This window comes from Fistularia commersonii, chromosome 8 (assembly GCF_037954325.1).
Source record: "Fistularia commersonii isolate RoL2024-O1a breed Wild chromosome 8, RoL_Fcom_v1.0, whole genome shotgun sequence".
In the NCBI taxonomy this organism is placed as follows: Eukaryota; Metazoa; Chordata; class Actinopteri; order Syngnathiformes; family Fistulariidae; genus Fistularia; species Fistularia commersonii.
Genome location: NC_141291.1, coordinates 20,867,864 through 20,939,952, shown reverse-complemented (window position 1 = coordinate 20,939,952; position 72,089 = coordinate 20,867,864). Strand labels below are relative to the sequence as shown.

Sequence of the window (72,089 nt, the reverse complement as noted above, 5' to 3'; positions counted from 1 at the left end):
CATATGTTGTGAAGAATAATGTCCTTAACAACATATTTCAACAGCAGAGCCCAGCTTGATGAAATTCATTAGTTATTTCCACTCCTAATCAAAAACGCTTCAACTCAGTGAGATAAGCACTTTTCAAACGAATGGCTATGTCTTTTGAACTTGTGATGGGATTACACTGAATTTGACATATATTGTGCAGAATCATGTCCTAAACAACATATTCCAACAGCAGGAACCATCTTGATCAAATTCATTAGTTATTTCCACTCCTAGTCAGAAACGCTTCAAATCGGTGAGATAAGCACTTTTTGAATGAATGGCTATATCTTTTAACTTGTAGTTGGATTACACTGAATTTGACATATATTGTGCAGAATCATGTCCTCAGCAACATATTTCAACAGCAGAAACCAGCTTGATGAAATTCATTAGTTATTTCCATTCCGAATCAAAAACGCTTCAAATCGGTGAGATAAGCACTTATTGACTGAGCTGATATATCTTTTGAACTTGTAGTTGGATTACACTAAATTTGACATATATTGTGCAGAATCATGTCCTAAACAACATATTCCTACAGCAGAAACCAGCTTGATGAAATTCATTAGTTATTTCCACTCCTAATCAAAAATGCTTCAACTCGGTGAGATAAGCACTTTTCGAACGAATGGCTATATCTTTTGAACTTGTGATGGGATTACACTAAATTTGACATATATTGGGCAGAATCATGTCCTAAACAACATATTCCAACAACAGACACCAGCTTGATCACATTCATGAGTTATTTCCACTCCTAATCAGAAACGCTTCAAATCGGTGAGATAAGCAATTATTGACTGAGTGGATATATCTTTTGAACATGTAGTTGGATTACACTAAATTTGACATATGTTGTGCAGAATAGTGTCCTAAACAACATATTTTAACAGCAGAAACCAGCTTGAGGAAATTCATTAGTTATTTCCACTCCTAATCAAAAACGCTTCAACTCAGTGAGATAACCACTTTTTGAACGAATGGCTTTATCTTTTGAACTTGTGATGGGATTACACTGAATTTGACATACATTTTGCAGAATCATGTCCTAAACAACATATTCCTACAGCAGAAACCAGCTTGATCAATTCATTAGTTATTTCCACTCTGAATAAAAAACGCTTCAACTGGGTGAGATAATAACTTGTTGAACGAATAGCTATATCTTTTGAACTTGTAATGGGATTACACTAAATTTGACATATATTGTTCAGAATCATGTTCTCAACACCATATATCAATAGCAGAAACCAGCTCGATGAAACTCATTAGTTGTTTCCACTCCGAATCAAACAAGCTTCAATTCAGTGACATAAGCACTTTTTGTACAAATGGCTATATCTTTTTAACTTGTGGGTGGATTACACTAAATTTGACATATGTTGTGAAGAATAATGTCCTTAACAACATATTTCAACAGCAGAGCCCAGCTTGATGAAATTCATTAGTTATTTCCACTCCTAATCAAAAACGCTTCAACTCAGTGACATAAGCACTTTTCGAACGAATGGCTATGTCTTTTGAACTTGTGATGGGATTACACTGAATTTGACATATATTGTGCAGAATCATGTCCTAAACAACATATTCCAACAGCAGGAACCATCTTGATCAAATTCATTAGTTATTTCCACTCCTAGTCAGAAACGCTTCAAATCGGTGAGATAAGCACTTTTTGAATGAATGGCTATATCTTTTAACTTGTAGTTGGATTACACTGAATTTGACATATATTGTGCAGAATCATGTCCTCAGCAACATATTTCAACAGCAGAAACCAGCTTGATGAAATTCATTAGTTATTTCCATTCCGAATCAAAAACGCTTCAACTCGGTCAGATAAGCATTTTTTGAACGAATGGCTATATCTTTTTAACTAGTGGCTGGATTACACTAAATTTGACATATATTGTCCAAAATCATGTCATCAGCAACATATTTCAACAGCAGAAACCAGCTTGATGAAATTCATTAGTTATTTCCACTCCTAATCAAAAATGCTTCAACTCGGTGAGATAAGCACTTTTCGAACGAATGGCTATATCTTTTGAACTTGTGATGGGATTACACTGAATTTGACATATATTGTGCAGAATCATGTCCTCAACAATATATTTCAACAGCAGAAACCAGCTTGATGAAATTCATTTGTTATTTCCACTCCTAATCAAAAACGCTTCAACTCGGTAAGATAAGCACTTATTGACTGAGTGGATATATCTTTTGAACATGTAGTTGGATTACACTAAATTTGACATTTGTTGTGCAGAATAATGTCCTAAACAACATATTTCAACAGCAGAAACCAGCTTGATGAAATTCATTAGTTATTTCCACTCCGAATCAAAAACGCTTCAACTTGGTGAGAAAAGCACTTATTGACTGAGTGGATATGTGTTTTGAACATGTGATGGGACTACACTAAATGTGACATATATTTTAGAGAATCATGTCCTCAACACCATATATCAATAGCAGAAACCAGCTTGGGGAAATTCATTAGTTATTTCCACTCCTAAACAAAAACGCTTCAACTCAGTGAGATAAGCACTTTTCGAACGAATGGCTATATCTTTTGAACTTGTGATGGGATTACACTAAATTTGACATATATTGTGCAGAATCATGTCCTAAACAACATATTCCTACAGCAGAAACCAGCTTGAGGAAATTCATTAGTTATTTCCACTCCGAATCAAAAACGCTTCAACTTGGGGATATAAGCACTTATTGACTGAGCTGATATATCTTTTGAACTTGTAGTTGGATTACACTAAATTTGACATATATTGTTCAGAATCATGTCCTCAACACCATATATCAATAGCAGAAACCAGCTCGATGAAACTCATTAGTTGTTTCCACTCCTAATCAAACACGCTTCAACTCAGTGACATAAGCACTTTTTGTACAAATGGCTATATCTTTTGAACTTGTAGCTGGATTACACTAAATTTGACATATATTGTGCAAAATCATGTCCTCAGCAACATATTTCAACAGCAGAAACCAGCTTGATCAAATTCATGAGTTATTTCCACTCCTAATCAGAAACGCTTCAAATCGGTGAGATAAGCACTTGTTGTCTCAGTGGATATGTCTTTTGAACTTGTAGTTGGATTACACTAATTTTGACATATACTGTGCAGAATCATGTCCTAAACAACATATTCCTAGAACAGAAACCAGCTTGATGAAATTCATTAGTTATTTCCACTCCTAAACAAAAACGCTTCAACTCAGTGAAATAAGCACTTTTCGAACGAATGGCTATATCTTTTGAACTTGTGATGGGATTACACTAAATTTGACATATATTGTGCAGAATCATGTCCTAAAAAACATATTCCTACAGCAGAAACCAGCTTGAGGAAATTCATTAGTTATTTCCACTCCGAATCAAAAACGCTTCAAATCGGTGAGATAAGCAATTATTGACTCAGTGGATATGTCTTTTGAACTTGTAGTTGGATTACACTAAATTTGACATATATTGTGCAGAATCATGTCCTCAGCAACATATTTCAACAGCAGAAACCAGCTTGATGAAATTCATTAGTTATTTCCACTCCTAAACAAAGACGCTTCAACTCGGTGAGATAAGCACTTATTGACTGAGTGGTTATATCTTTTGAACATGTAGTTGGATTACACTAAATTTGACATATGTTGTGAAGAATAATGTCCTAAACAACATATTTCAACAGCAGAAACCAGCTTGATGAAATTCATTAGTTATTTCCACTCCTAAACAAAGACGCTTCAACTCGGTCAGATAAGCACTTATTGACTGAGTGGATATGTGTTTTGAACATGTGATGGGATTACACTAAATGTGACATATATTTTGCAGAATCATGTCCTCAACACCATATATCAATAGCAGAAACCAGCTTGGGGAAATTCATTAGTTATTTCCACTCCTAAACAAAAAAGCTTCAACTCAGTGAGATAAGCACTTTTCGAACGAATGGCTATATCTTTTGAACTTGTGATGGGATTACACTAAATTTGACATATATTGTGCAGAATCATGTCCTAAAAAACATATTCCTACAGCAGAAACCAGCTTGAGGAAATTCATTAGTTATTTCCACTCCGAATCAAAAACGCTTCAAATCGGTGAGATAAGCAATTATTGACTCAGTGGATATGTCTTTTGAACATGTAGTTGGATTACACTAAATTTGACATATGTTGTGCAGAATAGTGTCCTAAACAACATATTTTAACAGCAGAAACCAGCTTGAAGAAATTCATTCGTTATTTCCACTCCTAATCAAAAGCGCTTCAACTCAGTGTGATAAGCACTTTTTGAACGAATGGCTATATCTTTTGAACTTGTGATGGGATTACACTGAATTTGACATATATTGTGCAGAATCATGTCCTAAACAACAGATTGCAACAGCAGAAACCAGCTTGAGGAAATTCATTAGTTATTTCCACGCTGAATAAAAAACGCTTCAACTGGGTGAGATAATCACTTTTTGAACGAATAGCTATATCTTTTGATCTTGTAATGGGATTACACTAAATTTGACATATATTGTTCAGAATCATGTCCTCAACACCATATATCAATAGCAGAAACCAGCTCAATGAAATTCATTAGTTGTTTCCACTCCGAATCAAAAACGCTTCAACTCGGTGAGATAAGCACTTTTTGAACGAATGGCTACATCTTTTTAACTTGTGATGGGATTACACTGAATTTGAAACATATTGTGCAAAATCATGTCCTAAACAACATATTCCAACAGCAGTAACCATCTTGATGAAATTCATTAGTTATTTCCACTCCTAATCAGAAACGCTTCAAATCGGTGAGATAAGCACTTATTGACTGAGCTGATATATCTTTTGAACTTGTAGTTGGATTACACTAAATTTGACATATATTGTGCAGAATCATGTCCTCAGCAACATATTTCAACAGCAGAAACCAGCTTGATGAAATTCATTAGTTATTTCCACTCCTAAACAAAGACGCTTCAACTCGGTGAGATAAGCACTTATTGACTGAGTGGTTATATCTTTTGAACATGTAGTTGGATTACACTAAATTTGACATATGTTGTGAAGAATAATGTCCTAAACAACATATTTCAACAGCAGAAACCAGCTTGATGAAATTCATTAGTTATTTCCACTCCTAAACAAAGACGCTTCAACTCGGTCAGATAAGCACTTATTGACTGAGTGGATATGTGTTTTGAACATGTGATGGGATTACACTAAATGTGACATGTATTTTGCAGAATCATGTCCTCAACACCATATATCAATAGCAGAAACCAGCTTGGGGAAATTCATTAGTTATTTCCACTCCTAAACAAAAAAGCTTCAACTCAGTGAGATAAGCACTTTTCGAACGAATGGCTATATCTTTTGAACTTGTGATGGGATTACACTAAATTTGACATATATTGTGCAGAATCATGTCCTAAACAACATATTCCTACAGCAGAAACCAGCTTGAGGAAATTCATTAGTTATTTCCACTCCGAATCAAAATCGCTTCAACTTGGTCATATAAGCACTTATTGACTGAGCTGATATATCTTTTGAACTTGTAGTTGGATTACACTAAATTTGACATATATTGTGCAGAATCATGTCCTCAGCAACATATTTCAACAGCAGAAACCAGCTTGATGAAATTCATTAGTTATTTCCACTCCTAAACAAAGACGCTTCAACTCGGTGAGATAAGCACTTATTGACTGAGTGGTTATATCTTTTGAACATGTAGTTGGATTACACTAAATTTGACATATGTTGTGAAGAATAATGTCCTCAACAACATATTTCAACAGCAGAAACCAGCTTGATGAAATTCATTAGTTATTTCCACTCCTAAACAAAGACGCTTCAACTCGGTCAGATAAGCACTTATTGACTGAGTGGATATGTGTTTTGAACATGTGATGGGATTACACTAAATGTGACATATATTTTGCAGAATCATGTCCTCAACACCATATATCAATAGCAGAAACCAGCTTGGGGAAATTCATTAGTTATTTCCACTCCTAAACAAAAAAGCTTCAACTCAGTGAGATAAGCACTTTTCGAACGAATGGCTATATCTTTTGAACTTGTGATGGGATTACACTAAATTTGACATATATTGTGCAGAATCATGTCCTAAAAAACATATTCCTACAGCAGAAACCATCTTGAGGAAATTCATTAGTTATTTCCACTCCGAATCAAAAACGCTTCAAATCGGTGAGATAAGCAATTATTGACTCAGTGGATATGTCTTTTGAACATGTAGTTGGATTACACTAAATTTGACATATGTTGTGCAGAATACTGTCCTAAACAACATATTTTAACAGCAGAAACCAGCTTGAAGAAATTCATTCGTTATATCCACTCCTAATCAAAAGCGCTTCAACTCAGTGTGATAAGCACTTTTTGAACGAATGGCTATATCTTTTGAACTTGTGATGGGATTACACTGAATTTGACATATATTGTGCAGAATCATGTCCTCAGCAACATATTTCAACAGCAGAAACCAGCTTGATGAAATTCATTAGTTATTTCCACTCCTAAACAAAGACGCTTCAACTCGGTGAGATAAGCACTTATTGACTGAGTGGTTATATCTTTTGAACATGTGGTTGGATTACACTAAATTTGACATATGTTGTGAAGAATAATGTCCTAAACAACATATTTCAACAGCAGAACCCAGCTTGATGAAATTCATTAGTTATTTCCACTCCTAATCAAAAACGCTTCAACTCGGTGAGATAAGCACTTATTGACTGAGTGGATATGTGTTTTGAAGTGGTGATGGGATTACACTGAATTTGACATATATTGGGCAGAATCATGTCCTAAACAACATATTCCAACAACAGACACCAGCTTGATCAAATTCATGAGTTATTTCCACTCCTAATCAGAAACGCTTCAAATCGGTGAGATAAGCAATTATTGACTGAGTGGATATATCTTTTGAACATGTAGTTGGATTACACTAAATTTGACATATGTTGTGCAGAATAGTGTCCTAAACAACATATTTTAACAGCAGAAACCAGCTTGAGGAAATTCATTAGTTATTTCCACTCCTAATCAAAAACGCTTCAACTCAGTGAGATAACCACTTTTTGAACGAATGGCTATATCTTTTGAACTTGTGATGGGATTACACTGAATTTGACATACATTTTGCAGAATCATGTCCTAAACAACATATTCCTACAGCAGAAACCAGCTTGATCAATTCATTAGTTATTTCCACTATGAATAAAAAACGCTTCAACTGGGTGAGATAATAACTTTTTGAACGAATAGCTATATCTTTTGAACTTGTAATGGGATTACACTAAATTTGACATATATTGTTCAGAATCATGTTCTCAACACCATATATCAATAGCAGAAACCAGCTCGATGAAACTCATTAGTTATTTCCACTACTAATCAAAAACGCTTCAACTCAGTGAGATAAGCACATATTGACTGAGTGGATATGTGTTTTGAACTTGTGATGGGATTACACTGAATTTGACATATATTGGGCAGAATCATGTCCTAAACAACATATTCCAACAACAGACACCAGCTTGATCAAATTCATGAGTTATATCCACTCCTAATCAGAAACGCTTCAAATCGGTGAGATAAGCAATTATTGACTGAGTGGATATATCTTTTGAACATGTCGTTGGATTACACTAAATTTTACATATGTTGTGCAGAATAGTGTCCTAAACAACATATTTTAACAGCAGAAACCAGATTGAGGAAATTCATTAGTTATTTCCAGGCCTAATCAAAAACGCTTCAACTTAGTGAGATAACCACTTTTTGAACGAATGGCTATATCTTTTGAACTTGTGATGGGATTACACTGAATTTGACATACATTTTGCAGAATTATGTCCTAAACAACATATTCCTACAGCAGAAACCAGTTTGTTGAAATACATTAGTTATTTCCACTCTGAATAAAAAACGCTTCAACTGGGTGAGATAATAACTTTTTGAACGAATAGCTATATCTTTTGATCTTGTGATGGGATTACACTAAATTTGACATATATTGTTCAGAATCATGTCCTCAACACCATATATCAATAGCAGAAACCAGCTCAATGAAATTCATTAGTTGTTTCCACTCCTAATCAAAAACGCTTCAACTCGGTGAGATAAGCACTTTTTGAACGAATGGCTATATCTTTTTAACTTGTGATGGGATTACACTGAATTTGACACATATTGTGCAAAATCATGTCCTAAACAACATATTCCAACAGCAGTAACCATCTTGATGAAATTCATTAGTTATTTCCACTCCTAATCAGAAACGCTTCAAATCGGTGAGATAAGCACTTATTGACTGAGCTGATATATCTTTTGAACTTGTAGTTGGATTACACTAAATTTGACATATATTGTGCAGAATCATGTCCTCAGCAACATATTTCAACAGCAGAAACCAGCTTGATGAAATTCATTAGTTATTTCCACTCCTAAACAAAGACGCTTCAACTCGGTGAGATAAGCACTTATTGACTGAGTGGTTATATCTTTTGAACATGTAGTTGGATTACACTAAATTTGACATATGTTGTGAAGAATAATGTCCTAAACAACATATTTCAACAGCAGAAACCAGCTTGATGAAATTCATTAGTTATTTCCACTCCTAATCAAAAACGCTTCAACTCAGTGAGATAAGCACTTTTCAAAAAAATGGCTATATCTTTTGAACTTGTGATGGGACTACACTGAATTTGACATATATTGTGCAGAATCATGTCCTAAACAACATATTTCAACAGCAGAAACCAGCTTGATGAAATTCATTAGTTATTTCCACTCCTAATCAAAAACGCTTCAACTCAGTGAGATAAGCACATATTGACTGAGTGGATATGTGTTTTGAACTTGTGATGGGATTACACTGAATTTGACATATATTGGGCAGAATCATGTCCTAAACAACATATTCCAACAACAGACACCAGCTTGATCAAATTCATTAGTTATTTCCACTCCTAATCAGAAACGCTTCAAATCGGTGAGATAAGCAATTATTGACTGAGTGGATATATCTTTTGAACATGTAGTTGGATTACACTAAATTTGACATATGTTGTGCAGAATAGTGTCCTAAACAACATATTTTAACAGCAGAAACCAGCTTGAGGAAATTCATTAGTTATTTCCAGTCCTAATCAAAAACGCTTCAACTCAGTGAGATAACCACTTTTTGAACGAATGGCTATATCTTTTGAACTTGTGATGGGATTACACTGAATTTGACATATATTGTGCAGAATCATGTCCTAAACAACAGATTCCAACAGCAGAAACCAGCTTGAGGAAATTCATTAGTTATTTCCACGCTGAATAAAAAACGCTTCAACTGGGTGAGATAATCACTTTTTGAACGAATAGCTATATCTTTTGATCTTGTAATGGGATTACACTAAATTTGACATATATTGTTCAGAATCATGTCCTCAACACCATATATCAATAGCAGAAACCAGCTCAATGAAATTCATTAGTTGTTTCCACTCCGAATCAAAAACGCTTCAACTCGGTGAGATAAGCACTTTTTGAACGAATGGCTATATCTTTTTAACTTGTGATGGGATTACACTGAATTTGACACATATTGTGCAAAATCATGTCCTAAACAACATATTCCAACAGCAGTAACCATCTTGATGAAATTCATTAGTTATTTCCACTCCTAATCAGAAACGCTTCAAATCGGTGAGATAAGCACTTATTGACTGAGCTGATATATCTTTTGAACTTGTAGTTGGATTACACTAAATTTGACATATATTGTGCAGAATCATGTCCTCAGCAACATATTTCAACAGCAGAAACCAGCTTGATGAAATTCATTAGTTATTTCCACTCCTAAACAAAGACGCTTCAACTTGGTGAGATAAGCACTTATTGACTGAGTGGTTATATCTTTTGAACATGTAGTTGGATTACACTAAATTTGACATATGTTGTGAAGAATAATGTCCTAAACAACATATTTCAAGAGCAGAAACCAGCTTGATGAAATTCATTAGTTATTTCCACTCCTAAACAAAGACGCTTCAACTCGGTCAGATAAGCACTTATTGACTGAGTGGATATGTGTTTTGAACATGTGATGGGATTACACTAAATGTGACATATATTTTGCAGAATCATGTCCTCAACACCATATATCAATAGCAGAAACCAGCTTGGGGAAATTCATTAGTTATTTCCACTCCTAAACAAAAAAGCTTCAACTCAGTGAGATAAGCACTTTTCGAACGAATGGCTATATCTTTTGAACTTGTGATGGGATTACACTAAATTTGACATATATTGTGCAGAATCATGTCCTAAACAACATATTTCTACAGCAGAAACCAGCTTGAGGAAATTCATTAGTTATTTCCACTCCGAATCAAAATCGCTTCAACTTGGTCATATAAGCACTTATTGACTGAGCTGATATATCTTTTGAACTTGTAGTTGGATTACACTAAATTTGACATATATTGTGCAGAATCATGTCCTCAGCAACATATTTCAACAGCAGAAACCAGCTTGATGAAATTCATTAGTTATTTCCACTCCTAAACAAAGACGCTTCAACTCGGTGAGATAAGCACTTATTGACTGAGTGGTTATATCTTTTGAACATGTGGTTGGATTACACTAAATTTGACATATGTTGTGAAGAATAATGTCCTAAACAACATATTTCAACAGCAGAACCCAGCTTGATGAAATTCATTAGTTATTTCCACTCCTAATCAAAAACGCTTCAACTCGGTGAGATAAGCACTTATTGACTGAGTGGATATGTGTTTTGAAGTGGTGATGGGATTACACTGAATTTGACATATATTGGGCAGAATCATGTCCTAAACAACATATTCCAACAACAGACACCAGCTTGATCAAATTCATGAGTTATTTCCACTCCTAATCAGAAACGCTTCAAATCGGTGAGATAAGCAATTATTGACTGAGTGGATATATCTTTTGAACATGTAGTTGGATTACACTAAATTTGACATATGTTGTGCAGAATAGTGTCCTAAACAACATATTTTAACAGCAGAAACCAGCTTGAGGAAATTCATTAGTTATTTCCACTCCTAATCAAAAACGCTTCAACTCAGTGAGATAACCACTTTTTGAACGAATGGCTATATCTTTTGAACTTGTGATGGGATTACACTGAATTTGACATACATTTTGCAGAATCATGTCCTAAACAACATATTCCTACAGCAGAAACCAGCTTGATCAATTCATTAGTTATTTCCACTATGAATAAAAAACGCTTCAACTGGGTGAGATAATAACTTTTTGAACGAATAGCTATATCTTTTGAACTTGTAATGGGATTACACTAAATTTGACATATATTGTTCAGAATCATGTTCTCAACACCATATATCAATAGCAGAAACCAGCTCGATGAAACTCATTAGTTATTTCCACTACTAATCAAAAACGCTTCAACTCAGTGAGATAAGCACATATTGACTGAGTGGATATGTGTTTTGAACTTGTGATGGGATTACACTGAATTTGACATATATTGGGCAGAATCATGTCCTAAACAACATATTCCAACAACAGACACCAGCTTGATCAAATTCATGAGTTATATCCACTCCTAATCAGAAACGCTTCAAATCGGTGAGATAAGCAATTATTGACTGAGTGGATATATCTTTTGAACATGTCGTTGGATTACACTAAATTTTACATATGTTGTGCAGAATAGTGTCCTAAACAACATATTTTAACAGCAGAAACCAGATTGAGGAAATTCATTAGTTATTTCCAGGCCTAATCAAAAACGCTTCAACTTAGTGAGATAACCACTTTTTGAACGAATGGCTATATCTTTTGAACTTGTGATGGGATTACACTGAATTTGACATACATTTTGCAGAATTATGTCCTAAACAACATATTCCTACAGCAGAAACCAGTTTGTTGAAATACATTAGTTATTTCCACTCTGAATAAAAAACGCTTCAACTGGGTGAGATAATAACTTTTTGAACGAATAGCTATATCTTTTGATCTTGTGATGGGATTACACTAAATTTGACATATATTGTTCAGAATCATGTCCTCAACACCATATATCAATAGCAGAAACCAGCTCAATGAAATTCATTAGTTGTTTCCACTCCTAATCAAAAACGCTTCAACTCGGTGAGATAAGCACTTTTTGAACGAATGGCTATATCTTTTTAACTTGTGATGGGATTACACTGAATTTGACACATATTGTGCAAAATCATGTCCTAAACAACATATTCCAACAGCAGTAACCATCTTGATGAAATTCATTAGTTATTTCCACTCCTAATCAGAAACGCTTCAAATCGGTGAGATAAGCACTTATTGACTGAGCTGATATATCTTTTGAACTTGTAGTTGGATTACACTAAATTTGACATATATTGTGCAGAATCATGTCCTCAGCAACATATTTCAACAGCAGAAACCAGCTTGATGAAATTCATTAGTTATTTCCACTCCTAAACAAAGACGCTTCAACTCGGTGAGATAAGCACTTATTGACTGAGTGGTTATATCTTTTGAACATGTAGTTGGATTACACTAAATTTGACATATGTTGTGAAGAATAATGTCCTAAACAACATATTTCAACAGCAGAAACCAGCTTGATGAAATTCATTAGTTATTTCCACTCCTAATCAAAAACGCTTCAACTCAGTGAGATAAGCACTTTTCAAAAAAATGGCTATATCTTTTGAACTTGTGATGGGACTACACTGAATTTGACATATATTGTGCAGAATCATGTCCTAAACAACATATTTCAACAGCAGAAACCAGCTTGATGAAATTCATTAGTTATTTCCACTCCTAATCAAAAACGCTTCAACTCAGTGAGATAAGCACATATTGACTGAGTGGATATGTGTTTTGAACTTGTGATGGGATTACACTGAATTTGACATATATTGGGCAGAATCATGTCCTAAACAACATATTCCAACAACAGACACCAGCTTGATCAAATTCATTAGTTATTTCCACTCCTAATCAGAAACGCTTCAAATCGGTGAGATAAGCAATTATTGACTGAGTGGATATATCTTTTGAACATGTAGTTGGATTACACTAAATTTGACATATGTTGTGCAGAATAGTGTCCTAAACAACATATTTTAACAGCAGAAACCAGCTTGAGGAAATTCATTAGTTATTTCCAGTCCTAATCAAAAACGCTTCAACTCAGTGAGATAACCACTTTTTGAACGAATGGCTATATCTTTTGAACTTGTGATGGGATTACACTGAATTTGACATACATTTTGCAGAATCATGTCCTAAACAACATATTCCAACAGCAGAAACCAGTTTGTTGAAATACATTAGTTATTTCCACTCTGAATAAAAAACGCTTCAACTGGGTGAGATAATAACTTTTTGAACGAATAGTTTTATCTTTTGAACTTGTAATGGGATTACACTAAATTTGACATATTGTGCAGAATCATGTCCTAAACAACAGATTTCAACAGCAGAAACCAGCTCGATGAAACTCATTAGTTATTTCCACTCCTAATCAAACACGCTTCAACTCAGTGACATAAGCACTTTTTGTACAAATGGCTATATCTTTTGAACTTGTGGCTGGATTACACTAAATTTGACATATATTGTGCAAAATCATGTCCTCAGCAACATATTTCAACAGCAGAAACCAGCTTGATCAAATTCATGAGTTATTTCCACTCCTAATCAGAAACGCTTCAAATCGGTGAGATAAGCACTTGTTGTCTCAGTGGATATGTCTTTTGAACTTGTAGTTGGATTACACTAATTTTGACATATGTTGTGCAGAATCATGTCCTCAACAACATATTTCAACAGCAGAAACCAGCTTGATGAAATTCATTAGTTATTTCCACTCCGAATCAAAAACGCTTCAACTTGGTGAGAAAAGCACTTATTGACTGAGTGGATATGTGTTTTGAACATGTGATGGGATTACACTAAATGTGACATATATTTTAGAGAATCATGTCCTCAACACCATATATCAATAGCAGAAACCAGCTTGGGGAAATTCATTAGTTATTTCCACTCCTAAACAAAAACGCTTCAACTCAGTGTGATAAGCACTTTTTGAACGAAAGGCTATATCTTTTGAACTTGTGATGGGATTACACTGAATTTGACATTTGTTGTGCAGAATAATGTCCTAAACAACATATTTCAACAGCAGAAACCAGCTTGATGAAATTCATTAGTTATTTCCACTCCGAATCAAAAACGCTTCAACTTGGTGAGAAAAGCACTTATTGACTGAGTGGATATGTGTTTTGAACATGTGATGGGATTACACTAAATGTGACATATATTTTAGAGAATCATGTCCTCAACACCATATATCAATAGCAGAAACCAGCTTGGGGAAATTCATTAGATATTTCCACTCCTAAACAAAAACGCTTCAACTCAGTGTGATAAGCACTTTTTGAACGAATGGCTATATCTTTTGAACTTGTGATGGGATTACACTGAATTTGACATATGTTGTGTAGAATCATGTCCTAAACAACAGATTCCAACAGCAGAAACCAGCTTGAGGAAATTCATTAGTTATTTCCACTCTGATTAAAAAACGCTTCAACTGGGTGAGATAATACCTTTTTGAACAAATAGCTATATCTTTTGAACTTGTAATGGGATTACACTAAATTTGACATATATTGTGCAGAATCATGTCCTGAACAACAGATTTCAACAGCAGAAACCAGCTCGATGAAACTCATTAGTTGTTTCCACTCCTAATCAAACACGCTTCAACTCAGTGACATAAGCACTTTTTGTACAAATGGCTATATCTTTTGAACTTGTGGCTGGATTACACTAAATTTGACATATATTGTGCAAAATCATGTCCTCAGCAACATATTTCAACAGCAGAAACCAGCTTGATCAAATTCATGAGTTATTTCCACTCCTAATCAGAAACGCTTCAAATCGGTGAGATAAGCACTTGTTGTCTCAGTGGATATGTCTTTTGAACTTGTAGTTGGATTACACTAATTTTGAAATATGTTGTGCAGAATCATGTCCTCAACAACATATTTCAACAGCAGAAACCAGCTTGATGAAATTCATTAGTTATTTCCACTCCGAATCAAAAACGCTTCAACTTGGTGAGAAAAGCACTTATTGACTGAGTGGATATGTGTTTTGAACATGTGATGGGATTACACTAAATGTGACATATATTTTAGAGAATCATGTCCTCAACACCATATATCAATAGCAGAAACCAGCTTGGGGAAATTCATTAGTTATTTCCACTCCTAAACAAAAACGCTTCAACTCAGTGTGATAAGCACTTTTTGAACGAAAGGCTATATCTTTTGAACTTGTGATGGGATTACACTGAATTTGACATTTGTTGTGCAGAATAATGTCCTAAACAACATATTTCAACAGAAGAAACCAGCTTGATGAAATTCATTAGTTATTTCCACTCCGAATCAAAAACGCTTCAACTTGGTGAGAAAAGCACTTATTGACTGAGTGGATATGTGTTTTGAACATGTGATGGGATTACACTAAATGTGACATATATTTTAGAGAATCATGTCCTCAACACCATATATCAATAGCAGAAACCAGCTTGGGGAAATTCATTAGTTATTTCCACTCCTAAACAAAAACGCTTCAACTCAGTGTGATAAGCACTTTTTGAACGAATGGCTATATCTTTTGAACTTGTGATGGGATTACACTGAATTTGACATATGTTGTGCAGAATCATGTCCTAAACAACAGATTCCAACAGCAGAAACCAGCTTGATGAAATTCATTAGTTATTTCCACTCTGAATAAAAAACGCTTCAACTGGGTGAGATAATAACTTTTTGAACAAATAGCTATATCTTTTGAACTTGTAATGGGATTACACTAAATTTGACATATATTGTTCAGAATCATGTTCTCAACACCATATATCAATAGCAGAAACCAGCTCGATGAAACTCATTAGTTGTTTCCACTCCTAATCAAACACGCTTCAATTCAGTGACATAAGCACTTTTTGTACAAATGGCTATATCTTTTGAACTTCTGGCTGGATTACACTAAATTTGACATATATTGTGCAAAAATCATGTCCTCAGCAACATATTTCAACAGCAGAAACCAGCTTGATCAAATTCATGAGTTATTTCCACTCCTAATCAGAAACGCTTCAAATCGGTTAGATAAGCACTTGTTGTCTCAGTAGATATGTCTTCTGAACTTGTAGTTGGATTACACTAAATTTGACATATGTTGTGAAGAATAATGTCCTTAACAACATATTTCAACAGCTGAGCCCAGCTTGATGAAATTCATTAGTTATTTCCACTCCTAATCAAAAACGCTTCAACTCAGTGAGATAAGCACTTATTGACTGAGCTGATATATCTTTTGAACTTGTAGTTGGATTACACTAAATTTGACATATATTGTTCAGAATCATGTCCTAAACAACATATTCCAACAGCAGGAACCATCTTGATCAAATTCATTAGTTATTTCCACTCCTAGTCAGAAACGCTTCAAATCGGTGAGATAAGCACTTTTTGAATGAATGGCTATATCTTTTAACTTGTAGTTGGATTACACTGAATTTGACATATATTGTGCAGAATCATGTCCTCAGCAACATATTTCAACAGCAGAAACCAGCTTGATGAAATTCATTAGTTATTTCCATTCCGAACCAAAAACGCTTCAACTCGGTCAGATAAGCATTTTTTGAACGAATGGCTATATCTTTTTAACTAGTGGCTGGATTACACTAAATTTGACATTTATTGTCCAAAATCATGTCATCAGCAACATATTTCAACAGCAGAAACCAGCTTGATGAAATTCATTAGTTATTTCCACTCCTAATCAAAAATGCTTCAACTCGGTGAGATAAGCACTTTTCGAACGAATGGCTATATCTTTTGAACTTGTGATGGGATTACACTGAATTTGACATATATTGTGCAGAATAATGTCCTCAACAATATATTTCAACAGCAGAAACCAGCTTGATGAAATTCATTTGTTATTTCCACTCCTAATCAAAAACGCTTCAACTCGGTAAGAAAAGCACTTATTGACTGAGTGGATATATCTTTTGAACATGTAGTTGGATTACACTAAATTTGACATTTGTTGTGCAGAATAATGTCCTAAACAACATATTTCAACAGCAGAAACCAGCTTGATGAAATTCATTAGTTATTTCCACTCCGAATCAAAAACGCTTCAACTTGGTGAGAAAAGCACTTATTGACTGAGTGGATATGTGTTTTGAACATGTGATGGGATTACACTAAATGTGACATATATTTTAGAGAATCATGTCCTCAACACCATATATCAATAGCAGAAACCAGCTTGGGGAAATTCATTAGTTATTTCCACTCCTAAACAAAAACGCTTCAACTCAGTGAGATAAGCACTTTTCGAACGAATGGCTATATCTTTTGAACTTGTGATGGGATTACACTAAATTTGACATATATTGTGCAGAATCATGTCCTAAACAACATATTCCTACAGCAGAAACCAGCTTGAGGAAATTCATTAGTTATTTCCACTCCGAATCAAAAACGCTTCAACTTGGTGATATAAGCACTTATTGACTGAGCTGATATATCTTTTGAACTTGTAGTTGGATTACACTAAATTTGACATATATTGTTCAGAATCATGTCCTCAACACCATATATCAATAGCAGAAACCAGCTCGATGAAACTCATTAGTTGTTTCCACTCCTAATCAAACACGCTTCAACTCAGTGACATAAGCACTTTTTGTACAAATGGCTATATCTTTTGAACTTGTAGCTGGATTACACTAAATTTGACATATATTGTGCAAAATCATGTCCTCAGCATCATATTTCAACAGCAAAAACCAGCTTGATCAAATTCATGAGTTATTTCCACTCCTAATCAGAAACGCTTCAAATCGGTGAGATAAGCACTTGTTGTCTCAGTGGATATGTCTTTTGAACTTGTAGTTGGATTACACTGATTTTGACATATACTGTGCAGAATCATGTCCTAAACAACATATTCCTAGAACAGAAACCAGCTTGATGAAATTCATTAGTTATTTCCACTCCTAAACAAAAACGCTTCAACTCAGTGTGATAAGCACTTTTTGAACGAAAGGCTATATCTTTTGAACATGTGATGGGATTACACTAAATGTGACATATATTTTAGAGAATCATGTCCTCAACACCATATATCAATAGCAGAAACCAGCTTGGGGAAATTCATTAGTTATTTCCACTCCTAAACAAAAACGCTTCAACTCAGTGTGATAAGCACTTTTTGAACGAAAGGCTATATCTTTTGAACTTGTGATGGGATTACACTGAATTTGACATTTGTTGTGCAGAATAATGTCCTAAACAACATATTTCAACAGCAGAAACCAGCTTGATGAAATTCATTAGTTATTTCCACTCCGAATCAAAAACGCTTCAACTTGGTGAGAAAAGCACTTATTGACTGAGTGGATATGTGTTTTGAACATGTGATGGGATTACACTAAATGTGACATATATTTTAGAGAATCATGTCCTCAACACCATATATCAATAGCAGAAACCAGCTTGGGGAAATTCATTAGTTATTTCCACTCCTAAACAAAAACGCTTCAACTCAGTGTGATAAGCACTTTTTGAACGAATGGCTATATCTTTTGAACTTGTGATGGGATTACACTGAATTCGACATATGTTGTGCTAAATCATGTCCTAAACAACAGATTCCAACAGCAGAAACCAGCTTGATGAAATTCATTAGTTATTTCCACTCTGAATAAAAAACGCTTCAACTGGGTGAGATAATAACTTTTTGAACAAATAGCTATATCTTTTGAACTTGTAATGGGATTACACTAAATTTGACATATATTGTTCAGAATCATGTTCTCAACACCATATATCAATAGCAGAAACCAGCTCGATGAAACTCATTAGTTGTTTCCACTCCTAATCAAACACGCTTCAATCAGTGACATAAGCCCTTTTAATACAAATGGCTATATCTTTTGAACTTGTGGCTGGATTACACTAAATTTGACATATATTGTGCAAAAATCATGTCCTCAGCAACATATTTCAACAGCAGAAACCAGCTTGATGAAATTCATTAGTTATTTCCACTCCTAAACAAAGACGCTTCAACTCGGTGAGATAAGCACTTATTGACTGAGTGGTTATATCTTTTGAACATGTAGTTGGATTACACTAAATTTGACATATGTTGTGAAGAATAATGTCCTAAACAACATATTTCAACAGCAGAAACCAGCTTGATGAAATTCATTAGTTATTTCCACTCCTAAACAAAGACGCTTCAACTCGGTCAGATAAGCACTTATTGACTGAGTGGTTATATCTTTTGAACATGTAGTTGGATTACACTAAATTTGACATATGTTGTGCAGAATAATGTCCTAAACAACATATTTCAACAGCAGAAACCAGCTTGATGAAATTCATTAGTTATTTCCACTCCGAATCAAAAACGCTTCAACTTGGTGAGAAAAGCACTTATTGACTGAGTGGATATGTGTTTTGAACATGTGATGGGATTACACTAAATGTGACATATATTTTGCAGAATCATGTCCTCAACACCATATATCAATAGCAGAAACCAGCTTGGGGAAATTCATTAGTTATTTCCACTCCTAAACAAAAAAGCTTCAACTCAGTGAGATAAGCACTTTTCGAACGAATGGCTATATCTTTTGAACTTGTGATGGGATTACACTAAATTTGACATATATTGTGCAGAATCATGTCCTAAACAACATATTCCTACAGCAGAAACCAGCTTGAGGAAATTCATTAGTTATTTCCACTCCGAATCAAAAACGCTTCAACTTGGTGATATAAGCACTTATTGACTGAGCTTATATATCTTTTGAACTTGTAGTTGGATTACACTAAATTTGACATATATTGTGCAGAATCATGTCCTCAGCAACATATTTCAACAGCAGAAACCAGCTTGATAAAATTCATTAGTTATTTCCACTCCTAAACAAAGACGCTTCAACTCGGTGAGATAAGCACTTATTGACTGAGTGGTTATATCTTTTGAACATGTGGTTGGATTACACTAAATTTGACATATGTTGTGAAGAATAATGTCCTAAACAACATATTTCAACAGCAGAACCCAGCTTGATGAAATTCATTAGTTATTTCAACTCCTAATCAAAAACGCTTAAACTCAGTGAGATAAGCACTTTTCGAACGAATGGCTATATCTTTGAACTTAGGATGGGACTACACTGAATTTGACATATATTGTGCAGAATCATATCCTAAACAACATATTTCAACAGCAGAAACCAGCTTGATGAAATTCATTAGTTATTTCCACTCCTAATCAAAAACGCTTCAACTCGGTGAGATAAGCACTTATTGACTGAGTGGATATGTGTTTTGAAGTGGTGATGGGATTACACTGAATTTGACATATATTGGGCAGAATCATGTCCTAAACAACATATTCCAACAACAGACACCAGCTTGATCAAATTCATGAGTTATTTCCACTCCTAATCAGAAACGCTTCAAATCGGTGAGATAAGCAATTATTGACTGAGTGGATATATCTTTTGAACATGTAGTTGGATTACACTAAATTTGACATATGTTGTGCAGAATAGTGTCCTAAACAACATATTTTAACAGCAGAAACCAGCTTGAGGAAATTCATTAGTTATTTCCACTCCTAATCAAAAACGCTTCAACTCAGTGAGATAACCACTTTTTGAACGAATGGCTATATCTTTTGAACTTGTGATGGGATTACACTGAATTTGACATACATTTTGCAGAATCATGTCCTAAACAACATATTCCTACAGCAGAAACCAGCTTGATCAATTCATTAGTTATTTCCACTCTGAATAAAAAACGCTTCAACTGGGTGAGATAATAACTTTTTGAACGAATAGCTATATCTTTTGAACTTGTAATGGGATTACACTAAATTTAACATATATTGTTCAGAATCATGTTCTCAACACCATATATCAATAGCAGAAACCAGCTAGATGAAACTCATTAGTTGTTTCCACTCCTAATCAAACACGCTTCAATTCAGTGACATAAGCACTTTTTGTACAAATGGCTATATCTTTTGAACTTGTGGCTGGATTACACTAAATTTGACATATATTGTGCAAAATCATGTCCTCAGCAACATATTTCAACAGCAGAAACCAGCTTGATCAAATTCATGAGTTATTTCCACTCCTAATCAGAAACGCTTCAAATCGGTGAGATAAGCACTTGTTGTCTCAGTAGATATGTCTTCTGAACTTGTAGTTGGATTACACTAAATTTGACATATGTTGTGAAGAATAATGTCCTTAACAACATATTTCAACAGCAGTGCCCAGCTTGATGAAATTCATTAGTTATTTCCACTCCTAATCAAAAACGCTTCAACTCAGTGAGATAAGCACTTTTCGAACGAATGGCTATGTCTTTTGAACTTGTGATGGGATTACACTGAATTTGACATATATTGTGCAGAATCATGTCCTAAACAACATATTCCAACAGCAGGGACCATCTTGATCAAATTCATTAGTTATTTCCACTCCTAGTCAGAAACGCTTCAAATCGGTGAGATAAGCACTTTTTTAATGAATGGCTATATCTTTTAACTTGTAGTTGGATTACACTGAATTTGACATATATTGTCGGAATCATGTCCTCAGCAACATATTTCAACAGCAGAAACCAGCTTGATGAAATTCATTAGTTATTTCCATTCCAAATCAAAAACGCTTCAACTCGGTCAGATAAGCATTTTTTGAACGAATGGCTATATCTTTTTAACTAGTGGCTGGATTACACTAAATTTGACATATATTGTCCAAAATCATGTCATCAGCAACATATTTCAACAGCAGAAACCAGCTTGATGAAATTCATTAGTTATTTCCACTCCTAATCAAAAATGCTTCAACTCGGTGAGATAAGCACTTTTCGAACGAATGGCTATATCTTTTGAACTTGTTATGGGATTACACTAAATTTGACATATATTGTGCAGAATCATGTCCTAAACAACATATTCCTACAGCAGAAACCAGCTTGAGGAAATTCATGAGTTATTTCCACTCCTAATCAGAAACGCTTCAAATCGATGAGATAAGCACTTGTTGACTCAGTGGATATGTCTTTTGAACTTGTGGTTGGATTACACTAAATTTGACATATATTGTGCAGAATCATGTCCTCAGCAACATATTTCAACAGCAGAAACCAGCTTGATGAAATACATTAGTTATTTCCACTCCGAATCAAAAACGCTTCAACTCGGTGAGATAATCACTTTTTGAACGAATGGCTATATCTTTTGTACTTGTGATGGGATTACACTGAATTTGACATATATTGTGCAGAAACATGTCCTAAAAAACATATTTCAACAGCAGAAACCAGCTCGATGAAATTCATTACTTATTTCCACTCCTAATCAAAAATGCTTCAACTCAGTGAGATAAGCACTTATTGACTGAGTGGATATGTCTTTTGAACTTGTAGTTGGATTACACTAAATTTGACATATATTCTGCAGAATCATGTCTTCAGCAACATATTTCAACAGCAGAAACCAGCTTGATGAAATTCATTAGTTATTTCCACTCCTAATCAAAAATGCTTCAACTCAGTGAGATAAGCACTTATTGACTGAGTGGTTATATCTTTTGAACATGTAGTTGGATTACACTAAATTTGACAAATGTTGTGCAGAATTATATCCTAAACAACATATTTCAACAGCAGAAACCAGCTTGATGAAATTCATTAGTTATTTCCACTCCTAATCAAATACGCTTCAACTCGGTGAGATAAGCACTTTTTGAACGAATGGCTATATCTTTTGAACTTGTGATGGGATTACACTAAATTTGACATATATTGTGCAGAATCATGTCCTCAGCAACATATTCCAACAGCAGTAACCATCTTGATCAAATTCATTAGTTATTTCCACTCCTAATCAAAAACGCTTCAACTCGGTGAGATAAGCACTTTTTGACCTTATGGCTATATCTTTTTAACTTGTAGCTGTGAAACACTAAATTTGACATATATTGTGCAGAATCATGTCCTAAACAACAACATATTCCTACAGCAGAAAACCTGCTTGATCAAATTCATTAGTTATTTCCACTCCTAATTTAAAACGCTTCAACTCAGTGAGATAAGCACTTTTTGAACGAATGGCTATATCTTTTGAACATGTGATGGGATTTCACTGAATTTGACATATATTGTGCAGAATCATGTCCTAAAAAACATATTTCAACAGCAGAAACCAGCTTGATGAAATTCATTAGTTATTTCCACTCCTAATCAAAAATGTTTAAACTCGGTGAGGTAAGCACTTTTTGACCTTATGGCTATATCTTTTGAACATGTGATTGGATTACACTGAATTTGACATATATTGTGCAGAATCATGTCCTAAAAAACATATTTCAACAGCAGAAACCAGCTCGATGAAATTCATTAGTTATTTCCACTCCTAATCAAAAACGCTTCAACTCAGTGAGATAAGCACTTTTTGAACGAATGGCTATATCTTTTGAACTTGTGATGGGATTACACTGAATTTGACATATATTGTGCAGAATCATGTCCTCAACAACATATTTCAACAGCAGAAACCAGCTTGATGAAATACATTCGTTATTTCCACTCCTAATCAAAAACGTTTCAACTCGGTGAGGTAAGCACTTTTTGAACTTAGTGGTTATATCTTTTGAACATGTGATGGGATTACACTAAATTTGACATATATTGTGCAGAATCATGTCCTAAACAACATATTCCTACAGCAGAAACCAGCTTGATGAAATTCATTAGTTATTTCCACTCCGAATCAAAAATGCTTCAACTCGATGAGATAAGCACTTATTGACTTAGTGGTTATATCTTTTGACCTTGTTGTTGGATTACACTGAATTTGACATATATTGTGCAGAATCATGTCCTCAACAACATATTTCAACACAGAAACCAGCTTGATGAAATTCATGTGTTATTTCCACTCCCAATCAAAAACGCTTCAACTCGATGAGATAAGCACTTTTTGACCGAATGGCTGTATCTTTTTAACCTGTGGCTGGATTACACTGAATTTGACATATATTGTGCAGATTCATATCTTCAACAACATATTTTAACAGCAGAAATCAGCTTGATGAAATTCATTAGTTATTTCCACTCTGAATAAAAAACGCTTCAACTCGGTTAGACAAGCACTTTTTGAACGAATGGCTATATCTTTTGAACCTTGTGATGGGATGTGATGAATTTGACATATATTGTGCAGAATCATTTCCTAAACAACATATTTCAGCCCCAGACGCCAGCTAAATAGGATTCATTAGTTATTTACACTGTGTACCAAAAATCTTTCAACTCGGTGAAATAAGCACTTTTTGACCATATGGCTATATCTTTATAACTTGTGGCTGGATTACAGTGATTTTGACATATGTTGGTCAGAAACATGTCCTATACAACATATTACAGCACCAGACACCAGCTAAAAAGGATTCATTAGTTATTTACACTTTGTTCCAAAAATGTTTCAACTCGGTGAGATAAGCAATTTTTGACCACATGGCCATATCTTTTGAAACTTCAGCTGGATTACAGTAGTTTTGACGTATTATTTGCAGAATCATGTCCTATACAACATATTGCAGCACCAGACATTAGTTAAAAAGAATTCATTAGTTATATACACTCTCTACCAAAAATGTTTCCATTCGGTGAGATAAGTACTTTTTGACCATATGGCTATATCTTCATAAGTTGTGGCTGGATTACAGTTATTTTTACATATAATGTGCATATTCATGTCCTTTTACAACATATTGCAGCACCAGACACCAGCTAAAAAGGATTCATTAGTAATTTTTCACTGTGTACCAAAAATATTTCAACTCGGTGAGATAAGCACTTTTTGACCATATGGCTATATCATTTGAAACTTCAGCTTGATTAAAATGGTTTTGACATATGTTGTGCAGAATCATGTCCTTTACAACATATTTAAGCCCCAGACACCTGATAAAAAGGATTCATTAGTTATTCAAACTTTGTTCCAAAAATGTTTCCACTCGGTGAGATGAGCACTTTTTGACCATATGGCTATATCCTTTGAACCTGTGGCTGGATTACCTCGATTTTGACATGAATTGTGTAGACTCATGTCCTATACAACATATACCAGCAAAAGAAATTAGCTAGAAAGAAGTCATTAGTTATTTACACTGTGTACCAAAAACCCTTTAACTCAGTAAGATATGCACTTTATGACCACATGGCTATATCTTTTGAACCTATGGCTGGATTACATTGATTTTGACATATATTGTGCATAATCATATCCTTTTCAACATATTTCACCACCAGACACCAACATGATGAAATTCATTTGCTATTTACACTTTGTACCAAAAACCCTTCAGATGCAGCCTCAGGGTGGCACTGGCCTTTGTCTCTCCAAGCCTGCCTTGAGGGGGCTCGGAGCAATGTCTCCTTGTGCCGGTCCCAAGCACGGATAAATGCAGAGGGTTGCGTCAGGAAGGGCATCCAGCGTAAAACTTTTGCCAAAACCAAACATGTGAGTCAACCAAAACTATACCATACCGGATCGGTCGTGGACCGGGTTAACAACGACTGCCATTGGTACTGATGGCCTACAGGGTACCAATGGAAATTGGGCAACTGTGGGTCGAAGAACAAGAACTAGAAGAAGAGGAGGAGTGCGTGTTCGGAAGCAGAGAGAGAGGACAAAAGGAAAGAGCCTGGGAATGAGAGTAGGGACTTTGAATATTGGGACTATGACAGGAAAAGATGGAGAGTTGGTCGACATGATGCAGAGAAGGAGGGTGGATATACTGTGTGTCCAAGAGACAAAGTGGAAAGGTAGTAAGGCTAGAAGCTTAGGAGCAGGCTTTAAGTTGTACTATTATGGTACTGACAAGAAGAAAAATGGAGTAGGAGTTATCTTGAAGGAGGAGTTTGTTAGGAACGTCCTAGAGGTGAAAAGAATGTCAGATAGACTTATGAGTCTGAAATTGGAAATTGAAGGTGTGATGCTCAATGTTGTTAGTGGCTATGCCCCGCAGGTGGGATGTGAATCTGAAGAGAAGAAGTTCTGGAGTGAGTTAGATGAGGTGATGCAGAATATTCCCAGAAAAGAGAGATTGGTCATTGGTGCAGACTTCAATGGACATGTTGGTGAAGGCAATAGAGGGAATGAAGAAGTGATGGGTAGATTTGGTATCCAGATTAGGAATGCAGAGGGACAGATGGTGGTACATTTTGCAAAAAGGATGGAAATGACTGTAGTGAATACCTTTTTCCAGAAAAGACAGGAATATAGGGTAACTTATAAGAGCGGAGGTAGGAGCACGCAGGTAGACTACATCTTGTATAGACGAGGTAACCTGAAAGAGATCAGTGACTGCAAAGTAGTTGTTGGTGAGAGTGTAGCCAGACAGCATAGGATGGTGGTTTGTAGGATGACTCTGGTGACAAGGACAAGGAAGATGAAGAACTGTGGTTGTACGGTTTGGTGCGTCATTAAATTTTTGGTCAGGCATACAAATTGTCGAGGCAGTGCGTTTCGTAACTTTATCAACTCTAATATGGGAGGCTTAAATCTGTGTGTAGTACAGAACTGTTCATAGTCTAGACGACTGCCATTGTCATCCATCAAGTCAATTATTGACCATATACCTTTCTCAAAGCATTCCTTGTAAAACAGAGATTTGTTGCCATGCAGTACATATCTATTGTTCCAAATTATTGTACTATGTGGTGAGAAAATTGTGTACGTATATCATTTTCCAGTATAATAATATTTGTTTATGGAACTCTGAAAATTGGACAGGAATCTTGTTGATATCCAAGTCAGAGATAAGCAGAAGACTTAGGCCGCCGACTTTGTTGAAGAAGTAGTTTGGAGTACAATACCAGAAAGAATGATGATGTTTGATCCAGGATTTCAACCAGTTCACCTTCAATGTCCCATTCAGGCAGTCCAACTCTATCACTTTCAGCCCTCCGTCACTTGTTTCTTTCACCATATGTGATTTTTTTTAGATGGTGTGGTCTGTTCCTCCAGATAAAGTTGAAATTTATTTGGTTAATAGATTTTATGAGTTGATTTGAAGCAGCATTGAAATACACTGGGTATATACATCTGGATAAACATTCCCTTTTGGTCAAATATATCCGGCCTAATATTGATAAATCTCTTCGGAGCCATATATTCAATTTAGCTTTACTTTGATTCAGTTTAGATTCAATGTTCCTGGATTGCTTTAACTTTTGGTCCTTAGATAGGAAAATGCTCAAGTATTTTATTTCTGATTTGATAGGAACATTGCTGATTTCCTTTAGTGGCAAGTCATGCGGCGCAAGAAGTTCGCATTTCTTTAAGTTTAATGACAATCCTGAAGCCTTGGAGAATGTTTTAATTTTTTCAACGCTCATTGGGACTTGATGTTCATCTTGTATAGACGAGGTAACCCGAAAGAGATCAGTGACTGCAAAGTAGTTGTAGGTGGGAGTGTAGCCAGACAGCATAGGATGTAGGATGTTTGTAGGATGTAGGATGACTCTGGTGACAAGGTGGATGTAGGATGTAGGATGACTCTGGTGACAAGGTGGATGAAGAGGACAAAGGCAGAGCAGAGGACAAAGTGGTGGAAGCTGAAAAAGGAGGAGTGTTGCATGGTTTTCAGGGAGGAGTTGAGAAAGGGCCTGGGTGGTCAGGGTGAGCTTCCAGATGATTGGACAACAGCAGCTAGGGTTATCAGGGAGACAGGTAGAAGAGTACTTGGTTTGTCATCTGGAAGGAAAGTAGATAAGGAGACTTGGTGGTGGAATGAGGAAGTGCAGGAGTATATACAGAGAAAGCGGATAGCGAAGATGAAGTGGAACACTGAGAGGACTGAAGAGAACAGACAGGAGTTCAGGGAGATGCGGCGAAAGGTAAAGATAGAGGTAGTAGCAAAGGCAGAACAAAGGGCGTATGATGACTTGTATGCTCGGTAAGATAGTAAGGAGGGTGAGAATGATCTATACAAGTTGGCGAAACAGAGAGATAAAGATGGAAGGATGTACAACAGGTCCAGGTGATTAAGGACAGAGAAGGAAATGTATTGACAGATGCTAGAAGAGTGATGGGAAGATGGAAAGAGTACTTTGAAGAGCTGATGAATGTGGAAAATGAATGAGGCAAGGGTAGAAGAGGGGACTATTGTAGACCACAGAGTAGCACAAATGAGTAAAAGTGAAGTAAGGAAGGCATTGAAGAGGATGAAGAGTGGAAAAGCAGTTGGTCCTGATGATATACCTGTGGAGGTGTGGAAGTGTCTTGGAGAGACAGCGGTAGATTTTCTGACCGGATTATTCAACGCGATCTTAGAGAGTGAGGAGATGCCTGAAGAATGGAGACAACGTGTGATGGTGCCTATTTTTAAGAATAAAGGGGATGTGCAGAATTGTGGCAATTATAGAGGGATAAAGTTGATGAGCCATACAATGAAGCTACGGGAAAGAGTACTGGAAACTAGACTGAGAGCAGAAGTCAGTATTTGTGAACAGCAGTATGGCTTCATGCCTAGGAAGAGTACTACAGATGCAGTATTTGCCTCGAGAATGCTAATAGAGAAGTACAGAGAAGCCCAGAGGGAGCTGGTTTGTGTTTTTGTAGACCAAGAAAAAGCATATGACAGGGTGCCAAGAGGGGAGCTCTGGTATTTTATGTGGAAGTCTGGAGTGGCAGAGAAGCATGTTAGACTGATGCAGGACATGTATGCTAGCTGTGAGACACTGGTACGGTGTGCTGTAGGGGTAACAGAGAAGTTCAAGGTGGAGGTGGGACTCCATCAGGGATCAGCTCTGAGCCCCTTCTTGTTCGCAATGGTGATGGATAGGCTGACAGATGAGGTTAGACAGGAATCCCCATGGACCATGATGTTTGCGGATGGCATTGTGATCTGTTGTAAGAGCAGACAACAGGTAGAGGAAAATCTAGAGAGGTGGAGGTATGCTCTGGAAAGGAGAGAAATGAAAGTTAGTCGCAGCAAAACAGAATATATGTGTGTGAATGAGAGGAACTCGGGTGGAGCGGTGAGGCTACAGGCAGTGGAGATCAAGAAGCTGAAGGATTTCAGGTACTTAGGGTCAACAGTCCAGAACAACGGAGAGTGTGGAAAAGAGGTGAAGAGACGGGTCCAAGCAGGTTGGAATGGGTGGAGAAAAGTGTCAGGGGAATTATGTGATAGCAGACTTTCAGCCAGAGTAAAAGGAAAGGTGTACAAGACAGTGGTGAGACCAGCGATGATGTATGGACTAGAAACTGTTACAATGAACAAAAGACAGGAGGCAGAACTAGAGGTTGCAGAGATGAAGATGTTGAGGCTCTCTTTGGGAGTGACCGGGATGGATAGGATCAGGAATGAGTCTATCAGAGGAACAGCACATGTTTGATGTTTTGGAGAGAAAGTCAGAGAAGCCAGACTGAGATGGTTCGGTCATGTACAGAGGAAGGATAGGGAATATATTGGTTGACGGATGCAAGAATTGGAGCTGCCAGGCAAGAGGTCTCGAGGAAGACAAAGAGAAGGTTTATGGACGTAGTGAGAGAGGATATGAAGGTAGTTGGAGTGAAAGAGGAGGATACAGAGAATAGGGTTAGATGGAGAAATTGACTCGCTGTGGCGACCCCTGACGGGAAAAGCCGAAAGAAACAGAAGACCAAAAACTCTTCAACTCGCTGAGATAAGCACTTTGTGACCACATGGCTATATCTTTTGAACCTGTGGCTAAATTACAGTGAATTTGACATATATTGTAGATTATCATGTCCTATACAACATATGTCGGCACAAGACATCAGCTAGAATGAATTCATCATTTTTTAACACTTTGTACCAAAGACCACTTCCAGTCAGTGACATAAATAGTTTTTGACAAAATGACGTTAGCTTTTGAACCTGTGGCTAAATTACAGTGAATTTGGCATGTATTGTGCAGAATCTTGTGCTTTTCAACATATTTCAGCACCAGACACCAACATGATGGAATTCATTTGTTATTTACACTTTGTACCAAAAATTCTTCAACTCGGCGAGTCACCAACCTTTCAACTTGGTGAGATAAGCACTTTATGACCACATGGCTATATCCTTTGAACCTGTCACTGGATTACAATGATTTTGACATATATTGGGCATAATCATCTCCTATTCAACATATCTCTGCACCAGACAACAGCTTGAAAGAATTAGTTAGATATTTACAATCTGAACCAAAAACACTTCCACTCAGTGAGATAAGCACTTTATGACCACATGGCTATATCTTTTGAACCTTCGTCTGGAATATAAAGGTTTTGACGTCTGTTGTGCAAAATCATCTCCTATACAACATATTTCAGCACCAGAAGCCAGCTTGACAGAATTTTTTGTTTTTTCAACTTTGTACCAAACTCATTCAACTCGGTGAGATAAGCACATCTTGACCACATGGCTATATGTTTTGATCCTGTGGCTGGATTACATTGATTTATCCTTTGAACCTGTGGCTGGATTAAATTGATTTTGACATAGATTATGCAGAATCATCTCCTATTCAACATATTTCAGCACCAGACACCAGCTAGAAAGAATTCATTAGTTTTTTCGACTTTGTACGAAAAAACCCATCAACTTGGTGAGATAAGCACTTTATGACCACTTGGCTATATGTTTCGAACTTGTGGCTGGAATACAGAGATTTTGACATATATTGTGAAGAATCATGTCCCATTTAACTTATTTCAGCCTGAGACACAAGCTTGAATGAATTCATTAGATATTTACAATCTGTACCAAAAACGACCTCCACTCGGTGAGACAAACAGTTTTTGACCACATGGCTATGTCTTTTGAACTTGAAGCTGAATGACAGTGATTTAGAAATATATTTTGCATAATCGTTTCCTATTCAACATATTTCAGCACCAGAAACCAACATGATGGATTTCATTTGTTATTTACACTTTGTACCAAATATTCTTCAACTTTGTGAGATAAGCACATCTTGACCACATGACTATATTCATTAAACCTGTCGCTGGATTTGAATGATCTTGACATCTCTTGTTCAAAATCATCTCCTATACAACATATTTCAGCACCAAACACCAGCTTGAAATAATTCATTAGTTCTTTACACTTTGTACAAAAAAACTTTTCAACTCGGTGAGATAAGCACTTTAAGACCACATGGCTATATCTTTTGAATCTGTGGCTGGAATACAGAGATTGTGACATATATTGTGAAGAATCATGTCCTATTGAATTTATTTCAGCCTGAAACACAAGCTTGAATGAATTCATTAGATAGTTACAATCTGTACCAAAAACCACTTCCACTGAGTGAGACAAACAGTTTTTGACCACATGCTTGTAGTTTTTAAACCTTTGGCTGGATTTGAACGATTTTGATATATGTTGTGCAAAATCACCTCCTATACAACATATTTCACCACCAGACACCAGCTTGAAAGAATTCATTAGATATTTACAATCTGTATCAAAAACACTTCCACTCAGTGAGATAAGCACTTTATGACCACATTGCTATATCTTATCAACCTTTGGCTGAAATACATAGATGTTGACATATAATGTGAAGAATCAAGTCCTTTTTAACTTATTTCAGCCTGAGACATAGGCTTGAATGAATTCATTAGATAGTTACAATCTGTACCAAAAACCACCTCCACTCAGTGAGACAAACAGTTTTTGACCACATGGCTATGTCTTTTGAACTTGAGGCTGAATTACAGTGATTTAAAAATATATTTTGCAGGATCTTGTCCTATTCAACATATTTCAGCACCAGAAACAAACACGATGGAATTTATGTGTTATTTACACTTTGTACCAAAAATTCTTCAACTCGGTGAGATAAGCACATCTTGACCACTTGGCTATAGTCATTAAACCTGTGGCTGGATTTGAATGATTTTGACATCTGTTTTGCAAAATCATCTCCTATACAACATATTTCGAAACCAAACACCACCTTGAAAGAATTAATTAGTTTTTTAGACTTTGTACGAAAAACCCGTCAACTCGGTGAGATAAGCATTTTATGATCACATGGCCATACTTTTTGAACCTGTGGCTGAATTACATTGGTTTTGACATAGATTGTGCAGAATCATGTACTATACAACAATTTCAGCACCAGACATCAGCTCGAAAGACTTCATCATTTTTTAACACTTTGTACCAAAAACGCCTCCATTCGGTAATATCAGCACTTTTTTACCACATGGCTATATCTTTTGAACATGTGGCTGGAATACAGAGATTTTGACATCTCTTGTTCAAAATCATCTCCTTTCCAACATATTTCAGCACCAAACACCAGCTTGAAAGAATTCATTAGTTTTTTAGATTTTGTACAGAAAACTCTTCAACTCAGTGAGATAAGCACTTTATGGCCACATGGCTCTATCTTTTGAACCTGTGGCTAAATTACAGTCATTTAGAAATATATTTTGCAGAATCTTGTCCTTTTCAACAGATTTCAGCACCAGAAGCCAACATGATGGAATTCATTAGTTATTTACAATCTGTAACAAAAACCACTTCCACTCTGAGAGATAAAAACTTTTTGACCACATGGCTATATCTTTTGAACCTGTGGCTGGATTACATTGATTTTAACATATATTGTGCAGAATCATGTACTATTAAACATATTTCAGCACTAGACACCAGCTTGAAAGAAGTCATTAGTTTATTTACACTTTGTACCAAAAACCCTTCAACTCGGTGGGATAAGCACATCTTGACCACATGGCTATATCTTTTTGACTTGTGGCTGGAATACAGAGATTGTGACATCTTTTGTGCTAAATCTCCTATACAACATATTTCAGCACCAGACGCCAGCTTGAAAGAACTTGTTAGTTTTTTTGACTTTGTACCAAAAACCCTTCAACTCGGTGAGATAGGCACTTTATGACCACATGGCTACATCTTTTGAACCTGTGGCTGAATTACAGTGATTTTGAAATATATTTTGCAGAATCTTGTCCTTTTCAACATATTTTAGCACCAGACATCAGCTCCAAAGAATTCATCATTTTTTAACATTTTGCACCAAAAATGCCTCCTTTCAGTTATTTAAGTACTTTTTGACCACATGGCTACATCCTTTGAAGGTGTGGCTGGAATACATTGACTTTGACATAAATTAATCAGAATCATGTACTATTAAACATATTTCAGCACCAGACACCCGCTTGAAAGAATTCCTTACTTTTTTAGACTTTGTACGAAAACCCTTCAACTCAGTGAGATAAACACTTTTTGACCACATGGCTATATCCTTTGAACCTGTGGCTGGATAATACTAATTTTGACATAGATTGTGCAGAGCCCTGTCCTATGCAACATATTTCAGCATCAGACACCAGCTCGAAGGTGTTCAATATTTTTAACACTTTGTACCAAAAACCCTGAAACTCTTTGAGATAATTACTTTATGACAAAATGGCTTTATCTTTTGAACCTGCTGCTGGATTACATTGATTTTGACATATATTGTGCAGAATCATGTCCTATATGACATAATTCATAACCAGACATCAGCTCGAAAGAATTCATCAATTTTTAACACTTTGTACCTAAAACGCCTCCATGTGGTAATTTAAGCACTTTTTGACCACATGGCTATATCTTTTGAACCTGTGGCCAGAATGCATTGATTTCATATATATTGTGCAGAATCATGTCTTATTCAACATATTTCAGCACCAGACACCAACATGATGGGATTCATTAGAAATTTACAATCTGTACCAAAAACCATTCAACTCAGTGAGATAAGCACTTTATGACCACTTTGCTATATTTTTTGAACCTGTGGCTGGATTACATTTATTTTGACTATTATGGTGCAGAATCGTGTACTATTAAACATATTTCAGCACCAGACACCAGCTTGAAAGAATTCATTAGTTATTTACACTCTGTACCAAAAACTCTTTGACTCAGTGAAATAAGTACTTTCTGACCACATGGCTATATCTTTGAACTTGTGGCTGGATTGCATTGATTTTGACAGCAGAATCAATTCCTATTCAACATATTCCAGCACCAGACACTAACATGATGGAATTCAATAGATATTTACTATCTGTACCAAAAGCCACTTCCACTCATTGAGACAAACAGTTTTTGACCACATGGCTATATCTTTTGAACCTGTGGCTGAACTAACAAAAACGGGTCATGTGGCCTCCAACCAGCAAAAAGAGTGAGTGGCAGAGGTTCGATGACGATCTGGATGGTATTTTGGAAGCCACAGTAAAAGGAGGGGCTGACAGGAAACTCCAGATTATGGCCACCATGGTCATCAGTCTCGCCACAGAAAGGTTTGGTACAGAGGAGAGGTATGCTGCTGCAACCCCCTACTCTAAGAATCGCAGGGCAGAGAAGATATCACAACTGCGTTGGGAACTCAGGGACTTGAAGAAGCAGTTCTTGGTTGCAAATGAGGACCTGAGACCGGGCCTGGCGGAAAATTTGCGGCGACCTGAGGAAAAAGCTGCTCACCCCTAGAAGAGCTGAGTGGCATAGAAGGCGGGCCAAGGAAAGAGCTAAAAGGCGCGCAGCCTTCCTAGGTAACCCCTTTGGGTTCACCAAACAGCTGCTAAGTCAGAAGTGCAGCGGCCACCTAACCTGCACGAAAGAGGAGGTAGATACCTACCTTCATGAAACATACAGCGATGCAGTGAGGGAGGAGGACCTAGGAGAATGCAGAGAGCTGATCAAGCCACCTGAACCAGCTTGTGAATTTAACACCAAAGCCCCCACCTGGAAAGAAATTCAGACTGTGGTCAAGAAGGCAAGGAACAACTCAGCACCTTGACCCAATGGAGTCCCAAACCTGCTTTACAAGAGGTGCCCCAAGCTCCTTCAGCGCCTGGGGAAAATCATAAGGGTGATCTGGAGGAGGGGGGAGGTTGCCTATCAATGGAGATCTGCAGAAGGGGTGTGGATCCCAAAGGAAGAGAAGTCTACCACCTTTGAGCAGTTCCGAACCATTTCACTGCTCAATGTCGAGGGAAAGATATTTTTAAGTATCCTTTCCCGCCGACTGTCCGACTATCTTCTCCAGAATCAATACATCAACCCTTCTGTGCAAAAGGGTGGGACTCCAGGAGTACCAGGATGCCTGGAACACAGCGGGGTAGTGACACAGCTGATAAGGGAGGCTCGAGAGGGGAAAGGGAACCTATCTGTGCTTTGGCAGCAGCATTGCCCTGTATGGCAATAAAAACAAGCGGACCCTACCAATCAACAGCCTTACTGAGGAGTTCAAGGTCACCAGGGCAAGGGAGGTTCTCCCGTACAGGGAACCAAAGGACCCAAAGGTTGCTCAAGCCGGCATCGTGGTGAGGACAGGCAGAAGGTAGAAGGCGCATGAGGCGGTGGACCAGGCAGAAGCTCGGTTGTTCCACAAGGAGCTTGTAGGGTCCATGGCAACTGGTTGGGCAGGCCTGGGAACTATTCCGACAAGGCACCTCAGGAGGCGCAAGGGCAAGGAAAGGCGGGACCAGGTCCAACTTGAGGTGCGGGCTGGTGTCGAAGAACAGCGTGTGAGCCAGTGGGTCGGGCTAAGGCAGCAAGGTGCATGGACTAGATGGGAGGAAGCCATGGACAGAAAGATCTCGTGGACGGAGTTGTGGAAGGCTGAACCACTGCATATAAAATTCCTCATCCAGTCGGTCTATGATGTCTTGCCCAGCCCATCAACCCTCTTTCTTTGGGGCAAGGTTGAAACTCCATCATGCACATTGTGCCAGGGAAGGGGAACTCTGGAGCACATCCTTAGCAGCTGTCCGAAAGCACTTGGAGAAGGCCGCTATCGTTGGCGCCATGACCAGGTCCATCCACTCTGCCATTGACCACAGCAAGCGCTTCCAGCCGAAGAGGCGGGGTGTGACATTCATCAGAGCCGGGGAACAACCTCCTCCCCAACCAAAGACCCAAACAGGACTTCTGGGAACTGCAAAGGACTGGCAGCTAAGGGTGGACCTCTGCAAACAGCTGAGGTTCCCTGAGGACATCGTAGAAACCCGCCTAAGACCAGACATCGTCCTACATTCAGAGTCCTCGAAGCAGGTCATCATGCTAGAGCTGACTGTGCCCTGGGAGGAGAGAATGGAGGAAGCCGGCAGAAGAGAGGAGGAAAAGTATGCTGATCTGGTGGAAGACTGCCGCAACAGGGGGTGGCATGCACAATGCTTGCCCATTGAGGTCGGGGGAAGGGGCTTTGCAGGGAAGTCTCTCTGCAGGGCCTACAGTCTCCTGGGCATCACAGGGACACGCAAAAGGAGAGCCATCTGTTCAGCGTCAGAGGCTGCTGAGAAGGCATCCAGTTGGCTCTGGATCCAGAGGGACAAAGAGTGGATGAGCGCTTCTTGGACACAGGTTGGGAACTGATCACTCCCGGCCGGGTCACCTGGGTGAGGTGGTCTGAAGTTGAAAGACCCGAAACCCCCCGGGATCCCAGGTACTATCACTGACAATGTGTCCAAGAAACTGCATCACAAGATGTTTCTTAAAACCAAAACAATCTGTACCAAAATTCATTCAACTCGGTGAGATATGCACTTTATGGCCACATGGCTATATCTTTTGAACCTGTGGCTAAAATATATTGATTTTGACACATGGTGCAGAATCATGTACGATAAAACATATTTCAGCACCAGACACCAGCTTGTAAGAATTCATTGGTTGTTTACACACTGTGCCAATAATGCTTCGACTTGGAGAAATAAGCACTTTTTGATCACATGGCTATATCTTTTGACCCTGTGGCTGGAATATATTGATTTTGACATATATTCTGCAGAAAACATGTACTTTTAAACATATTCCAGCCCCAGCTCAAAAGAATTCATTATTTATTTACACTTTGTACCAAAAACCCTTCAACTCTGTGAGATAAGCACTTTTTCGACCAAATGGCTATTTCTCTTAAACCTAAGGCTGGATTACATTGATTTTGACATATATGGTGCAGAATCATGTACTATTAAACATATTTCAGCACCAGAAACCAGCTTGAAAGAATTCATTAGTTTTTTCGACTTTGTACCAAAAACCCATCAACTCGGTGAGATAAGCACTTTATGACCACATGGCTATGTCTTTTGAACCTGTCAGGGTTTACACCTGATCCCCATTGTAATTGGTGCCAGCTGCAGCAGATGCCGCTAATTAAGATCCCTATAAAGGGCAGCGGCACGCTCTGCCTGGCACCAGGGGATTGTGGTCCTCACAGACTACTGTGAAGCCCTGCCACAACACGGACCCCATTCCTTGCCAGGACCGGACCCCAGGTGTGACCTCTGTTCCCTTCCCTTCCCTCGTCACGACCGGACCCACTCGGCCGGTGTGACCTCTGTTCCCTTCCCTCGTCACGACCGGACCCACTCGGCCGGTGTGACCTCTGTTCCCTTCCCTTGTCACGACCGGACCCAGTCGGCCGGTGTGACCTCTGGGTCCGGTCGTGACGAGGGAAGGGAACAGTCGGCCGGTGTGACCTCTGTACCCTCCTGCAACCTGTCCAGTCTGCCACCCTGCCTGGGGCCCGCCCCGTCTGCAACCCGTCCTGTCCCGTCTGTAACCCGTACTGGTGAGGCCCAGCCTCTGCAGTCCCGTCTGCAACCCGTACTGTCCCATCTGTAACCCGTACTGTCTGCATCCCGTCCAGTCTGCAACTCGTCCCGTCTGTAACCCGTGCTGGTGAGGCCCAGCCTCTGCAGTCCAGTCTGCATCCCGTACTGTCCAGTCTGCAACCCGTACTGTCCCGTCTGCAACCGTCCTGGTGGGCCTCTGCGTCCCGTCTGCATCCCGTCCCGTCTGCAACTCGTCCAGTCTGCAACTCGTCCCGCAATCCATCCCGTCTGCACACCCGTCCAGTCGTCCAGTCTGCAACTCGTCCCGTCTGTAACCCGTACTGGTGAGGCCCAGCCTCTGCAGTCCCGTCTGCATCCCGTCCAGTCTGCAACTCGTCCCGTCTGTAACCCGTGCTGGTGAGGCCCAGCCTCTGCAGTCCAGTCTGCATCCCGTACTGTCCAGTCTGCAACCCGTACTGTCCCGTCTGCAACCGTCCTGGTGGGCCTCTGCGTCCCGTCTGCATCCCGTCCCGTCTGCAACTCGTCCAGTCTGCAACTCGTCCCGCAATCCATCCCGTCTGCACACCCGTCCAGTCGTCCAGTCTGCAACTCGTCCCGTCTGTAACCCGTACTGGTGAGGCCCAGCCTCTGCAGTCCCGTCTGCAACCCGTCCCGTCTGCATCCCATCCAGTCTGCAACCCATCCCGTTCCACCATTTCAACCAAATAAAAGCGCTTTCAACCCATCTCTGCCCTGACGTGTGGTTCCCTGCTCGAGTCCGCCCCAGCACTTCGTGACAGAACCTGTGGCTGGATTACATTGATTTTGACGTATATTGTGCATAATCATGTCCTATACAACATATTTCAGCACCAGACAACAGCTTGAAAGAATTCATTATTTTTTTTTCCACTTTGTACCAAAAATGCTTCCATTCAGTAATATGAGCACTTTTTAATCACATAACAATAATGTTTGAACATGTGGCTGGATTACATTGATTTTGACATAAATTGTGCAGAATCATGTCCTTAACATATTTCAGCCTGATACACAAGCTTGAATTTATTCATTATTTTTTCCACTTTGTACCAAAAACACTAACTTGGTGAGATATGCAATTTCTGACCACATAGCTATATCTTTTGAACCTGTGGCTGAATTACAGTGATTTTGACTTATAGTGTGCAAAATCTTGTTCTTTTCAACATATTTCAGCACCGGACACCAACATGATGGAATTCATTTGTTATTTACACTTTGTACCAAAAACTCTTTAACTTGGAGAGATAAGCAATTTCTGACCACATGGCATATCTTTTGAACCTGTTGCTGGAATGCATTGATTTTGACATAAATTGTGTAGATTCATGTATTCTTGAACATATTTCTGCACCAGACACCAGCTTGAAAGAATTCATACATTTTTTTTCCACTTTGTACCAAAACCGCTTCAACTTGGTGAGATAAGCACTTTTTGACCACATGGATATAATGTTTGACCCTGTGTCTGGAATACAATGATTTTGACATATATTGTGCAGAATCATGTCCTATTCAACATATTTCAGCACCAGACACCAGCTTGAAAGAAATATTTACAATCTGTAACAAAAACACTCCACTCAGTGAGATAAACAGTTTTTTTTTTGTTTTTTTTTGAACATTTATTAGAACAGGTTCCTTAACGTGGCATACACATTCTTACAAAACCTCATAACGAGATACACATTATACAATATTCTTTATAGGTCACTTATTTCCCCAATGGCAAGCGAAAAATAAAATAAAAATAAAAAATAAAAAAAATAAAAAATTAAAAAAAAAACACAAAAAAACATCTGACTCAGTCAAATAGAGATAATATCTTCAACTCTCCAAATATTTTTTAATGGGTGCCCATTTGTCAAGATATAGGTCTGTCTGAAGTCGTAAGTTTGCTGTTATGCGTTCCATGCAGTTTACATCCTTGAGTCTCTGATGCCACTGGTCCAGGGTAGGTGGGTGGGGTTTGAGCCAGTTTACTGTGATCATTTTATGTGCAATTAATAGAAGAACTCTAAGCGAAAACACCTATTTTCCTTAGGTCGCTTGTAGATGCTGTACCCATCATAAATTGCTGTGGATCAATTGGTCTGTTTAATTTTAAAATCTCACTCATTTGTTTTTTAACCTCTTCCCAGAATTTCATCAGTTTAGGGCAGTCCCAATGGATGTGGGAGAAGTCCCCCGTTACGCCACAGCCCCTCCAACATAGGGGAGAACAGTTATTATCATAAGAAGCTATTATCAAGGGAGTTTTAAAATACCTTATTCTTAACTTCCAGCTGAACTCCCTCCATGTTGGGCTGCTTAAACATTTTTGCCAGGGCAACCAAGAACTCTCCCATTCTCCATCAGCAATCATGGCATTAGATTCCAGTTCCCACTTAGCTTTCTGTCCGGTTTATTCTGGTTGCTTTGGTTGATTTCGTAACTGGTTTATTTCACCATGCCGGGTAGTTGGCCCTGCGATGGCTATTCAGCTGGTGGGGCTGCCACCTCACAGCACACTGACATGCTGCTGGAGGCTGGCGGGTTCACGGTTTGCCGTGTCTTCAGAGGTGCACAGCTTGGCAACACCGACCATCGCATGCTGATAGCCGACTTGCGGCTAAAGCTCAAGGCGGGGGCCTCAGCCAATGCCTCCCCCAAGCTGGACTCCTCCCGTCTCTTAGACCCTGCCATTATGGAGCGCTACAGCTGCTCCATCGCTAACCGTTTTAGCGCCCTCACCAGCGGGATGTCCCAGGACTGGCCTCACTTTAAAAGCGAGGTGACCATGGCTTCGAAGGGAGCCGCCGGGCGAACAAGACCAGCCCCCAAGAAGCCCTGGATTTCCCAAGCCACGCTGGACATCGTCAACAGCCGACGAGCTGCTCGACTGCGTTGGACATGGTCCTGTACCGGCGCCTCAACAGCCAATGGAACATTTCCATCCGTCAAGACAGGGAAACATACTGGAGAAACCAGGCGACAGCCATGGAGTCAGCCTCCAAAAACAACAACCTGCGGCAGCTTTTCAATCTGCTCCGCCAAGGGAAAGCAGGCCCCCGCAAGCGCTGCTTCCTGGTTAAGGATGCGGCCGGAAACGTCCTATCCACGGAAGCTGACTGCCTCAGTCGCTGGAAGGAGCACTTCAGTGAGCTCCTAAACCATCCTCCCCTACCAGAAACCCCCACCTCCACCACCCACCCCAACAATAACCCGGACTGTCTCATTTCCCCGGTCACCCCAGCCGAAGTGAAGGCAGCCTTGTCAAAGCTCAAAAACGGCAAAGCCCCTGGCCTATGTTCCATCACAGCTGAGATGCTGAAGGCCGGAGGTAACAACATCATCCTTTGGCTCACACAAATCATCAACCATGTGTGGGTTACTGAGTCGCTGCCTGATGACTGGAGGCGGGGCATTATACTTCCCTTCTGGAAGCATAAGGGCGATCAGCTGACCTGCAGCAACCACAGAGGAATCACCCTCCTCTCCATCCCCGGAAAACTATTCACCCACGTCCTACTAACCTGTGCTCTACCTGCAACCCAAAGCAGGTGCCACCAACAGCAAGCCGGTTTCATGACCAATTGGTCTACCACAGATCACATCTCTGCCCTCCGGCTCATAATTGAAAAGGCCCGGGAGTTCAGGAAGGATCGGCACCTTTACATCGCCTTCATCGACCTGAAAGCAGCCTTCGACACGGTGGACCACGGCTCTCTCTGGAACATCCTGACATCCCTCGGAGTCCCAGCCAAAATAACCACACTGTTTAGGCAGCTCTACCAAGGAGCCGAAAGCTGTGTGCGTGTGAATGGCCGGGACTCTGAGTGGTTCCCCATCAACAGCGGGGTGAGGCAGGGCTGCGTCGCTGCGCCAGAACTTTTTAATTGTGTCATCGACCATCTGATGACAAAAGTCTCTGAGCGGATCCCTGGGGTCCCCATAGGCAGCTACACCCTCAGGGATCTCGAGTACGCAGACGACACCACGCTGTTCAGCGAGACCGCTGACCAGCTTCGTGAAGCCCTCCATGTTTTTGATGAGGAGTCCAGGAAACTCGGCCTGAAGATAAGCTGGCCAAAAACCGAGCTTATGCATATAGGAGAGGGACCTGATCCACCACCACTCCTCTTCGACGGCACCCCTGTCCACTTTGATAGGGTTGAGCCAAGGTACTTGAAGGAAGCGACAAACACCGGAGATCTCAAAGTTGAGATTGACCGGCGCCGTGCCCTTGCGGCGTCAGTCATGCAGTCCCTGTGGAGACCATTGTGGCGACACCGGCACATATCCCGGGTGACAAAGCTCCGGGTCTACAATGCCTCAGTCATCTCTGTCCTTCTCTATGGCTCCGAAACCTGGCCGCTGAACAACACGCTGACAGCCAGGCTTGATGGATTTGACTCCAGGGCCCTGAGGACATTAGAAGGCATCAACTGGACCCAGCATGTCACCAACAAGACCCTAAGGGATCGAACCCAGCAGCCCCCAGCATCTCGCCTCGCAGCAATGCGGTGAGTTCGTTGGTATGGCCACATCATCCGCTCGCCTGCCGAACACCCCACAAGCTCCATCTTGGCCTTTAATCCCCAGCTAGCCAGATGGAGAAGACCCAGAGGTGCCCCCCGCACCCGCTGGCTTGATGTTGTGGCCCAAGACCTCAGGGCCTGCGGTGTGAGCCTGGCGCAGGCACGGCAACTTGCCAACGACAGACCCCAGTGGAGAAACCTGGTAGCCACGGTTGGCTCTACGTATCTCGTGCAAGAGGACTAACTAACTAACTAACTAACTTAGCTTTCACATCCAGTGTGTCTACTGAAGTGTCCATACGTATCCTGCCATATATATCTGATATTGTATTTTTAATGTTAATTTTGTTCTCAACTATCTCAATCCAATATTGTTCAAAATTAGTTGAAGCTTCTTTAATATTGTCTCATTCTTTGTGTGTCATCAAATAATGTCGAATTTGAAAATATCGAAATAAATCCTTAGAGTCAATGTCGTATTTTACCTGAAGTTGTGAAAAAGCCCTCAGAGTTCTTCCTTCAAATAACTGATTTATTGTGATTAAACCTTCCCCTGCCCATCTAATGAAACCACCGTCCATCTCTGCTGGCAGAAAGTCACCTGCTGCTGTTATTTTTGCTGCCCTTGATAGGGATAGAGGTAGATTCAGGAATCGTCTTGTCTTTTCCCAAACCTTAAGTGTATGGTTGACATATTCATTTTGTATCTTAAGTCCACGTCTTGCTTTTGAATTTAGAAAGGGGAGAGTTGAAAGCGACACATTTTTAACTGAACCTTGCTCTATATGCACCCATATCTAGTCTTATGAGACCAATTTTCCAAGTTGTGCTGCCAGGTAGTAACTTCGGAAGTGTGGCAAGGCCAATCCGCCCTTATCTCTGGGTGCACAGAGTATTTTCAATCTCACTCTGGGCCTCTTGTTCTGCCATATATATTTGGAAATGAGCTTATCCAGTGATGTAAAGGTAGATACAGGAACAGTGATAGGCAGAGCATTGAACAGAGACAGCATTCTCGGTAGGACATTCATCCTGATACTTTCTATCCTCCCAACTAAGGACAAAGGAAGCACCTCCCATCTTTCCATGTCATTTTTGATCTGAGAAATTAGTTTACCATAATTTGCCTTATATAGCTGACTTGTGTCGTGTGTGAGAATGATTCCCGGGTATCTAAAGCCCCCTTTTGACCACTTGAATTTCACCTGTCCATCCAAGCATGTCGGCCAGCATCCTGTTATCATCATTGCTTCTGATTTCCCCTCATTCACCTTGTACCCTGACATCTCCCCATAGTCCCTCAGGCATTGCATAAGGGCTGGTATAGATGACTGAGAGTTTCTTATAAACAAAAGAACGTCATCCACGAACAACGAAATTTTGTGTATCTCCCCTCCTTCATCTACTATTCCCTCGATCTGATCGTTTGTCCTTATCAATTCAGCAAGCGGTTCAATACACAATGCGAACAAAATAGGCGAGATTGGGTTCCCCTGCCTGACTCCTTTTTTAAGGTGAAAAAATTGGGAGCAGTACCCATTCACCCTGACCCTTGATATTGGGTCTTTATTCAGTGCTTCAATCCATTTTATAAATGTCAAATTAAATCCCATTTGTTCCATAGTAAATTTCAGATATGTCCAGTCCACCCTGTCGAACGCCTTCTCAGCATCTCGACTGAGAAGCATTGACGGGTGAACTGAATGTCTTGCCAATGATTGTACATTTAATGCTCTTCTAATATTGATTGCTCCTTGTCGACCTGGTATGAAACCGGTCTGGTCTGGATTAATCAATTTACCTAAGTATTTCTGCATTCTGTTTCCTAATATGGCACTAATAATCTTTACGTCATTCCCCAACAAACTGATCGGCCTATAGGCACCACAATCTAATGGATCTTTCCCCTCTTTGTGTATAACCGTTATTACTGCCTCAGACCAGCTCGGAGGTGGGTCATTTTCCTGTAAGGCATAATTAAAGATCTGGCAAAGTTTTGGCACAAGCTCCTCTCCAAAGGCCTTATAAAATTCACCTGGTAGACCATCTGTGCCAGGGGATTTGTTGTTCTTTAATGATTTAATAACGTCTTGTATCTCGTTTTCTCGGATAGGAGCTATTAATTCGTCTGCCTCAGATGCAGAGAGTTTTCTTAAGTTAAGATTTTTGAATATATCTTCTAATTTCCTTTTGCCTTGTGTTTCTCCTGATGTATCATAAAGATTTTTATAGTAAGTACGGAATGCCTCAGCTATCTCTTCTGGGTGGGAGACCTCGGTCAGAGAGGAGGGGTGTTTTATCTTAGGGACAATACGGCTTGATTGTTGTTTCCTCAATTGAAAGGCAAGTAGCCGGCTTGCCCGATTTCCCTTTTCATAGTACCTTTGGCTTGTGTATCGAAGTGCTCCCTCTGCTTTTTCTGTGAGAAGTACATCCAAGGAGGTTTTACTTTCTTGTATTTGTTTAAAGACATTTTTGTCCCTTGTCATTTTGTGTTCATGTACTAGTCTTTTTATGTCACTTTCCAGCTGTTTTTCCTTTTCCATTCTCTGTCTGTTTAATCTAACCGCAATTTCAATACATTTCCCTCTCAGCACCGCCTTTGCCCCCTCCCAAAGAGTCGAGGGGGATACTGATCCATTATCATTAATTTTGAAGTATTCATCAATTGTTTTTTTATGTTTTCCTTTATATTTGGATCTGTCAACAATGAAATATTTAGTCTCCAGTATTTGAAGTGCCAACCAAAGCCTAAATTTAATTTCATATATACAGGACCATGATCAGATAGGATACCAGGTTCAATAACACATTCTCTGACTTTGTGTAAGCTTTGTTTTGAGATGCAAATCAAATCAATTCTTGAATATGACCCATGTATCATGGACAGAAAGGTGAAATCTCTCGTGGTTGGGTTCTTAGCCCTCCAAACATCCACAAGTCCTAATTCTTCCAACATATGTTTTGCTGCCCTGGATTTCCTGCTAATGGGCCCATAATCAGAAGGAGTTTTATCCAATTTTACATTTAAAACACAATTGAAATCTCCTCCTAAAATTATAGTGCCTCTGGCTTCTCTTGCCATTACAGTTGCCACTTCTTTAAAGAAATTGGGGTCATCTTCATTGGGGGCATAGATATTCATGACAGTTAGCTCTACTCCACCTACCATTCCCATAATAAGTATATATCTCCCCGCTTTATCCTTCACTTCTCTCTGAATTGCAAAACTAATTGAATGACTAATTAAAATTGCTACTCCCCTCTTTCTGCTGTTTGAACAAAAAGCATAAAATACCTGTGCAACCCAGTCTCTCCTCAATTTCTTATGTTCTACCTCATTTAAGTGAGTTTCCTGTAGTAACGCTATTGAGCAATTAAATTTCTTCAACTGAGTCAGCATTTTCTTTCTTTTTATAGGATTATTTAATCCTTTGACATTATAACTGATAATCCCAACCTCTGACATAAATTGGTATTTCCTATTTTCATTTTACTCTCCCCAGATTAACCTTTGCATAAAGTAACTATCCTTGCCCTAGTAGTAACAAAAATCACTTGTGCCGACCTAACCGACATGTCAAGGAAATAAGAACTCTTAAAACACAAAACAGAAAAAATGAGAGTTCCCATTCCAGTCTCTCTCTCTCACTAACCTGCAACTCGATGCCCAGCTTCTTCAATGTTGGCACAACATCCACCAGCGTAGGAAATGTTTTCACTCCCGACTCTAAGTTGATTCTCAGCTGCACTGGATAGCGGCACATTGCCCGGATCTCCTTCTCCTTCGGCTGCTTGATCACTCCTCGGACCCGCGTTCTCTTCCTCTGTATTTCTGGAGAGTAATCCTGGTCAAAGTAAATCACTCCTTTTTGGAACTTCACTCGTTTTTGGGCCCATGCTTGTCGCAGCACTGCTTCCTTTACTGTATAATCCAGAAACCTCACGATAATGGAGTGCAGAGGCGCTGAACTCGCAGGCTTTAGCCCCAGTGATCTGTGTGCCCTCTCGATTTTTATATTTAGCTCGGGTGGGAGATAAACAGTTTTTGACCACATGGCTATATCTTTTGAACCTGTGGCTGAATTACAGTGATTTTTGACATAGATTGTGCAGAATCATGTCCTATACAACATATTTCAGCACCAGACACCAGCTCGAAAGAATTCATTATTTTTTAACACTTTGTACCAAAAACGCCCTCTCGGTAATATAAGCACTTTTTGACCACATGGCTATATCTTTTGAACCTGTGGCTGGAAGACAGAGAATTTGACATATATGGTGCAGAATCATGTACTCTTGAACATATTTCTGCACCAGACACCAGCTTGAAAGAATTCATAAATTTTTTTCCACTTTGTACCAAAACCGCTTCAACTTGGGGAGATAAGCACTTTTTGACCACATGGCTATAGTTTTTGAACCTGTGGTTGGATTTGAATGATTTTGACATATGTTGTGGACAATCATCTCCTGTACAACATATTTCAGCACCCGACACCAGCTCGAAATAAATCATATTTTTTTCCACGTTCTACCAAAAACGCCTCCATTCGGTAATATAAGCACTTTTTGACCACATGGTTATAATGTTTGAACATGTAGCTGAATTACAGTGATTTTCACATATATTGTGCAGAATCATGTAGTATTAAAAATTTCAGCACCAGACACCAACTTGAAAGAATTTATCAGTTATTCACACTTTGTACGAAAAACGCTTCGACTCGGTGAGATAAACACTTTTTGACCACATGGCTATATCATTTCAATCTTCAGCTTGATTTAATTGATTTTGACTTATATTGTGCACAAACATGTCCTTTTCAACATATTTCAGCCTAAGACACAAGCTTAAATTAAATCATTTGTTATTTACACTTATTACCAAAAACTCTTTAACTCGGTGAGATAAGCAATTTCTGACCACATGGCTATATCTTTTCAACATGTGGCTGGAATGCATTGATTTTCACATTTATTTTGCAGAAACATGTAGTTTTAAACATATTTCTGCATCAGACAAGAGCTTGAAAGAATTCACTAATTTTTTTTCCACTTTGTACAAAAAACGCTTCAACTCGGTTAGATAAAGCACTTTTTGACCACATGGATATAATGTTTGAACCGCTGGCTGAATATCAGTGATTTTGACATATGTTGTGCATATTCATGTCCTATTCAACATATTTCAACACCAGACACCAGCTTGAATGAATTCATTAGTTATTTACAATCTGTATCAAAAACCACTTCCACTCAGTGAGATAAACAGTTTTGACCACATGGCTGTATCTTTTGAACCTGTGGCTGGAATACATTGATTTTCACATACTGTATAGTGAATAGGACACAATTTGGCAAAAAAAATGTCAAAACTACTGAAATCCAGCCACTGGTTCAAACGATAAATCCATGTGGTCAAAAAGTTATTATCTCACCAAGTTGAAGCGTTTACTGTAAATTGTAAATAACAAATGAATATTTGCATGCTTGTTTCTGCTGGTGATATATGTTGAATAGGACATTATTCTGCATAATATTGGTCAAAATCACTCAAATACAGCCACTTGGTCAAAAAATAAAGCCATGTGGTCAAAATTGCTTATCTCACCGAGTTGAATCGTTTACTGTACATATTATAAATGACTCATGAATTCTTGCAGGCTTTTGTCTGGTGCTGAAATATGTTGAATAGGACATGAGTCGGCACAATATATATGTCATAATCACTTAAATCAAACAGCAGGTTCAAAATATGTAGGCATGTGGTCAAAAAGTGCCTATCTCACCGATTTGAAGGGTTTACTGTCCAAACTGTAAATAACATATACATTTTTTTGTCTAACGTATACATTTTTCGTCTTTTGTCTTTTTTGACTTGTGTCTGGTGTTTAACCATATTGAATAGGACAATTTTGCACAATATATGTAAATATCATTCAGATCCAGTTACTGGTTCTTAAGATATAGCCATGTGGTCAAAAATTTCCCTTCTCATCGAGTTGAAGCGTTAACTCTCCATATTGAAAATAACGTAGGAGTTCTCTCATGCTTGTATCTAGTGCTGAAATATGTTGAAAAGGAAATGATTCTGCACAATTCATGTCAAAATCATTCAAATTCAGCCAGTGGTACAAAAGATATAGCCATGTGGTTCAAAAAGTGCTTATCTCACCGAGTTGAAGCGTTAACTATACAAATTTTAAATAACATATGAATTTTTGCATGCGTGTGTCTGGTGCTGAAATATGTTGAATAGGACATGATTCTGCACAATATTGATCAAGATCACTCAAACACTTGGTCAAAAAATATAGCCATGTGGTCAAATAGTGATTATCTCACCGAGTTGAAGCGTTAACTGTTCATATTGTAAATAACTTATGAATTCTTGGAAGAGTTTGTCTGGTGTTGAAATATGTTGAATAGGACAAAATATTGCACATTAAATTTCAAAATCAATCTATCCAGCCACTGGTTCAAGAGATATAGCCATGTGGTCAAAAAGTTCTTTTCTCACCGAGTTGAAGCGTTTACAGTGCAAATTGTAAATAGCTGATGAATTCTTTCAAGCTTGTGTCTGTTGCTGAAATATGTTGAATAGGACATGATTCTGTACAAAATATGTCAATATGTGGACACTGCTTATACCCTGATAAGACAAGAGCACATTTGATTTACAGCTAGTGCGTGTTTTAGCTTCTTTATAACTGTTCTACTGTGTATTTTCTGCATCTTGTGTGACTGTTAGGCTGACTGTATCCTCTACTTTAGTTGGTACAGCTGTTGTTGTTGTTTTGTTTGTCAGTGCAGTTTGAGTTTCAGTCAGGTGATCACACCTGGCTGGGCAATCAGTGAGGCCACACCCCACAACCTTTGTGTAACCAATTGCTATGGGCATGACTTTCACTTAAATAGCTAGGCTCTATCCTGTAACTTAGGACACTGCTTATACTCTGACAAGAGCACATTTGATTTACGGCTAGTACGTGTTTTAGCTTCTTTATAACTGTTCTACTGTGTATTTTCTGCATCTTGTGTGACTGTTAGGCTGACTGTATCCTCTACTTTAGTTGGTACAGCTGTTGTTGTTTTGTTTGTCAGTGCAGTTTGAGTTTCAGTCAGGTGATCACACCTGGCTGGGCAATCAGTGAGGCCACACCCTATAGCCTTGTCCAACTAATTGCTGTGGGCAGGGCTCAGCGTTTGCCACCTTTCCTATATAAAGCTTTAACAGCGTCAGCTGTTTCAGTGTCAGCTCGTGTTTGACTTCCTCATGTAGAGACGGACGAATGTAAAGGCGGGCAACTCTACTTGTGCAACTTCTCCGATAAGGAACATACTTATTTTACTTCTGACCTACGCTCACGATGTGTTTCCAGAAAATACCTGTAATCTACAAGAGGCGCAGGCCTTGTTGCCGCAACTACCAACGCAGAAACCTATCCAACCTCCGGTCACTGCAACCTCACACGACTACATACGACCTTCATCTTGCCAGCTGCTCCCCAACACACAAAAACGGAAATGGACTTGACCTGATATTCACTAAGAACTGTGAGGTGAATGATGTGAAGATAACACCGCTGCATGTTTCTGACCACTTCCTCATTCATTTCACAATCACTCTACCACAGTCACCAGCCGGCACTCCACCTGTGGTCACATAAAGAAGGAATCTCCGCAGACTGCCTATCACTGACTTTGCATCTGCAGTCACTTCTGCCTTGCCACCCCCCAGCACACTGTCTTCATTAGATGTAGATATTGCGACAGAGTCGCTCAGCTCTACACTGAGCTCCTGCCTGGACAACATGTGCCTTCTATCCACCAAGCCTGCACTCTCTACCCAGCCTCGACCATGGCTGACGGAGCCCATCCACGCTCTGCATTCTACCCTTAGAGCAGCAGAAAGAAAGTGGCACAAAACTGGCAACTCATTAGATCTTGAAAGCCTGCAGTCTCTACTAGCGTCCTTTGCCACCTCTGTGACAACTACCAAGAAGGCTTACTACAACGAAAAGATCAGCAACACTACAGACTCTAGGAAATTGTTTTCTACTTTTAAATCACTGCTCAACCCTCCCCCCCCTCCTGCTGCTACAGATCTTACCCCAGACAACTTCACCACCTTCTTGACCGAAAAGGTAGCAAGCATCAGCAAGCAATTCAAAGACCCTCCCTCCGACGAGCACTCACCACAAGAAACCACTACCACTACTACAACACTCAGTACATTTACCCCACTCTCTGAAGCGGATGTCTCCAAACTGATCACTGAAAGTCGTCCCACTACCTGCCTGCTGGACCCTGTGCCCAGCAACCTGCTTCAAGATATCGCCCCATCAGTGGTTCCAGCGATAACATGCATCATAAACTCCTCACTGTCTTCCGGAACTGTCCCCTCTGCCCTCAAACAAGGAAGGGTGACACCTCTACTGAAAAAAAACACACTTAATCCAGCACAGGTGGAAAACTGTCGCCTTGTCTCACTCCTTCCATTCCTTTCAAAAATCCTGGAAAGGGCAGCTGCAAAACAGGTCACCAACTTTTTAAATCAGACTGGACAATTGGACCCAAAACAATCTGGCTTCAAAGTGGTTATTCAACCGAAACTGCGTTGAATAGGACATGATTCTGCACAAAATATGTCAGATTCACTCAAATCCAGTCATCGGTTCAAAAGATAGCCATCTGGTCAAAAAGTTATTTTCTCACCGAGTTGAAGCGTTTCCTGTTCAAATTTTAAATAGCTGATGAATTCTTTCCAGCTTGTGTCTGTTGCTGAAATACATTGAGTAGGATGTGATTTTGCACAACATCTGTCAAAACCACTCACATCCAGCCACTGGTTCAAAAGATATAGCCATCTGATCAAAAAATACTTATCTCACCGAATTGAAGTGTTTATGATATATATATAGTATATAACTTATGCATTCTTTCAAGCTTTTGTTGGTCGCTGATATTTGTTGAATAGGATATGATTCTGCACAAAATATGTCAAAACCACTCAAATCGAGCCACTGGTTCAAAAAGTATAGCCATCTGGTCAAAAAGTGCTTATCTCACCGAGTTTAAGGGTTTACTGTACAATTTGTAAATAACTGATGAATTCTTTCAAGCTTGTGTCTGTTGCTGAAATATGTTGAATGGGACCTGATTCTGTACATTATGTGTCAAAATCATTCCAATCCAGCTGCAGGTTAAAAGATATAGCCATGTTGTCAAAAGTGCCTATCTCCCCATGTTTAAGCATATATGATACAAAATGTAGATAACTGATATTGTGGCGGTCACAAAGGAGCGTGGTCTCTTACTGTACCGTACTAATGGTCGGCGCGTGTGGTTAAGCCGGATATTTAGTCGATCCCGGATGTTCAAGTTCCAGTTGTATTTTCTTGATGTTTCAAATAAAAGAACCGAACCTCTCTACGCCTCCGCCATTATTTCATCGTTGAAACACCTCATTGGTGACCCCGAACTGCTCATGTCTGAATCAGGTGAAGTTTGCGATTCAACTTAATCTACGGCGCTCCATCCATCTCAGCCGGACCCGACCCTCACGGCCGTCTGCCTGCCGGAATTTTGGCAGAGCGCCCTGGCTGCTTGGTTCCAACACGTGGAGGCGATTTTCCAACTGGAGGGAGTTCCGTCAGAGGATGCCAGGTATTTTTTGGTTGTCGTGGCACTGGACCAACAGACCACGAAACGGGCCATGTAGCCGTTGCGCTCCGCAGCGCGGCAGGTATGCCGCGTTGAAGGAGTTCCTAATCCGGAGGTAAGAGCTGTCCGCTACGTAGCGGGTGGACAGGCTACTTTCCATGTTCGGCTTGGGAGACGGGTCTGCCGTGGATCGCATGGAGAACATGTTGTCGCTGCCGGGATCAGACAACGGGGGGTTCCTCTTTCTACATATTTTTCTACGTCAAATGCTGGCTCCTGCGTGCGCGATCCTAGAGAACTCCCGATGTTTAGCCGCCGGCAACTACCGCAGCTTGGCGGAGGAGGCTGACCGCATCTCTCTTGCGTCCAGAACATTCGTTGTCCAGAGTGCAACTCCAGAGCCCTCGCAGACGGCGCGTGCAGATGAGGACGCAACCGTCGTAGGAGAAGTATCTGTGCTGAAGAGACGTAAAACGGGCTTCTGTTTTTTCCACCAGTGATTCGGCTGCAGAGTTCGGCGGTGTGTCCCGCCCTGCTTGTTCGCGAAGCCGGGAAATGGCAGAGCCGGGGCTCAGTAGCAGCTGTTGGGGCCGGCGGTAGCACACAGCTGCTGTTCGTCAAGGACTCCAGGTCCGGGCTCAGGCTCCTGGTTGACTCTGGATTGCAGAAGAGCCTGATGCCACCAACAAGGGAGGACATGCGATCCAGAGGCAGCGGACCGCTGTTGAGTGCTGCGAAAGGGTCCTCCATACTCACCCTCGGTTCCCGGTCATTGTCAGTTTGCCTTGATGGCCGCCATTTTGAGTGAGAATTTGTGATCGCCGCAATCACGACCCCCATTATCTGCACGGACTTTCTGTGCACCAACGGCCTGTAAGTGGACATCGCAAACCGCCGCCTTATTGACTCATTGTCTTTTGCCACCTATCCCTGCCAGACAGAGCAGTTTGGGCCACGTGCACACAACAATTTTTGGTTTCAGGGGATGTTTATCAGCGGTTGTTGGCGGATTTTTCATCGCTGACGACGCCCACATTTTCCATCGGTTCATTGAGACACAGAGTGGAGCATTTTATCCCCGGTGCGGAGCCGCCGGTTGTTGCGCGGGCTAGGCGCCTGGACGCTGCCAAACAAGCGACTGCGCAGGAGGAGTTCGCTACCATGGAGCGTTTCAGGATCATGAGGCGGTCTAACAGTCCATGGGCCTCCCGATTTCACATGGTGCCCAAGGCTGACAGGTCTTGGCGTCCGTTTAGCGACTATCGTGGGTTGAACAACGTGACCATGGGCGACCGTTACCACATTCCCCACATCCAGGATTTCTCCGTGCAGTTGTTGGGTGCCACCATCTTTTCCAAGGTCGACCTGGTGTGCGGTTATCACCAGGTACCCGTACGCGCGGAGGATGTGCCCAAGACCGCAGTGATCACCCCGTTTGGCCTGTTCGAATTTCTTCGTATGCCCTTCGAGTTGAAGGGGGCCGCCCAGACCTTTCAATGGCTCATGGACTCGGTGCTGCGTGATCTCCCGTTCATTTTTGTTTACCTTGATGACATTCTGGTAGCCAGCCCGTTGGCCAATGTGCACCTGGAGCACCTAACTCAGGTTTTCCGCCGCGTAGCCGAGCATGGCCTAATTATCAACCCAGCTAAGTGTTAGTTTGGTCTTTCGTCGATTGATTTCTTAGGGCACCACATTTCACCGCAGGGCGCAGTTCCATTGACATCGAAGGTGCAGGCAGTGACTGATTTCCTGCGTCCGGCGTCAGTCAAAGCTCTGCAGGGGTTCAGGAGGATGGTCAATTTTTACAACCCTTTCCTCCCTCGTGCTGCTCACCTCCTTCGGCCTCTGCATGAAACTTTGCGTTCCCGATGTGCAAAAGACAAGGTTGACTGGACTCTGGGACGGGTTCAGGCTTTTGACAGGGCTAAGCGCGCCCTGGCAAATGTGGCCCTCCTCACCCATCCAGCGCCCATGCACTGACAACTGATGCGTCTGATGCGGCAGTGGAGGCTGTGGTCGAACAGCGGTTGGCAGATACCTGGCAGCCGCTTGCCTTCTTTAGCCACAAACTGAGGGACAGCAAACACAAATATAGTGGTTTGGACAGGGAGTTGTTGGCCCTGCATCTGGCTACACGCCACTTCCGTTTTCTTCTGGAGGGTCGCTCCTTCACGGTGTATGTGGATCACAAGCCGTTGACTTTCGCAATGTCGAGAGTTGCTGAGCCGTGGTCTGCTCACCAGCAGCAACACCTTGCAGCTATTTCCCAGTTCTCTATGGACATTAGGCATGTGGCTGGAAAGTTCAACCCTGTAGCAGATTGCTTGTTGCGTGTTTTCGTCTGTCCTGTGCATGTCGGGATTGATTTTGCAGCTATGGCCGCTGACCAGCCCAGTGACACGGATGTCCTCGCCCTGAGGTCATCGAGTACGGGTCTCGTACTGGATGATGGACCCCCTCAGGAGTCCTTGCATTAGTGAAACTTCTGTGCGCCAAGTTTGTCTGGCCTGGCATTCATAGGGATTTGAAGGAGTCGGCTGCCACACGTGTTGCATGCCAGCGCGCCAAGGTTCATCGGCTCGTAAGAGCACCCCTTGCGCCGTTCCCGATTCTGGCCAGGCGTTTTGACCATGTCCATGTTGACCTAGTGGGCCCTCTACCCCCTTTGCAGGGTTTTACCCACCTACTCACCATGGTGGATAGGACTACTAGGAGTGGTCCCGTTGTCGTCCACGGCTGCTGGGGACTTGTCTCGTGCATTTCTGTCTTCTCGGGTAGCCCGTTTGGAACCCCATCAGATATTACTTCGGACAATGGTCTGCAGTTCGTGTCGTCGCTCTGGTATGCGTTGGCTGGGTCTTTGGGGACGACGGTGCACTGTACGACGGCGTACCACCCTAAGGCTAACGGCTTCTGCGAGTGGTTTCACCGGTCCCTGAAGGCGGCGTTGCAGGCTGCGCTCTCGGGCGACAATTGGGTGGACCGTTTGCTGTGGGTCTTACTAGGGTTACGCCCAGCTCCTGAGGATGACCTCGATGCCCCCCCCCCGGCTGAGCTGGTTCTCAGTCAGCCATTACGTGTGCCAGGAGAGTGTTTGCCTGAGAGGTCTGCTCCACTTTCCGTTTGCACCCCTAGTTTCGCGTTTTCTGGGCCTGGCCCACCACTGTTTCCCACGGTCTTTCGTGCCAGCAAAGCTCATGTCGGCTCGTTACGTGTTCGTTAGTTGAAACAACACAATATGTTCTTCCACCTTGAGTATGGTGCTGACATGTTGATCAGGATATAATTCTGCACAACATATTTCAAAATCCCTCAAATCTAGCCTCATGTTTAAAAGGTATAGCCATGTGATCAAAAAGTGCTCATCTCCCCAAGTTGAAGCATTTATGGTACAGTTTGTAAATAACCTATGAATTCTTTCAATGTTGTTTCTGATGCTGAAATATATTGAACAGGACATAATTCTGCACGATATATGTCAAAATCCCCCAAATCCAGCCCCAGGTTTAAAAGATATAGCCATATGGTCAAAAAGGAATTATCTCCATGAATTGAACCATTTATGGTTCATTACATTACATTACATTACCTTACATTTGGCAGACGCTTTTATCCAAAGCAACTTACAATAGAGGACATAAGCACTGCAAATAACAGTGGTTATGTAAATACAAATTGTAGATAACCCACAAATTCCTTCAAGCTTGTGTCTGATGCTGAAATATGTTGAAAAGCACATGATTCTGCACAATATGTGTAAGATCACTCAAATCTAGCTGCAGGTTTAAAAGATATAGCCATTTTGTCAAAAAGTGCTTATCTACTTGAGTTGAAGCATTTATGGTACAGATTGTAAATAACTTATGAATTCTTTCAAGGTTGTGTCTGATGCTGAAATATGTTGAGCAGGACATAATTCTGCACGATACATGTCAAAATCACTCAAATCCTGCTGCAGGTTTAAAAGATAGAGCCTTGTTGTCAAAAAGTGCTTATCTCCCCGAGTTGAAGCATTTATGGTAAAAATTGTAAATAACTAATGAATTCTTTCAAGCTTGTGTCTGGTTCCGAAATATGTTGAATAGGATGTGATTCTGCACAATATATGTAAAATCACTCAAATCTAGCTGCAGGTTTCAAAGATATAGCCATGTCGTCAAAAGTGCTTATCTACGTGAGTTGAAGCATTTATGGTCTTCTTCTTCGTCTTCTTCTTTCGGCTTTTCCCGTCAGGGGTCGCCACAGCGAGTCAACTTTCCCGAGTTCCTCTCATTCACACACATATATTCTGTCTTGCTGCGTCTAGCTTTCATTCCTCTCCTTTCCAGAGCATACCTCCACCTCTCTAGATTTTCCTTTACCTGTTGTCTGCTCTCACTACAGATCACAATGTCATCCGCAAACATCATGGTCCATGGGGATTCCTGTCTAACCTCATCTGTCAGCCTATCCATCTCCATTGCGAACAAGAAGGTACACAGAGCTGATCCCTGATGGAGTCCCACCTCCACCTTGAACTTCTCTGTTACCCCTACAGCACACCGTACCAGTGTCTCACAGCTAGCATACATGTCCTGCACCAGTCTAACATACTTCAATGCCACTCCAGACTTCCTGATACAATACCCGAGCTCCTCTCTTGGCCCTCTGTCATATGCTTTTTCTATGTCTACCAAAACACAATGCAACTCCCTCTGACCTTCTCTGTACTTCTCTATTAGCATTCTCAACGCAAATACTGCATCTGTAGTACTCTTCCCAGGCATGAAGCCATACTGCTGTTCACAAATGCTGACTTCTGCTCTCAGTCTAGTTTCCAGTACTCTTTTCCATAACTTCATTGTATGGCTCATCAACTTTATCCCTCTATAGTTGCCACAATTCTGCACATCCCCTTTATTCTTAAAAATAGACACCATTACAATAGTCCCCTCTTCTACCCTTGCCTCTCTTTCATTTTCCACATTCATCAGCTCTTCAAAGTACTCTTTCTATCTTCCCATCACTCTTCTAGCATCAGTCAATACATTTCCCTCTCTGTCCTTAATCACCCGGACCTGTTGTACATCCTTTCCATCTTTATCTCTCTGTTTCGCCAACCTGTATTGATCATTCTCACCCTCCTTACTATCCAACCGAGCATACAAGTCATCGTATGCCCTTTGTTTTGCCATTGCTACCTCTATCTTTACCTTTCGCCGCATCTCCCTGAACTCCTGTCTGTTCTCTTCAGTCCTCTAAGTATCCCACTTCTGCTTTGCTAACCGCTTTCTCTGTATACACATCTGCACTTCCTCATTCCACCACCAAGTCTCCTTATCTACTTTCCTTCCAGATCACACACCAAGTACTCTTCTTCCTGTCTCCCTCATAACACTAGCTGTAGTTGTCCAATCATCTGGAAGCTCTCCCTGACAACCCAGACCCTTTCTCAACTCCTCCCTGAAAACCATGCAACACTCCTCCCTTTTCAGCTTCCACCACTTTGTCCTCTGCTCTGCCTTTGTCCTCTTCATCTTCCTTGTCACCAGTCATCTTACAAACCACGATCCTATGCTGTCTGGCTACACTCTCACCTACAACTACTTTGCAGTCACTGATCTCTTTCAGGCTACCTCGTCTATACAAGATGTAGTCTACCTGCGTGCTCCTACCTCCGCTCTTATAAGTTACCCTATGTTCCTGTTTTTTCTGGAAATAGGTGTTCACTACAGCCATTTCCATCCTTTTTGCAAAATCTACCACCATCTGTCCCTCTGCATTCCTATCCTGGATTCCAAATCTGCCCATCACGTCTTCATCCCCTCTATTGCCTTCACCAACATGTCCATTGAAGTCTGCACCAATTACCACTCTGTCATTCTGGGAATATTCTGCATCACTTCATCTAACTCATTCCAGAACTTCTCCTTCTCTTAAAATTTACATCCCACCTGCAGGGCATAGCCACTAACAACATTGAGCATCACACCTTCAATTTCCAGTTTCAGACTCATAAGTCTATCTGACATTCTTTTCACCTGTAGGACATTCCTAACAAACTCCTCCTTCAAGATAACTCCTATTCCATTTCTCTTCTTGTCAGTACCATAATAGTACAACTTAAAGCCTGCTCCTAAGCTTCTAGCCTTGCTACCTTTCCACCTGGTCTCCTGGACACACAGTATATCCACCTTCCTCCTCTGCATCATGTCGACCAACTCTCTACCTTTTCCTGTCATAGTCCTAATATTCAGAGTCCCTACTCTCAGTCCCAGGCTCTTTCCTTTCCTCCTCTCTCTCTGCTTCCGAACACACACTCCTCCTCTTCTTCTTGCTCTTCGACCCACAGTAGCCCAATTTCCATTAGTACCCTGTAGGTCATCAGTACCAATGGCGGTCGTTGTTAACTTGGTCCGCGACCAATCCGGTATGGTATAGTTATGGTTGACTCGCATGTTTGGTTTTGGCAAAAGTTTTACGCCGGATGCCCTTCCTGACGCAACCCTCTGCATTTATCTGGGCTTGGGACCGGCACAGGGAGACACTGCTCCGTGCCCCCCTAAGGCAGGCTTAGAGAGACAAAGGCCAGTGCCGCCCTGTGGCTGCATTAGCTGAAGCATTTATGGTACAATTTGTAAATAACTTGTGAATTCTTTCAAGCTTGTGTCTGGTGCTGAAATATGTTGAATGCAACATGATTTAGCACAATATATGTCAAAATCACTCAAATCCTGTTGCAGGTTTAAAAGATGTAGCCTCGTGGTCAAAAATTGCTTATCTCTGCGAATTGAAGCATTTATGGTGCAAACTGTAAATAACTTATTAATAGTTTCAAGCTTGTGTCTGATGCTGAAATATGTTGAATAGGACATGAATATGCACAATATATATCAAAATCACTCAAATCAAGCCACAGGTTTAAAAGATATAGCCATGTGGTAAAAAAATGCTTATCTACCCGAGTTAAAGCATTTGAGGTACAAACTGTAATTAACGTATGAATTGTTTCAAGCTTGTGTCCAATGCTGAAAATTGTTGAACAGGACATGATTCTGCACAATGTATGTCAAAATCACTCAAATCCAGCCACAGGTTTAAAAGATATAGCCTTGTGGTCAAAAAGTACTTTTCTCCATGAATTGAAGCATTTATGGAAAAATTGTTAATAACTTAAAGAGTGCTTATCTCCCCGAGTGTAAGCATGTATGGTACAAATCGTACATAACTTTTGAATTTTTTCAAGCTTGTGTTTGGTGCCGAAATATGTTGAATACGACATGATTCTGTGCAATATATGTCAAAATCACTCAAATCCAGCTGCAGGTATAATAGATATAGCCTTATGGTCTAAAAGTGTTTATCTCACCGAGTTGAAGCATTTTTGGTACAAATTGTAAATAACTAATGAATTCTTCAAAGTTTGTTTCTGGTGCTGAAATCGGTTCAATAGGACATGATTCTGCACACTATATGTCAAAATCACTCAAATCAAGCCCCAGTTCTCAATGATATGTTCATGTTCATATGTGTTCAAAAAGTGTTTATCTCACCGAGTTGATGCAATAATGGTACAAATTGTTAATAACTTATGATTTCTTCAAAGCCTGTTTCTGGTGCTGAAATATGTTGAATAGGACATGATTTTGCACAATATATGTCAAAATACAGTTGCATGCTTTGCCTTTTACACATAGGCCTTCAGTAGTACTCCGAATCAATCCACCCCTAATTATTACTTTATGGCTATAAAAAATAACTTATTATGCAGAAATGCAGTATAAAGAGAGGTGCATCGCGGATAGATAACTTGTGTAGTGTTAAAAATTGCCTGTGAGAACGCATCACTTGACGACAAAGGGATTACCAACTATGTACTCTTCCAACAATCACGCACTCTTGATCCATCACGCATCCAGCAGCTTTTTTTTGGGCGTAGCCTGGCACCCCAAGTGCCCAAATTCCAAGAGAGTGTCCTTATTAGGTATAAAATGTCATAAAATGACCGTGCCAGAACCGAGGCCAGAACATCCTCGACTGCACATCCCCTGGATTTGTCCTAGTGGGTTTTCAGAGAGGGTGAACGATCCTCTCAGGGTGACATTCATTCCGGCCCTGGATATATCTGGCCTGGGATATCTCGTAAGTATATTTCCTGACTTTGAATAAACCATTCTTGCTTGATCAGTTCCTGATCATTGTAACATTTTTCCCTGAATGAAATCTGAACACACTGGGAGAACAAAGTCCGGTCCCGTAGCTTGAGCCACAAAAACGGACAGTAGCCACAGTAAATGCCTTTATATCAAACAGTTGGGACACGTAAAAAATACCAATAATAACCTTATAGACTTGCAGTATTATTTAGTAAACTAGCAGCATTTTACTCATCAAAAATTCTGATCATTTGTAGACAAAATCCATCCTCCTTTCTTCCCTCAAAAAGGGTTATTCTGTCGTACAGATTATCTGTGCGCTTCAGCTCCAAGCACTCCCAGCAATACAGTTTGCAGTGTACCTCGGAGGCTGTGAGCAAGGGGTACCGGTCACAGTTCATGGCTTGAAAATGTCGCACAATTCTTTTTCCTGGTTGTGACAGGTTCGCTAGCTTAGGAGTTACCCAACCTTTCTTTACTATGTCCAGCTTTTCTTCAAAACTCCATCTAGAAAATGGCTTTAACAATATATTAGCAACTAAATCTGTTTCTTCTTCTCCTGCAGCCATTGGGGGTTGACAAAACAGATATTAAACAAACAATATTTCTGTACGCTCTTCCTCGCTAATACCCTGGTCCACTCTTTGACTATCCAATCAGTGGATGTGAATGCGCTGAAGTCGCTGTAGCCTGCTAGAAGGCTTTGATGTCGCCAACTCAATATCTGATTGGTTGAAGGAACAGCTTCATCAACACTTATTTTTTTGCGTAAAGGGCTTGCAGAGCCGATTGTGCAGCCCCTCAGGCAGATTTCTTTGACTTTTACCCTGTCTGCCAACAGATGATGGCTGAAATATGATTGGTTAAATGCTTTAATATGAAAATGCATGTCTGGAAGCGGCAGCACAGAGAACAGCCAAAGCAAAATACGTTCATATGGCGAGGAAGATCACGAAATGTCAGCTAGATGACAAGAACAAGACCCAGACAATAAAATCTAAACCCTACCAATCTTTAGATACCACTACTACTAGTACTTTACTACTACTATGAATAATAATAATAATAATTATAATGATTATACTAATTAAAATATATATTATTATATAGAACACCTTCCATCCAAGTGCTGTACAAGTGGGAAAGCTCAAGAGTGGGACACCAAAGAACAAAAACATACTTTCAAATAATATATTCCACATAGGCTGAGGAACTCAAAAGGGTTCAAAACTTCCAACTAATCTGATGCATGATTTTGGACAATGGGAGAACGAAAGAACCCAGAGGAAGCCCACACAAATATAGGCAGAATGTACTAACCCCACAGAGAATCAAAACAGAGAAGCCCCTTAAAATGCACTGAGGATATAAATGCATTTTATATATGAAGAAGTGATATAGCGGGAAAAAGTACCAGAGGCTGGACTGAAATGCTTTAATATGAAAATGCATGTCTGGAAGCAGCACAACCAGGAGAAAAGCTATGAAAGGATGTGAACAGACCATTTTAAATTATTTAAGACGTATTCATGGACAAAATCTAATTAACATCTGTGATTCAGATATCTTTTCAGGCCAACAGAGAGGGCCTTGCAGGCCCCGACGGCCCACCACTGTATGGTTGTAACTACAAAAAAAACATAGGGTCCCTCGGAACCCACATATACCTAGCTGTGTGAAGGGGTGCCAGGGCATGAACCTTCTTTCCATTTTTTTGTCAAGCTTATTGTGGAAAATGTTAGCAAAACATAATAGGGGTTACGTTAGGCTTTACATAAATGTCAACAAAACTTATGCTTTCATGAGGCGCTCCTCACAGATGCTCAGAGGCGTTGGTCTTGTACCGTGCACTCTCAGTTGGACGAGTGTTCTCTTTGTTCTTGACGACCTTTCTAAATGTTCAATCCTCCGCTGGGAATCCTCTTCGTGTGATGCGGCAGGATCGTGTTACGCGGTGAGTGCAGAGGAAAATATATGCTTCACCGACTCCTCTAACGGTGTATTTCTTCAGACACCTGGGGTGGTGAAGCCAGCTGTCCCTTTAGGCTCCTCTCCTTCCTTACTTTCACTGGAGATCCAGTCTTCTCCTAGTATCACGATGTCTTGAGGAGGGGGGACTCCCTTGGCGCAGTGGTTGAGGTGGAACCACGTCTTATGGCCCTCTACTTGCCAGCTGTGCGATGTTGACGCCACACTCTGAGGGGGCCGTACCACCTGGGCGTCCACCAGCTGTTCTTGAATCTCTTCACGTACACCCAGTCGAGGACCTCGTTTTCTTGGTCTGGTTTTTCTGTCTCTGGTTAAGACCTGTGGGAAGAGAGAAAGGCTACAGAATCTGTTAGTGCAGCCCAGTATGCTTAAGATAACACTGGAAGGGGCCCTGCAACCATTGGAGCCTGCAACCACTGCAACCCCGCTGGATGTTCGTACCCTCTTCCGGTATGCAATTGATGTGGCGTGTAGCCATACCTATCTTTCTGGGGCGTTTCTCATATTATGCAGTGCAATGGGCAGTGGCTCAAGGCATGTCATTTTGTCTTTGGAATCTACTATTATTTATGCCAATTTCATTTTCAGGACCTCATTGGCTCTTTCCACCAACCCCTGACTTGGGGGATGGTACACTGAGCTGTACTTGTGTCTGATGCCAAAATGCAATTCTACCGGTCTCAAATGTTCATTCTTGAAATGTGTGCCATTATCTGACCGAATTTCCTTGGGAAGCCCATGATATGGCACATGATGTTGGATCAGGGCCTCTATCATGCAGCTGGCATCTTCCCTCTTGGTGAGAATTGCTTCAACCCACCCAAAAAGGCTTCTATTATCACTAACATATAACGATACCCACGTGTTCTCTTTTCTCTTCCCATATTGGTGTAATCGATCACTATTGTGTGTCCTGGAGTGTTTGGCGGTGGGAACAGACCTTTCTTCGTTTTTAGTCCTGGCTTGGGATTGTGTTGACCACACACTGTGCATTCTTCTAGTGCAGGGGTCAGCAACCCGCAGCTCCGGAGCTGCATGCAGCTCTTTCATCTTTACACCGTGGCTCCGAGTGGCTTGTGAAAATAAATTATAAATATCTAATTGAAGTGTATTATATTTGTGTTAATTCCTTTTTTTAGCTTTTAGTTTTAAGTTGGAGGATTATTGTGATCTTGAAATATTAAATTAAATTATATTGATTAGTTTTCGCCGCTCAAAATAACGTCACACTCGTGGAAGCCGGTGTACCCGCCAGCCGGTAAAGTCCCAATTTGCAGATACACAGAAGTTCAGGAGCAGAAGTCGCATAAACTAGGTAAAATAGATATTTATGAGGATATTTTGCAAATATTTATTTTTTATTGTTTACTGACAGTGATTTTTTTTCCCGATTTATTTTTAAAATTCAGGTCAAGGCTCTGCTCCATCCTCTGAAAGCCAAAAGCTCAAAATGAGCTCATTACATAAATAAAATTTAATTTTTTCCGTAATACTTTGTGAATTTCAGACGCATGACACAACACACTTGTTATACAGTTTTGCGTGTCTGTATACTTGTTCGTTTCCTTGTGAATCTTCATCCAGGCCCCAAGTGTGTGCCATTACCTTTCTGATTGCCAGTTCCTCTGACTCCAGGATTGCTGTGCTAGTTGTATTACTAGGTCTCTGTTTGTGTCTACGTGGTGTGCCTGTCGATATAGTCCAGCCACCTCTGGACATTCTAGCCGGTTCTGTATGGCATAACCCATACCCAAATCATCATCACCATTTGTGCACCCTGACTCCGTTTTGCTCTCCATCACACTGTGGGACCTACTTTTGTCACGACTTGTTCCTGTTCTCACAGCTCTAGCCTTTGACCTTGTTATCATTTGCCCTGTGATTACAACATCCTGCTTTTTATCCTTTCCTTCACTTAATCGTCTTGACTTACATTGAACCCTCCGCTTGCTTTTTGATTGCGCTGCTGTTGTTTTGTTCATCTGGTGTCCTGCTTCATTTGAGAGCGCCACTAAGATGTCTCGATACCCATGGTGATTTTCCCAGGCTTATTTTACCTTTGATTGGTACCTCTTCACGCACTTAAGCGCTGCACTCATGTCTTGGTCTAACTTCACGCGCTCCAGCAGGTCCTTGCAGTGACATAAAGCTGTTTCCACCCGTTCATGTGTTTGCTCAGCTCTAGCCAGTAGATCTTTGTTTCTGTCATACTCATCTGTCCAATATTCCATCATGGTTTCACACTGCCTCATACGTTTGTCCACATCATCATTGCAGAAACTAGCACCTGCGCCTACTTCCTCCGGCCCTTTCTGTGAGGCACTCCCTGGTTCTGAGGGAGACGGTGGACGGTGTGGCTATCTCTCCTACAATACTTTCATTGTCTGCCTCATCACTGTCAGTACCTTCGTCATCTGTCAGGTAACCTTTACCGTTCCAGTTATTTGAAACATGGGGAAGAGGCCGGTTGGAGGAGTTGCGGGGGATTTGTTGGGGTTGGAGTAAGGAGGGCAGGGTGGGGTAGAGTTGCCGTCTCGACAGAGTTTCTTTTTTTGATTTTTCAAAAGATATGACTGGGACGCTGGTAGGGGCTGTGGCGCATTTCTGTATTTGTCCTTTCATTTTCATTACGAGATTTGTGATGTGCAATAACATGCAGACTCGCTCAGAGGCGATATCACCTTTCTTGGCCCATTTCCGAGTGTTGCGTCTCCACTTAGGCAAGCTGCATTCTTCTTCCTGCTTGGCCTTGCAATAGGGGATTTCTGCCTTCCCGATTGACAATTGTGATTTAAACATGCTTTTGAGTGATCCTGTGTAATCTGGTTTTGGCAAATAGCCTTGTTATTTCAATTTTTTAACTTTTACAGTCATCATCTGGGGGGCGGTAGAGGGGGGTAAGGGTGGTCCCCCCACACGGTCGATGCCATCATATGATCGACCTGTCTTTTCACTCACACAACAATCTGTGCCTTCACACCTACTTCAAAAGGCTGCCAGTTTATGTTTGCACCATTAGGTTTCCACTGACGCTGCTGATTCAGCACAGCAGTCACACACAGAATTTTAACATTCACCATGTATGTATATTGTTACCTTATTGTTTGTATTTCTAATATTTTATTGTTTTTCGCTCTCTGATATTTTCTGTGTAATTTTTTTTTCGTCTTTCTTTGACTTTTTGAACACTAACGGTCGACAGGGAGGGATCACTTTCGCTTGACCTGTTTGGTGGAGTTGCAAAACCCCCACTGTGTCTCAGAGATTCTCTTGATCTCGACTGGTCTGACTCAGTCACAACTTTTCTAGATTCTCCAATTCTCTTAGGGTTTGTTTTTTTTGTTTTTTTTTTTGGGGGGGGGGGGGGGGGGTTCTGGTAAATTTGGTATTTCTAAACCAATTCATATGCGACCAGTTCCTTTTTGTCACTTAGTCTTTTACCTGATTTTCAGGTAATTTTCCAACTCCATTTTATTTCTTTTCCAATTTCAGGCTCTGCTCTGTATCAGATTGCGGTCACTCGTCAATTCCTGTAATTTATAGTATCCCATTGCATTTTCTAGAAAAGGAAACTGCTTACCTTTTAATTGTGTCGGCCGTTTGGAATCGGTGGTACCTGTGCCCAACCACCTTTGAGCCTTCATTCATACCGCTGAAAAATCATGTTGTTGGAGGATCACGTTGGGGTCATCAATTTATCAATTTTTGTGGCCACGGGACCGGACTTTGTTGTCCCGGTGTGTTCAGATGATGTCCAAGAAAAATGTCACATTGGTCAGGAAGTAATCAAGCAATGAATGGTTTATTTAAAAATTAAGAAAAAAACTCTAGCAAGAGCTCGGGCCGAATGAATGTCACCTCAAAGGGTTCGTTCATCCTCTCTCAACATCCGCTGAGACGCGTCCAGCTGAATGTGCAGATGAGTGGGTGATTTATACCGCCATCTCAATGGTCAAGGTCACTTCCTTATAAGGAGTTGTTTTTCACACTTCTTTGTAAGTGGGCAGCTAAGTGTGGTAGGCTGTGTCTTGGACTGGGCCTTGGGATACGTCATTTATTGCGCATGGCAGATGTTAATGGAAAAAAACAGAATTGGTTGTAATATTGTCAATACGTGATGCGTTCCCACGCACAATTTTTTACAGTTTTTGCAAGTAAACTTAGTAACACAGGAATGCTGGATTAAGGGAGGGAATTTTGCACGTCCCTCTCTTGACGTGAGAATCCTCACGTCACACAAAAATATAAACTTAGTGGGTGGAGCGAAAAACCTGCGGGCCCTGTTACATGTTTGCATTTGATCAATGGTGCAGGGAAATTCTCCACCCGGCCCCCTGGCCTGGGCAGCCTTTACATGAGAATTATACTATTATAATAAACATAATACAATTTTGATCGTGGCATGGGGTTTTAACAGAGACATAAAGAGGGAAAGGATGTACAACAGGTTCGGTTGATTAAGGATAGAAAGGGAAATGTATTGACAGATAGTAGAAGAGGGATGGGACAATGTAAAGAGTACTTTGAAGAGCTGATGAATATGGAAAATGAAAGAGAGGCAAGGGTAGAAAAGGTGACTATTGTAGACCACAAAGTAGCACAGATTAGTAAAAGTGAAGTGAGGATGGCATAGAAGAGGATGAAGAGTGTAAAGGCAGTGGGTCCTGATGATATACCTGTGGAGGGTGTGTAAGTGTCTAGGACAGGCACTGGTAAAGTTTCTGACAAGATTATTCAACAGGATCTTAAAGAGGGAGAAGATGCCTGAGGAATGGAGACAAAGCGTGACAAAGTGATTCACTATTGAATTCACTGAAATCCAGCAGCAGGAATAAAAGAAATAGACATTTGGTCAAAACAGATTTAACTCACCAAGATGAAGCTTTTTGACACAAGTTGTAGATAACTTTGGAATTCTTCCAAAGAGTAAAAGCAAAGACCATGATGAGGAAAATCTAGAGATGTGGAGGTATGCGCTGGAAAGTAGAGGACTGAAGGTTAGTTGCAGCAAGACAGAGTGTATGTGTTTGAGTGAGAGGAACACAGGTGTAACGGTAAGGCTACAGGGAGTGGAGATCAAGAAGTTAGAGGATTTCAGGTACTTGTGGTCAACAGTCAGAGAGTGTGGAAAAGAGGTCAAGAGACGGGCTCAAGCAGGTTGGAATGGTTGGAGAAAAGTGTCAAGGTTACTATGCGATAGAAGATAAGCCAGAATGAAAGGAAAGGTGTACAAGACAGTGGTGAGACCAGCGATCCTGTATGGACTTGAAACAGTTACAATGATGAAAAGACAGGAGGCAAAGCTAGAGGTTGCAGAGATGAAGATGTTAAGGTTCTCTTTGGGGGTGACCAGGATGGATAGGATCAGAAATGAGTCTATCAGAGGAACAGCACATGTTAGTTGTTTTGGAAAGAAGTCAGAGAAGCCAGACTGAGCTGGTTCAGTCATGTAAAGGGGAGGGATAGTGAATATATGGTAGACAGATGCTGATGCTGGAACTGGAGCTGCCAGTTAGGAGGCCTTGAGGAAGACCAAAGGAAAAAATTAACGATGTGTTACGCTTGGCTCCCAGGAGGATAGACACAGGTACGTTGACTTGCAAGTTTGTTTATTCAAGCACTCAAAACGAGACCAGAAAAAACTCTCAGGCTGATAAGCTAATTCCCCTCAGGTGCGGCGTGGCCTCCAGGTGCAGAGGATCACCGCAGTGATCACTGTGCCGCTGGTCCAGGGACCCGTGGAATCATGACCTTTCCACAGACACAACAGTATGTAAACAAAATCATTTGCATAGACATACAATTATGAGTTTCAGTTTCAACCCTTGTTTCCCTGAAAGTAAAGAAATGAATATGAATTTCTTATTCTTCCATAGATTTAAACTTATTCAGTATCAGTCTTTGTCCATCATAGGTTCTTATTCAGTTCCTACTTTTAAATGTTTAAGCAGTAAGTTATTTTGTTTTAACTAGTTATCTTTCTTTTAAATCAACATAGGCCTATTTTAGTATAAAGAAATCCAGTATTAGTATTATTTTCCTAATAGCAGGTTATTTCAACTATAGTAACCATTGAGTTACATTAAGCATCTTAATTAACCTAATCGGAAAAGAACACCCTCAATTGCAAGAACAATCAGATTCACAGGTCAACATATTTCAAATATGCCACATAAAATCAAACATAAAGGGCATATACAGTTCTATGGTAAAATCTTGCCACTCAAATAGTCCTTTAGCAAGTAAATGCGAGTTAGCAAGTGAAAGCAAACCTATCTCTTCTTACGACCGTGCTGAGATCCACTCTCAGTAGACAGTTTGCAAAAACTGTACTATCGCCTTTGGGGTTCAAATATCCACATTCCCCAAAAGTAAAGAGAACAGAGGAGTAACGAGGTTCTCCTACCAATATCCCATCCAGGCGAGTCAAGGCTCCTATTGTGGTGGCTCGCCATTAGTCTGACGATTAAAATATTGAACTATGAGAAGCTGCTCTGAAAATGATGGTTGAAGACACGTCATAAGCTTAAGGGGGAAAAGGAACAGACACCTGCATTCACCCTCACTGTCGCGACACTATAATCCAGAAAGAACCACGATATTGTATCATATCCTCCGTCTCAAAAACCACTTTCTGCATACACAGGCCAACGGTAGAGGACAGAGGTCGCTGGCGAGGTGGGACATTGGGGAACCGCTTGAATTGCTGAAAAACAAAACTTACGCGTGAAACAGTTTTCCACTAAGCAATAAACCCCTGAAAGAAACGTTACGTGATTCTGGGCCGAAACTGAGACACTGTTACCTGTAACATACAGTCCCTGGTCCTCAGCACACAACGCTGCAGCTAGCATGGAGAGATTATGGTACAGCTGCGGTTGAAACAGCCCCTCTACATCTATGATCAGCATTGAGGAAACATTCCTCCGCTCTTGTGGGTTGGCAGGCAAGCAACTGGATACGGAGTACTCAGCATTATGGTCAATTCTTTCTAGCGTGTCCCTGGCCCAAAGGAGTATAGGAGTTGAATCTTAACTCCAATTACAAATACATAAACATGTTTCTAAGCTCCATCTACAATGCAAGATTGATGGCTGGCCATTTTGCAGCTTTGACTGCATCTGTGAGAGAGTTGTATGTATGCAATGTCAATATTCTAAATCAGAGCTTATTTCATGCGCTTTGCCGATTTAAAATTGATTAATAAATGCATGTATGTTTTATTGCAGTTCCTTGAGTGTGTTAACTTCATATCGTAAATATATGTAAAGTACATGCAGGATGTTTTTCAGTCGAACATTGTGTCATTGTGTAAATGCAGTCTGATCATATAAAGGAGGAATAGAGAAAGGATTTGTGATATAATTTTGAAGCAACTTGCCGTACATTATTCAGACAAATGTGATTTTCAACATTGAACCAATAGGTTACATTATAAATAGCTCCTAAACCTTTTGAAATGAAGCATCTCTATAATTAATGAAGTATAATTAAGACACTAACAACTCACAGTTTTAATCAGATTATTTCCCATGTATCATTTATAAGGGGGGTCTTTAGCAATGAATTTTTTTTTTCCTGTAAACTTTACATTCTTTAATGATTATAGTGTTCTTATGTTTACCACAGTTTTTCAAGTCTGAGAAGAGGACTACCAGATAAGGCCCAACACCTTGATCTGAAAATAAATCTTAGCATTATGATATTATTAGTTGCCATGAATGAAGTCTCCTATAATATTTGTTTTTTTATGAATTTCAATAGACATCCATCCATCCATCTTCTGCCGCTTATCCTGAACAAATGGTCATGGGGGATGCTGGAGTCTATCAATAAACATATAAAAACAATTATAGTTATATAAATCCTAGCACCTCCTGTCCTGCATTTATTTCTTTTCATCTCATAGCAGCAGTATTATTTCAAGCAAAGACAGGAACATTGGGTTACTTATAAGAGCAGTGGTAGGCGCACCCAGGTAGAATAAATCTTGTATGGACAAGGAAACCTGAAAGGGATCAGTGACTGCAAAGTAGTTGTAGATGAGAGTGTAGCCAGACAGCATAGGATGGTGGTTTGTAGGATGACTGGTGACAAGGAAGACCAAGAGGTCAAAGGCAGAGCAGAGGACAAAGTGGTGGAAGCTGAAAAGGGAGAAGTGTTGCATGGTTTTCTCTGGGTGGTTAGGGAGAGGTTCCACATGATTGGGCAACAACAGCTAGTATTATCAGGGAGACAGGTAGCAGAGTACTTGGTTTGTCATCTGGAAGGAAAGTATATAAGGAGACTTGGTGGTGGAATAAGGAAGTGCAGGAGTATATACAAAGAAAGCAGTTATCAAAGAAGTGGTATACTCATAGAACTGAAGAGAACAGATAGGAGTACAGGGAGATACGATGTAAAGTAAAGATAGAGGTAGCAAAGCAAAACAAAGGGTGTAAGATGACCTGTATGCCGGGTTGGACAGTAAGGAGGGAGAGAATGATCTATACAGGTTGGCTAAACAGAGAGATAAAGATGGAAAGGATGTACAGCAGGCCCAGGTGATTAAGGGTAGAGAGGGAAATGTATTGACAGATGCTAGAAGAGTGATGGGAAGATGGAAAGAGTACTTTGAAGAGCTGATGAATGTGGAAAATGAAAGCGAAGCAAGGGTAGAAGAGGTGACTATTGTAGACCACAAAGTAGCACAAATTAGTAGAAGTGAAGTGAAGAAGGCATTGAAGAGGATGAAAAGTGGAAAAGCAGTTGGTCCTGATGATATACCTCTGGAGGTATGGAAGTGTCTAAGAGAGGCAGTGGTAGAATTATTGACTAGATTATTCAACAGGATCTTAGAGAGTGAGAAGATGCCTGAAGAATGGAGACAAAGTATGAGGGTGCCCATTTTGAAAAGTAAAGAGAATGTGCAGAATTGTGGCAACTATAGAGGGATTAAGTTGATGAGCCATGCAATGAAGTTATTGGAAAGAGTGGTTGAAACTAGACTGAGCAGAAGTCAGCATTTTTGAACGGCAGTATGGCTTCATGGCTCGGAAGAGTACTACAGATGTAGTACTTGCGTTGAGAATGCTAATAGAGAAGTACAGAGAAGGCCAGAGGGAGCTGGTTTGTGTTTTTGTAGACCAAGAAAAAGCATATGACAGGGTGCCAAGAGAGGAGGTCTGGTATTGTATGAGGAAGTCTGGAGTGGCAGAGAAGTATGTTAAACTGGTGCAGGACATGTACGCTAGCTGTGAGAGATTGGTACGGTGTGCTGTAGGGGTAACAGAGAAATTCAAGGTGGAGGTGGTAGTCCATCAGGGATCAGCTCTGACCCCCCTCTTGTTCGTAATGGTGATGGACAGGCTGACAGATGAGGTTAGACAGGAATCCCCATGGACCATGATGTTTGCGGATGACATCATGATCTGGAGAGCAGACAACAGGTAGAGGAAAATCTAAAGAGGTGGAGGTATGCTCTGGAAAGGAGAGGACTGAAAGTTAGTCGCAGCAAGACAGAATATATGTGTGTGAATGAGAGGAACTCGGGTGGAACGGTGAGGCTACAGGGAGTGGAGATCAAGAAGCTGGAGGATTTCAGGTACTTAGGGTCAACAGTCCAGAGCAACAGAGAGTGTGGAAAAGAGGTGAAGAGACGGGTCCCAGCAGGTTGGAATGGGTGGAGAAAAGTGTCAGGAGTACTATGTGATAGAAGACTATTGGCCAGAATAAAAGGAAAGGTGTACAAGATAGTGGTGAGACCAGCAATGCTGTATGGCCGAGAATCTGTTACAATGACCAAAAGACAGGAGGCAGAACAGACAGGAGGCATCTCTTTATGGTTAAAGAGATGAAGATGTTGAGGTTCTCCTTGGGAGTGACC

At 40.4% G+C, this 72,089-nt stretch overlaps 3 pseudogenes; all 3 read left to right on the top strand.

Annotated features, from left to right (window-relative positions):
* Positions 1–34,459: 34,459 nt before the first annotated feature.
* LOC147232229 (uncharacterized) lies at positions 34,460–36,679 on the top strand (annotated as a pseudogene).
* Positions 36,680–40,354: 3,675 nt separating this feature from the next.
* LOC147232228 (uncharacterized) lies at positions 40,355–51,066 on the top strand (annotated as a pseudogene).
* A 3,409-nt stretch (positions 51,067–54,475) lies between these two features.
* LOC147232227 (uncharacterized) lies at positions 54,476–55,323 on the top strand (annotated as a pseudogene).
* The last annotated feature ends 16,766 nt before the right edge of the window (positions 55,324–72,089 follow it).